The sequence below is a fragment of the Crassostrea angulata genome, chromosome 2 (genome assembly GCF_025612915.1).
Source record: "Crassostrea angulata isolate pt1a10 chromosome 2, ASM2561291v2, whole genome shotgun sequence".
Classification (NCBI taxonomy): domain Eukaryota; kingdom Metazoa; phylum Mollusca; class Bivalvia; order Ostreida; family Ostreidae; genus Magallana; species Magallana angulata.
Window position 1 is genome coordinate 47510605 of NC_069112.1, and position 72089 is coordinate 47582693.

The following is a 72089-nucleotide window of genomic DNA, read 5'->3' on the forward strand; positions in this document are numbered from 1 at the left end:
GACAAAAAGTGAGGGCGGGGGGGGGCGCAGGTCCCCTGGCGAGAATTTATTAAATCTTAAATATTTTAAATAAAAATTATTACAATTGCTAGTTCCTTTAAAATTGATCATATTTGCACATGCTACATACACCTATACATAACAGAGTAATAGAAACAATTTTATGCATGTGCAGTGCTGCGTTGTCAAGGACTTATGCTAAAATTATAGTCTGAAGTTTACACCTCTAGTTACGCCGATTTATGAAAAGCAAAATACGCCCGTCGAAGTTTCGGTGTAATTCCTCGGAGTAGACTAAAGTTAGGCCCAAAATTTAGGCATCTTTATGAAACGAGCAGAAAAACAAAAAGCAAACTATACCACGTTTTGTTTTGTTTATATATTATGTATTGAACTATGGAGGTGATGGTCATACATCAAGTACATCAAGTAAACTACATAATATATAACCCTTTCGTAAGGGAATCAATAACAGATAAATGTGTCTTGCGTCACAAAGTCTGGATTATTAACTGTTATCAAAATAAATGTACAATTAAAATGCAAAACGAACCACGAATTTGAAAAATTCAAATGTTAAAATTCATAGAAAATGCTTTCGAAATATCTATACAGTACATATCTATTTCAGAATCTATCTTACATACAGATAACTGTGCTTAAAAACATCATTCTAACATATATACATTTATTTTTGTGAAAAAGATGACGATATCTGATTTTTTTCATCACAAGACATGAATATGAATTTATTTAAAAATAGGATCTAATTGCAAATTATTTGTGTGTGATCAATTCAATATTCTTATATTTATTTTTTTTTAATGATAAAGTGTGATTCTGTATTCAATTCACACTTTCACATCTTACATTGAAAGCCCATATATATTTTCTTTATAATCTTATCAAAGTAAAGTTGAACTTACCCGGTGATTCGTCAAAATTGATATGGTTAGATTTTTCACTGTTTGCAAGGTTCATTCTTTTTCTCATTAAAAGACAAAGACGAATAAATTTACTGTTTATAGAATAAGCAACATGTCCTGAAAAAAGAATTGTACACAATGAAATAAAATAAAACTTAGTACAATTTAATATTGAGTTGATAGACTATTATAAAAAAGTACACGATAAAACAGAGAATTTGTCTTTAATGCTCAACGTACAATGATCTTGGACAATTGTTTAAGGGGTCGAACAACGTTACTTTATTTTATTAAAACAGTTCACTGTGCTTCACTGTAAACTTGTACAAACATTTTTAAGTCAGATGTACTCATTACATCAAATATTGTATATTTCGAAAACCGGTTAACCGAAATATTTAAAAACTAAAAAGTAAATCATAAATCAAAAGAAACCATCTTGTGCAACTTAATTTAATACATTTTGTTTTTTAAATCATGTTTATTATTTAGCATAAACACATTTTATGAAGAGCAATAAAATGACAACCCTAGGCAAAGTGTGGATTTTAAGGAACTTTTTAAAAGTTATATGTAAGACTCCAAAGTATGATAGCCTGGACAAAATTGAACGTTGCGGCAGAATATGACGATGAAAGTAACTAGTGTTTGTGACGTTACGTTATGACCACATCATTTGTAACATAGTGCTTGCCCTCGTTTCGTCAAAGGTTTTGAATATAAAAAAAGTAAAGAAGAATCGCGATACAATGAAACCCATAAAATATGTAGGAGTTGGACTAAATGTGTGAATTAAAGGCATACCATATGTCCCCTTGGAGCTATAATTTTTTAAAAAGGCGACAGTGTTAGCAAAAACTGTTTCCCCCGCTGACTCGTTCTTCATTTAAAAAATTTCAGACGTAAAGCTAAAGAAATATATAACTATGGAACTCACCAATAAATAGATTTATCTTATATAAGCATTTCAAAAACATATCTTACCCTATGCCGAGGATGTTTACTTCTGCCGAACCTGGATACGACAATGGATAGAAAAAGAAATAATAAGTTTAAATGTGAATTGTTTTTATACCCATTTTTATATTCAAATATCGAAAGTTCAGAGTTCAAGTTCAAAAAAGGATAAAATACTTAACTGTGATATTGATTGGTTCACAACAGAAACGCCCAAGTGCATATCTTTTGGAAAATTTGGGGAAATAATCGTCCTCTATCAAAAGAATTTCTTTCTGTTGAGCAAAAGAAATATAAGCCCGGAGTGAAAATCATTAGATTTAATAAGGTTAGTATATTTTTTGCTTTACTGAATTTTCCAAAATAACGATTAAAAAATTCAATTCATACCTATAAACTCTAATTAAATGTTAAAAACACAGAAAAGAAGATAAATACTATATGCGCGTACTTTTCAAGCTGAATATATGATTTAAGAAAACGTAATACAGAGATAAAAGTAACACATTTTTGTCAATGATTTATATGCTTATTACCATATACTTGTAAAATTTCAAGCATTTTTAATAAGGTTATGTAATACTTATTCTATTTGTAAATTCCGTCCGATTATTAACAGTTTGCGTCGGCATCTATTTTAATAATCAAGACAAAACACTCTCATTGATATTAACATATGTTCGTAAAGAATATGATTTGGCATTTCATTTGTTTAGTTATATATTGGCAGATCTTGAATGTTTTTAATTTTGCTTAGTATTTGCGACATCGCTTTGTTTATTATTCCTGATAATGCTTGCAATCGACAAGTGTATGTATCTCTGTATCTTTTGCACACGGCGTTAGTGACAGGGCAGCAACCGTAATATACATTTCTGGCCATCTGGTCTTTACAATCTTTCAAATTCTTTTACGACCCGAACTTCAACGATGACTACATAGAATGAATAAGTTCTGTTCAATTTTGTAACGGTCTTTTTAACCAAATAGAGATAATCAATTAAAAAACGAAAATGTAGCAATTTAATAGATGACACCCGTAAACTATAGAAATTTAAAGTTATACACTCAACAACAAAAAACTGAACTAATTCAGACTTAGTCTTTTTTTCAAAAGAAACCCTCCACTCACACCGTTACGCTGGTGCAGGTGGTTTCATTGCCTTTGAAGCACACTGTGTCGATACGCTGGTGCTAGGGGCATATTCAGAGTAAACATGATAATTTGATTTTTCAGTAAACATCTTATTTTATTTTTTCAATTTTTTAAACTATAGTTAAGTGCCTTGTGATTTAAATTTAACATGTTCTATGTTGCTATATAAAAAAAATTAAGAAGAATATAACAGTTTCTCTCGGTGGAAAATTCTAAAGTAAGAACTATAATAATGCGTATTTCTTCCATTTGAATCGTTTGTCAAGCCCATTCCATAAATGTCCTATCGGAATAAAGTCAGGTAAAAACGCCGGCCATAGAAAAAATTTCGAGCACATCGTTACCGCATGCAGCCTTGTATTGCCCTGTTGCAAAGTCAGATTGTGCTGATGGACAAATGGAACAATCTAAAGATCAAGAATTTTATCACGATTTGTGCATTTATTTTACTATGACTTACATGGAGTGGTGTTTTTCTTCCGTTAGCAAGTCCCTCCCACACCATCACGTTTCTCGATCTCTTTCAATTACACATCGGTTTGCAAAACGCTTATTCTACCTGCGATTCACATGTGGATGACCATCAACTTTATGTTTTGTTTTCATAACCAATAAATTCTTTCTGACGTCAGTGGATTTATAAATGTACGAACGTCGGGCACGAAATCCAGCTCTTTGCAGTCTGCTGCGAAGAACGGATACATTGATCGTTCAGCATTTGTAGCAGTATTGTCTAAAGCGTTTCTATATCGTCGCGCAGGTGCTGAAAGCGGATCTGACGGTTTTGCCTGGTAATGGTCATTTGCGGACGGACGGCCTGTTCTTAATTTATCATCCATACTCGATATTAGCTAGCAGAGACGTACGTTTATTCGCTGCAGAGTCGATTGAAATCTTCTAAATGCAGTTTCAACTTCCCGTTATTTAACTTCGACTAGAATCATCGTTACAACCCGGTTTTGTTCATCTTTATTGAAGTTTGGCAGCGCAGCATTAAACATGAAATAAATATCAAATATGGGCTTGATAGAAACGTTAACTCTTTCTCAAAATCCAAAATATCAATGACAAAATACCCCGATTTAAAAGTATTATCAAGTAAAAAGAGTGCTAGGCCAGTTATGAAAAGATTGTAATAAAAAAAATACGTTTACCATAAATTATTTACAGCTTTTGCATGTATTTATATACAAATATACATGTTCTAACTTAAAAACACCCATCCAACTCAACCCCTTGGAGCCATTCGGAAAGTTTTTCTCAAAGGGGTTTATTTTTTGAAAGGAAATGATATATTGTTTTATAAAATAGCACATGGCGAGTGTGACTGGTCGGCAGAGGATGATTACTCGTCCATGTGCTCCTTATCCTACCTATACTTTAATTTGAGTAGTTCGTGTTTTTCCCGTGGAGTTTTAATATTGTGACACTGTCTGTACTACAACATTTCATTTCTGTCTTAATTTGCATTTGTCCTATCTAATAATTTCTTCCTATTACTCAATATTTTCTTACTTTATTTGCAATATTTTCTCTTATCTAAACATTTCTTCCTGAAAATTTTCTTCCTTTATTTGTAATTTTTATCCTGTCTAAACATTTCTTACATCATTGTATCTAAAAGGAACTCATCATCGATCAGCATATTTAAAAAAAAAACCACCTTCCTCCCAACGACTGAACTATTGCCTTATTTGACAATTGCTTGCATGTTATTTTAACTTTGATGTAAGATTCCTTTCTTAGGTGTCATAGAATTTAATTTAGGAACACAGTATTTAAAATGGTCATTCTGCATAAGCTGTCAATTTCTCTTCTGTGTCAGATGAAATAAAAACAACATAATATTGTGCTACAAAAAAATTAGATATGGATCGTTCACCGTTTCTGAAAAAAATGCAATAATGAATTGTTAACAAATTTCAATTCAATAACAATCTTAATGTTTTAACGAACTAAAAAACCTCGCTAATCATACAACAAGAGGTCAATAAGCCCTAACGATCACCGGAACACCATAGCTTATACATAGACTTGTCGAGGAGTCTCATATTTGCATTAAATTAAGTTTCATTTTGGAGTAGAAATATAATAATATACAATGTAGTAATAATGACCACATCCCTTTCCGATATCTTTTAAAACGAACTATGAAGCCTATAATTTTAGCGATAAACTTAAAGACCATCATAAAGTACAAGATCTGATAATGTAGAACTCGGTCGTTTTTCTATGCCTCTGAGATGCAGTTTTCAGCCTCATATTCCTGATCAATGTCGTTGTTCTACAAGCCAGAATAACAGAGCAATAATGCCGAATGTGTTCTCCAGCACAAGATGAGCCATGGACAGACGATACAGACCCTGAAACGTGCTACTACACCAGTTGCACGGTTCGGTTCGTTACGCTTTTTGAACGGTACGGTTCGCTTTGTGAACGGTACGGTTCGTTTTGTGAACGGTACGGTTCGCTTTGTGAACGGTACGGTTCGCTTTGTGAACGGAACGGTTCGCTTCTTGCACGGTACGCTTTGCTAAAAATAGCTGCACGCTTTGTGAACGGTTTGCGCGCTTTATTAATGAGGTAGGCGTGGCCTGAACGCTTTGATTTTTCTCGATATAATTTTGTTTAGTTTTCCGATCTACTTCAGCAAAGTGATAATTATGACAAGAATTTTTCTTTATTGACATGATATATTACAAAAGTATTTCAATCGATCTATTTAAAATCAGAACTTCCATCCGTTCCCCTGTTTTTGATACGTTGCGTGAACCGTGTACTCAGTGACAACCGGGAGGCGGAGGGTAGTTTTGATTTTTTGATCAGTCTGTTATTATTAGTAATTAATTAAGATTAATGTAATCATTAAGATAGATTAAAAGAACTGTTTGACTTTGATCCGATATATTTTTGTAAATTCAGCGAGCTGTCGATGATTGTACAAAGCATCTTAAATTTTTATTTCTATACATGTACTTGAGTTGAAGTCATTAAATATTTCTAATCCATTTAAAATTGCTATGAAAAATTGCCCCAACTTTATTCCGATATTTCTTTAGTTTTCTTTATCGTTGTCTTGATTCTCGGCTAGTTGTTATTATTCATAATTCGTATGATCATTCTTTATTGCGTACTAATGTAGTACTATTGCCGATCGCCGATTGCCGTAGTGAATAGACGATGTAAAATTAATGATAAGATAAAAAATGAATTTCAGATAAGAAATCTTGAAATCAACTGTTATATAGTTTTTTGAAACGAATTTTTATTCATTTGAATATTGATTCTATGATTTTCTGCAATTGTTCGTATGAACAAAGACCATATCTACATGTAACCCGTCATCGCTTCTCTTATCTGAACTAAGATCGCGTGTATAGTCAAACTATGACTATTAGTTTTTGTATTTCCGTTAAACTATACATGTACATGTAACATATTTCTTACAATATGTACACGTATTGATATAACAACAAGTCAATAACTTTTATATATATAATGGCGATATTTATCATTCTGTTGAACAAGTGTCCGCTCTTCACTGTATGCATGCGATTTAGCTGACGTTTTACAAATGCTAACTAACCTGTTTATGTTTTATTTACCTTTTACACACATACTTGTTGTAAACAGGACACGAAAAAATACCCGGTAATCAACAAATGAATGTTAAAAGTGATAAATATATAAGAATTTATCTAGTAACAAAAATAATACGACAGCGAGGGAAAACGACTCTGATCGCCAGTAGATGAATTATAATCATGAAATTGGAAATCAATTATTGTTCAATAATTTAAAATAGGAACACTCTTTTCAATAGGGATTTAAGAAAACATAAAACAAAAACGTTTTATTCGATAATTTTCTCCTAGCCATATAGGAGGAGCAAAGTAGCACGCGGCGCATGGCGTGATCTGTACTGTTATACTTAAACTGATTGACAGGCGAAGCACGTGGAGTCCTAAGATAAAATCCCGCTCAAATGACCAACTATAGAAACCTAAAGCGAAATAATAAAGTTCAGTGATAAAACTTTAATTTAAGTATTATAATCAACACACACGTTCTCTCTCTCTCTCTCTCTCTCTCTCTCTCTCTCTCTCTCTCTCTCTCTCTCTCTCTCTCTCTGAGGGTGTATGTGATTGTGTGCAAACCATTTGGAATTATTTGATTTTTATTTGTATGAGTTGAATTCATTTATTTTATACTCGCGGTTTTCACAACGATTTCAACACAATGACTAAAAGTTTGTACAGTGGACGATGTACATATATATAGATTGATCTCGACGGTTACAATTTCGACGCTATTTCACATCACACATATTAGATTGAAAATATATTTTTTTAAAGAGCTGTGTTTGTGCTTACATGTACTTGTTATCTCATTTAACTATTTAATATGATGTAATTTATCATTTTTTGGTACATTAATGTACCCGGTAAATGATATTTTTATCGCAAGTTAATATGTGAAAATCCTGCATGTATAGAGTCGCTGAATTGTTCTACGGATCCACGCGCTGATAGTCTTACATGTAGTTGTTTGTGTCCATTTCTACAGACAGTTCTTTTGTTTTTTAGAGATTAAGAAAAGTCATGAAACTAACAAGGTAGAAGTAAGATATATTCAGACTATACACACGACAGATTGTGATGAGCTACCTAACAGGTGTCCGTGGAAAGGTGTGAATACCGGCATCTTGTGTACACCTGTTTAAGCGTCCAAATATACAGAGTTAGTTGTAAAGTACAATAACTGCTAAAAAACAAAGACAATAACACCTGTTGTGTATAGAACCAAAGATCAGCTTCTGTACTCATGTTTCGCACGAGCGATTTTTGTTCATGTGAAATCACGACGCCATTACCAGCTATGCGGGAGATAAAGTTGAAAGTTATTTTATGGAATGCGTGTACTTTTTCCGTTCAGTGCTTGCATTTAATTAACTAAGATTTTGTACAAGTATTTATTTACAATTTATCATATGAGTGATTTTTTTGTTTATTTATTGGTACATAAATAGCTCCAGAACAAATCACTCGAGTCACCGGTAATATGTGGTTGTCATTTACTACAGCACATATATTTAATTTGTTAAGAAAAAAAGCGTATTACTTAAATTGATTTGAATTTTGATAATGTATCAATTGACTAATAAATAAATTTGGTAAATTAATTTGAATTTATCTAAGAACAAATTAAGTAAAAGTTACCCATTTACGATTACAGATCACAACTTCACGTTGAAAGCCCCGACAATTTTCTGGTTCTGCGTAACTTAAGTCGACATTCTTTTTTTTTAATTTAAAAAGGACATAACATTATATATATTTCAATTCTTGTTTAGCCATAGTGTATTTATTTCTAAGCATACGCTACTTTTTTAACGTCTCGAGTAGATCTCTCTCTCTCTCTCTCTCTCTCTCTCTCTCTCTCTCTCTCTCTCTCTCTCCTGAGAATCACTCAAAGCTATGTAAAGTCCAGTATGTACCCAATGTTTCAAACATTTCATAAAAATAACCAAAATAGTATAACCACGAATTGTGTGAACGTTAATAGTTTACAATGTTTAAGAAATCGGCGATGCAAGTTTTGTGGAAAAACAAAGAAAAGATTACGGCCTAAGAAAGGGAATATTTTTGTGACTGTTTTAATAAGAATACCAGTTTTAAATCTTAGTAGGTGTTATCTAATCCCGTATAAAAAAAATCTAGCAAAATATTGAACTTATCTGGTCAGCGATAATCTCCGTCCGTATTCATCGAAAGACATTAGGTCAATAAGCCGTATATGGAAGTTGCACGTTTATTGCACGGTACGGTACGCTTTTTTGTCCGTCTGGAGGCGGGTCTTGCATAAATTATCTTGCACGCTTTTTGCACGGTACGGTTCGCTTTGTGAACGGTACGGTTCGCTTTGTGAACGGTACGGTTCGTTTTGTGAACGGTACGGTACGCTTTGTGAACGGTACGTTTCGTTTTGTGAATGGTACGGTTCGTTTCTTGCACGGAACGGTACGGTTCGTTTTAGAGGTGTAGTAGCACGTTTCAGGGTCTGTAGTTCAGATCCATTCTTCGTTCATTATGTGGCGGTTTGAGTAGAGCTTATCATCTAGGACCAATAAAATGCGTCGTTTCCTACCTAAAAGTAAGTAGTGGGTCTGTCATTATTTGACAGGGGCTCTAGATCTGTTATTTTACGGTGTATTACTCCGTGGGTCATTGTTGACGATCTGAGCGTCTGAGGATAATAATAGGGAGCCTTGATTATTAATGACAACCCATAGAAACTTGCAATTGGCGTCGACCAAGGCCAAAACGAATTGTTGAGAAACTAACTGCACAAAATGGTTGTCGTATAGGGTACCAGACCTACTCGGATTTCTTATGGCAACATGTTTTCTTTCCTTCGCTCCGGCAGGTAGCATCGTTACAACCAGTTGCGTCCATCTTTGTTAAAATGTGGCATTGCAGCATGAAACATGCAAATATTTATTAAGTAAAGGATTGATAGGAATGTTAATTCTTTCTCAAAATCCAAAATATCAATGACAACATACTACAATATTGAAATTGAATTATCTAGTAAAAAGAGTGCATGGCCAGCTATGACAAGATTGCAATGAACGAAAATACGTTTACCATAAATTATTTACAGCTTTTGCATGCATATGCATACAAGTATACATGTTCTTTCTTTAAAAAATCCATCCAACTCAATCCCCAGGGGCCAGTCAGAAAGTCTTCCTCAAAAGCTTTTATTCTTTTAAAGAGATGAAAGATTGACTTATCAAATTGAACATGGTTGGTGTGACCGGTCGGCAGAGGATGCTTACTCTTCCATGTGCACCTCATCCACCTCTAATGTTTTAGAGGTTCGTGTTCGCTCTGCTCCTGTTTTGTATTTTTCCTTTGGAGTTTTAATATTGTGACATTGTTTGCATATCTACATGTAATTTTTTATTTGCATTGTTCTTGTCAAATCATTTCTTCCTATTACTTAATATCTTTTTTCCTTAAATTGCAATTTTTTTCCCTTATCTAAACAATTCTTCCTGAAAACTTTCTTCCTTTATTTGCAATTTTTACTTTGTTAAATCATGTCTTATCTAAAAGGAAGTCATCCCCCATCAGCATATTTTCAAAAAAAAAACACACTCCTCCAAAAAACTTAAATATTGCCCTTTTGACGATTGCCTTTATGATATCTTAACTTTGATTGCAGTTTTATTGACAAATACTTCTTTTTAAATAGGTATATGTCTTTTTTCATTAAAATTTAGAAACATAACATTTAAGATTTCTTTTTCAGGTGTCATAGAATATAATTTAGGAAGACAATATTTATCATGGTATTTCTAAATAAGCAGTCAATATTTATGCTGTATCAGAAGACGTAAAGACCACAACATATTTTCCAAAAGAAAATAGATATGGATCGTTTCCGGAAAAAACGCACTAATGAATTGTTAACAATAGGCAATTTTAATGTTTTAACAAACTCAAAAACCTTGCTAATCATAAAACAAGAATATCAATAGGCTTTAACGGTCACCGGAACACCATAGCTCATACATAAACCTGTCGAGGAGTCTCATATTAGCATTTAATTATGTTTCATTCTGGAGTAGAAATATAATGATATACAATGTAGTAATAATGACCACATCCCTTTCCGATATCTCTTAAAACGAACTATAAAGCCTATAATTTTAGCGATAAACTTAAAGAGCATCATAAAGTACAAGATCTAATAATGTAGAACGTTGGTCTGTCATCATTTGACAGGGGCTCTAGATCTGTTATTTTCCGGTATATTTCTCAGTGGACCCTTGTTGAAGATCTAAGCATCTCATAAGGAGCCTTGAGTACCAATGTCGACCTAGACAGGGTACCAGACCGACTTTGGAGGGGCGTTCTTATGGAAATATGTTGTTCGTCCTGCGCTCCGCTGGTGTTATGGAAATTCCAAAACTTATTGCAAAACTTCTGTGCCACTTCTAGCCACTCAACTTGGTTATTTGGAAGATAAACACCTCGTCTTCTTACTTGTCAATAATGTCCTGGCCAACTTCTGAGATGAACAATGCAATGGTGTTTTGGGCAAAACGTAAAAATACTGGATGCTCTTGTAGCTGTTGCCTGTCACTTTATACACGAGGGTGATGGCCAGCTTCGGTCCAGGTTCTATTGCCTGTCTTATATGTTTACTTGTCTCAATTTTTGATGTAATGCACTGTAGAACATGGCTTGCTACATTCTCATTTCGTTATCGGGTTCAGTGTGTACTGAAAACGCGAGGCCAGTTTGTGATCAGTAATATTATCGTGCAGTACTTATATCATTAAAATTTTCTAAAAAAACAAATATTCCTAAATAAATTCTGTAAAATAGTTTCAAGAAGTGTATCACCAATTCTTGGTTTTGTAATATTGCATTCAGGTTCGTTATCGGTTTAGGGCTGTTCAATATTAGTTTAACTGTTTGGTTTAATTTTGGGTACAGAAAACTGTTAATAATGATATTGTGCACAACAGTGCATTGTTTTCAGAAAACCTTTACTTGTGAATACTTTACAAACTTTGCAAAATTATACGAGACAAAAAAATGAAAAAAAAAAAAAATTACCCACCTGTGATTTGATTTCGATATTAACTGTATAGTTTGAACTCCTTTTATCTCTTCTTAAAATATAACATTTCATATATTATCATTAGACTTAACAGTGCACAGTCTAAAACAAAAAATGTTACATATAATTAGTCTAAGAGTAAAATTAAGTTTTTAATCTACAGTATAATATACCGCTAGAAATTCCTCTGTTCTTTTATCTTTTAATTAAAAGAATAATTTCTCGTTCATCTCGTTTAGTTCCTAATATCGTTGTGTATGTTTCGAAGTTTTCATGAAGTAATGTAAACCGTTAGAGGGCGTGTATTGCTTATGCGAGACTCAGAATGCCTGTTTACAATAATGAAAGTCTTTTGTATTTATGTATAATATATGCCCTAATTTTCAAAAAAAAAAATTGGTCTCCTCGTGACAATTACTGCATGCCTATATAACTTCTGCATATTTCCCTTCAAAATATTACATAACCGGGGAAGGGGGGGGGGGCAGGGAGTATGTGCTTTGCCTTGCGGTGTTCTTGTTTATGTTATGATTTTCAGTAGCCCTGTACTTAAGATCCGAAATAGTGTTATAATTAAATGTTATAATATAAGTGTTAAATGTATATGATTATAAGTGTTATGAGTTGCCCTGTAGTAAAGTTTCGAAATAGTGTTATAATTAAGTGTTATAATAAATGTTATAGTATATATAATTAAGTGTTAATAGAAGTGTTATAGTAATATCCATAGTGTTATAATTTATAAGATTTGTTGAATAGCTTACATATATAAGATGTGTCTTAAAAATATTAAATTTTCATGAGAGAACGATTTTTTACGTTTAATCCTCAAAGCAAGTTATTGATGCACGTTATGACATTATTGTTTTGTTAATTTTTTTCTTCTTCAAAATTACAGATGTCAGCTTCTCAAGCTACCGTTTCAAGACAAAAGAAGGTGTTGGAGAAAGATATAGAAGAGGAACAAACGGGTATCAATGCCTATAAAACGGACTTTAACCCAAAAGATGATGAAATAATTTGGGTTCTTGAAGCAAAGAAATCAAGAAAAGAAAAAGAATTTAAAAAATGCTATTGGTTTCAATGTATGGCTATTTTTTTTTCTATCATTAGACTTTCATTAAATCGAAATATCATTTTTATATATTTTATTATTTCATTATAGCCAATGCTCTATTTTTTCTTTTTATAGATTGGGCCAAGAGGTGTGTTTTTCAATTTAACTGTGCCCTACTTTTAACAATATTTAAGAAATCATTTTTATATCAAAGTCAGAATAATAAGAGAAAAGATATATTTTATTTTTAAAACACTCTTTACAATGATTTTTATCCAACACAAGACCACACAGATAAGAATCGCAGCAAATCAATTTCATGTATCCACAATGACAGGGATTTGTTTAAAAAATCAATTTAGTCGATAATAAAAAAGAAACATGTACATGTAAATTCATACAGTATAATATATTTTAATAAATTAATCATTGATAATGTGTATAAATTGAGAGTATATAAAAAAAATGAAAACAGCATTTTTACTTTTCGTCTGTTACAAAAATCAGTTATGAAAACTAATTTTGAAAAAAATAAACACTTTTATACTTCTGCAAAATATAATAAAGGACATCTATGATTTAGTGCTAATGTAAAATCTCAATCTCTCTCTCTCTCTCTCTCTCTCTCTCTCTCTCTCTCTCTCTCTCTCTCTCTCTCTCTCTCTCTCTCTCTTGTTTAATATCGTAGTATTCTACTCTCGTGATGTTCATGTTAATCATGGCATAATTTCATACAACTACAAAACGAAAATCGATCAAATTAAACTTTTTTTCTCGTTAGCAACCTTTTGGATGATATATCGAATCTACAATGCCGGATTGATGAACTGAAACCATTACAAGAACATAAGAGAAAACTGGACGAGCTTGAACAGCAACTCCGGGGTAAGTAATTATAGTATAAGAAACGTTCTGCGTTTCATCCAGTCAGATTAAACAAAATATGTAAAAAGGAAATAAGACATTTCTACGGAAGCCCATTTAGGACCTATCAAAAAGTATTTTTGAATTTGATATAACGAATTCTTGAATTTGTTAAACCGAATTTAAATCGTTATAACAAATTTTTGAATCCGTTATAACGAATTAAATTTGTTATTCGTTAAAACAAATTCAAAAATATTTTTGAAAGTTCTTGACTTGGCTTCCGTACATTTCAATAATAAGGAAGTAATTTGTATATTTTGTATATTACATGGAATGCTTTACTTAGATTTTGAGCTTATCGGTAATGTAGTTTTCATACGTTTTTATGTTAACATTTCTATACTCTTTCTGGTTGTTGTTGTTTTTTTAAGGTTTTTTTTAATTTTGTTTTATATTTTTTTTTAGATATTTCTGAACATGGTTGGGGAAAATATCCGGGATCATTAGATGACAAAGTAATTGTTATTTACCTGTCACATCAAATGTGTTTCAAATAACACACTGCGATAACAACTTTTACAATTGCGCGTCCCTGCAATTATCAAACTGATATATCAGGGAATCATAAAATGAAAAATAAACACATGTGTTTAGGTCAAAACATTTGTCCAACATGACAAATGCAACCCATTTGTGTTCAGTAGCTCTCAAATTATCGATTTACATTGACGATGAATCTCAGTAATATACAAAAGTAGACCTGAGTTGTTCAAACATGCCTCTTATTTGTACTTCAACTAAAATGCAAAAGAATGCCGGTCATGATCAGATAAATAAAGGTATTATCACACAATTTAAGGAAATTTATACTAAAATGAAATCCATTTTTGTTTTACCCCCTTTCTGTTGTCGGTGCAGTAATCAAGTACGCTTGAAACGTTCACACTGAATATCATAGCGTGTTGGGCGCAAGATGCATAATAGAAAAAACAGAATAGAACAAATCATAAGGGAACATTTTCCACGATTTAGTTACAACTACAAATAATAGATCTTGTTTTAAATGACTACAAAATTTCACAGCTCTACTGACTTTCTCTAACGTTTTATCCGGAAAATAATTACGAGTTTAATCAGGGGGTTTTTTTTATTGGAGGATACAACTGAAAGCATTTCAACGTTATAATGGACCAATTTAAATGCACCAAAGACAATTCATTCTTTCTTTCATCCTATTTTTACTGATGAAATTAATTGCAATTTAAAATACTGGAATTTAGTGATAAAATAAACAGGTGACTTATAATACATGTATGATCATCAGATTTGTCTTTTAATTGTGTATAATTTGAGACATTTTCATGATAGCCAAACTACGTGTAAACATACAAAGGCATTCTGGTTATTATTGAAGCCGGGATGATTTTTCCGATTAAAACTAATACCTATCTGTTGCAAAAAGGTCATAATTCATAAAATACAAAAATAACTTTCATAACACTGTTATTCATTTGGCAAATCGACAAATGAACGGAATTGCGATAGTCTGGTCACTTTATTAAAGAAATCAATATGTCTTGGAATCAAGCACATACATGACTATACGAAAAATAAAACACTCTACTTGTGCTTTGTGTTTATTTTTTTAAAGCCAAACATATTTTACGCCGACCACTTTTAGTTATCTGGGTTTTTAATAATTATTTCAATTTTATAGATTGTTGTTGAATATTTAAACAAGTTCACAACATTGCCGCTTCCGTTGACGCCGAAAATACCATTCATCAATATCATTATGATTGGAGTAACTGGTTCTGGAAAATCTTCTTTTCTGAGAACTTTTGCCACCGCCTTAACAAACAGTGATTATATCAAGGATATTTACAGAGCATGTCCTATAAAGAACAGAGAAAAAAGTGCAACAAAAAAGGTAAGGTATTGCAAATTTTAAAATTGCTGTGTGTTGTAATTGCAAATAAGGAATGTTAAATTCAAATGCTTAATCTAAACACATAATTCCTTTGATAAAACGCAAAAATGAACCAAAGATTAATCATTTTGGATGATATATATAATTGCATATCATGTTTACTGTTCTATCGTGCGTAAATCCTCTCCTATCGTTTATTTTGAAAAAAAAACCGTGAAGACTGTGCCGGATAACTATGCCAGTGCCATGGTGGCTTTTAGTACCTGTCTAAGCTTCTTAAATGAATAATTCAAATATGCAATATGATAGACCTTTGCTTTTACGACCACCATTGTTATCATTGTGTCTCACATACAGGAAAATGATTTTGTCCCATAGGAAAAACAATATACATGTATCTATTGGAAATACAATAACTTCTTAAAGGAATTTCAAGATAAAATTCGATAGGAAATCCTAATATCATATTGGAATACATGTACTACCTCTTTTACATTTTTGGAGAGGAATTTTTTTGGTATATACATTTTGACAGATACATTATGAGCCTATATACATGGGTGACAAAGGACCAAAAGTACCGTGCAGATTTTTTGATATGCCCGGCATTGACGAAGAGGAGACCATTAAGAAAAATAAAATAGAAAAATTATTAATTGGGGAAATTACGTGTACGCTGAATGATGAGGTGAGTTATTACCTTAAAATATTAATTCGCTTAAAAAAAAAGAGCAATTTAATATAAATGCAAAGCAGTGACACATTTGCAATTGATACGAAACCGCAACAATCCATGCTATAATAGTTGTTTTTAATATAAAAAAAAACCAGTTTTTACGAAGAACTGTATTAATAAGCATTAAAATTCACAAAACCTTAACAATAATGAATAAGGCTCCTCAAAACAGTATACTGACAACACCCCTGCGAATGTTATTGTCGTTTAAATTTGCACCACGAGGTTTTATTTGACCCTTTCAATTTCGAAGTAAAATTCGTGCCTCGTGTTTCTTGTCTATTTCATAGAATCTATAGGTACTTGTAGTCAATTATAAAATCTAGACAATTTGTTATTTTAGGCTGAAATATGTTAATTAATTTGTTGATAAAATGAGATCTAGAAAAAAGATATGACATTAGAAATTATAGGGTTTTTCGCACTATTGCAACAATTGACATGCTATCTCCCTTTCAGGATTTATTTTTGATACGCGCCTGACCTAGTTATGGCATCAATAATGAAACAAACTATAATATTTTATGCAGAATGTTCTTGAAAATAGCTCGATATACTAAGTTTTTAACAAAACGGACTACCATTCTTTTTTTAAAAGGCATGATATTGCACGCCAAAAGCCTCAAACATGGCTCTGATTTTTTTATGCAACCCAATATTTATACTATCAACCGCGTGTAGAGTGGTTGAACACGAACGATAACTCTATTCTGAATAACATCGTTAAGTTTGAATAACCTTTAAATAATGAAATAAGACATACAAATGTATATCTTTAAGATTCTTATGTCTTAACATAAATCAAAGTAAGATATGATATGAAAAATGACCAGTACTTACGTATTTTGAGAATATTATCCGAACACTTATACTTCCTCTCGAAATTTCATAGGAACAGAACAAATCACGACAAAGTCTCGTGAACTTTCATTCGAGCACCTCTTGATTTATTACATACTTAGCAATGAAAAGGTAAACATTCCGAACACATTCGCGGGGGAGGACAAGAACACTTAAAGAACACTTAAATTTTTCATAAAATTTTTTAAAAAACCCACATTTCTAATACTATGCTAATTTAATTTACTTTAATGATGTTTGCAAAGTGAACAAATATCTGTTTCTTTTTACGCACCGATATCGATCTTGTTGAGTTTCTATTCTGAAACCTTTGAATTAAATATAGATACATTTAATTTGTTTCCCAAAAGAATAAATGTTTGTTCAATAATAACATGACTTTTTTTATAAATCACCTAAAAATTTAGCCTATTTTTTACGCAAAAACTTTGCATAATTTTGATAAGAATATACTTGTTTCAATCATTATCATTTTAAAAGACAAATGGTGATTATATTTTGTAATGACTATGTTTGACCCGTGAGCTGTATTGTTGAGTTACATAGGAATCATAAAACATCTTTATAGTGAGATTTGACAATAACATTTGTAGATTAATCGAGAAACAGACATGGAAATACAGACACCGAATCCAGCGAATGTTGTTCACTGTATTCTGTACGTTATTAGAGCTTCTACAAACCTTAAAGACTTGTCGACAAGCGTGAAATCAATGATAGACGTTCTAAAAGATCACAACTCAGAAGGTAGTCTTGGGTTATTTTATTAGATTTGTATAATTTCAGGGTTTTTTATTGTCAATGCTTAGTGTATTAAAAATGTTTTAAGACTATCTATTCATGTACTTTACTATTTAATACGCTGCTGCGAAAGTATTTTTGCACTACCGACCTATAACTTTAGTATATATATACCAGTGATATGATTTGTATGTAACATTAGGGTACAAAGAATAATTCATTGCATCACATTCTATTTGTTTTAATAAAATGTCAGCAATTACAAACATCAAGCAATCCTTCTATCTTTTAATGTAAAATGTATCCATTGCCATCCGGAAACCAAATTCTTGTTTATAAATATAATAGCACTCAATTAAAAATACTGGCAACAAGTGCTAACTAGCAAAAATTGCATTTAGGGTGGAAAAGGGTCTAATAAATTGCACCATAACTCCAGATTGCCGGATGGAAATATACTGGCCTCTGATATTTTTTGCTTATGTTCTTGTATACTTCTCAATGAATTTTTGATACAACAACATTTAAGAGAGACACGTTCAAGCCAACGTATTTATACACAATTCTATGTCTTTTAGATGGCGTTAGACAGTTTGTTGTAGTTACGTCCATTGACGAAATAGGAGTCCCTAATAGCGACATGATAAATGCATACAAATATCCTTGTGTCCGTAAGTTCTGCGAGGAGGTGTCTGTGGTTTTTGGAGTAGATCTACTTCATGTCATTCCTGTGTCGAATTATTTTGATGAAGTGGCTCCAAACGACGCCAAAAATGCCATGTCTCTATTCAACCTCTGGCGTGTCTTTAATTCTACAAAAGAATATATTGAACGACGATGGCTCAAGGGAGAAACGATCATGATTTCAAAAGAGTGGTCATGCAAAAAGAACAATGTTTGAGAAACTACATGTCAACAGTTGAAACTGATCATTGACAATGCATTATTTCTAGGGTTTTGTTTGTATATTTATTTATGTTGACGTGTGTTATCGACATCAATGTTTGAAAATATTTTTATGTATCCAAATTTGTTAAATTTTTTATTAATTTGTGTTTGCATACGGTGAATCTTTTGTGAGAGTGGGTTTTTACGTGTGTACTTATTATACAGTTACACGTCAATAGGTTGAAAGAATCAATCTGCAAACGAATTAATAGTTTATATTGTGTCGTTACAGGTTAAAATTTTTAACGTTTTTCACGGAGATGGAAGGTCCTTTTTTTAATGTATGAAAAGTATTTTTAACTTCATCTAAATATTGACGTCGTTTGATTCCCATATATGTAATTGAGGGCGCTTTCCATTTACGTTGCCTTGCCAGCGACGTTATCGGGAAACGGTGACGTAAATGGAATGGTTAGCAACGTCACATTGATCCAACGACGACGTTTGCATCTTAAAACTGATACCTATCTTTAAATTTGATCCAAAATGTTTGGCTATTTGCAGATTTTATGTATTTCAATATAGTAAGACAAATTGTAGTTTTAGAAATACTGATTTTTCAGAATATGATAGCCTCGACGCCATATTGTTTCCTAATCGGCAACGGTATATTGCGTTGCCACAATCGCTCGCCGGCGACGTGCGTTCCAGCAATCGGCGACGAAGGCAACACCGGCAAATCCAGCGATGCCGGTTAAATGGAAAGCACCCTAACTATCATGATGAATTTGGTGATTTTTGTAATAATTTTATTTATTTGAAATGATAATCATATCTTACATGCAATCTCCAAGTGATGTGATCAGTAAGTGTTGAGGTAGCAAGGTTTTATTTCAAACTATTGGATAAAGTGTTTAGGTAGTAAGATTAATGTTTAAACTATTCGATAAAAGATCTTATTTGAAAACAAAATAACTTGTTTTCAGGTACATGTTCTGTCGAATGTAAATGTTATTTACATTAAAATCACGCTGGTTTTAAACGTTCGTTTTTTTTAACTTTACGCGGTGAAAATGAGCTTTCAATGAGTTTTTTGTGCTCATTGACGAACACAAGTTCAATACCCTTAAAATCAAAATGGGGATCTTTTGACTTATCAAAGCCGTTTTGTACTTATTGTATTTAAGTTTAAATCACTTTCTTATCACACACACGAGAGGAATTCACAAGCAGCACAATAGCTTTAATAATGGATTCCTCTACAATGTTCTTGTTGTTGTGAAAGGTATACTTTTTAGACCCGTCCGTCAGTAATTATAAGTTATTTAGTCGTTCAGTGCCGTTTTCAATTCGATTTTAGGGGAAAGTTTAGACCTTTGAAACTTTGACTACATGTATATATTAGATTTAGTTTTAAACAGTTTATACGGGCAACTCCTCTCAAACCACTGCAAGGATTTTAAGGCATTTTAAGGCATTTAGAACACAAGGTGTATAAGAAAAAGTTATCAGGAAATCCTGAATGTTACATGTTGTATCAGGAACTCTGATGCAATTATCTTTTTTCGACTATTGGTCTTTTTAACTTTAAGATTTTAGCCATGCATTTAATATAGTATTGAAAAGTTTGCAAACGCAACCATTGCAGGAAATTTGTAAAACTTTTTGATTTAATATGCATAACGTGCGAGTACCCATTATTGCCGAAAAATATATAATTTTTCTTTATTACTCTCTTTGAGTAAGCTGTCATGTAAAAATTTATAGGCAAATCTCTGCACTGATCATTTATTTAATTTGAGGAATAATTTTTATTTTATTTTCATCAATATCGACTTACTTCTGGCTAAAATTAAACCCTGTCCATGACCTTCGATTTACCGGAAGTTCGATTACCCATTATTGCCGCTCATATCTTTTCGTTATTTCCAGCAATTAATCGGTAAAAAGGTCAAACTTTTAAAATAATCTATCAATTTAAGATAAAATTTAAGAATTTAAGATACAAAATTATATCATAATCTGAATTCAGTCATATTATAAGCAATATTATTTTCAATGTCCCTGCAGCCAAATGCATGGCTTCGTACGATTTGTGGCTCCATTCCTTGCAGTATAACAGATAACCGAGTTTCTTATAATCGAGTACACCTGTCTTACTTATTCTTAATATTTTAGTTTACATGTACGAGTGGGGTCTAATGTTCACAGACAAGTTTTGTAAACTTGTTAACTGGATACAAACGATCAGCCGATACATATACAACAACAAACCGCCAGGGCATTTATATTTCGTACCTCATAATTTATCTTTTATACTGGATAGTTTAAGTACAATTTTTAGTTTCTTTTGTGTTTTGATGTTGCTTTACAATACTAATTTGGTCAGGAAAGTTGTAAAGCAGTATACACATTCCTGTTCTGTTTGCAACTGTTACATAGCTTGTAAGAAGATTTCAAGGAACATTTTTTATACTTTAATAAATCGGACGTTTGGCATAATCATGAGATAATGCCCTGATCTAATATTTAAATATATTTTAATGTATCAAAATTAGTTCATCGTTGATTAATTTGTGTTTGGATAAGGTAAATCTTTTTGTGTGTTTTACATGTGTGTTTATAATACAGTCACAAACAACGTTAAAAATGATAAAATGTTCAGAATGTGGATTTAATTTTCTAACCATTGGAAGATTTATACTATTAATAAGGATTCCTAAGAAAGAATGAGGGGGGAACTAACTATGTTGAATGTTATAAATTGACAGTATACCTTTATTTTCAAACGACAATTTAGCACTTTTTCTAATATTTTTTTTTAAATATGAATTAATTGTTATAAAACTATATTAGACCATCAAGTCCATTCAAATTGTTATAAACTTTCAAATATGAACATCCTAGTTTTGAGACATACATTTTATGAAATAATAATTTCTTTTTCGTTTGATGAGAAAAGTTATTGATAAACGAGGAAATCATATTGACCTTTCTCCGAAAATTGTTGTATGATTGGCTACAATATGTTTCTTAGTTATTCTCTTATGGTCGTTTATTCAATTTGATTGGTTTTGATATATTCAAGAATATATCTGTTAACGTTTGCTTCTAGATTGTAAAACTCGTAAAAATAGAAATTGTTATTAAATGATTTAGTTTGTTGATTCATAAGTTTACTATAGTTTACGAAATAGTGAGCTAAATCTTATTGATTAACGTTTATTCCAGGATGCATATTGTAAATAAAACAATCGTGATCTTTTATCAAATTAAACTGCACTGAAAGATATAAGTATATCACACTTTGAACAAATTCAAAACATTTAATTTTATTATCTTTGCTTTAGATTTTCAATTTTCTGTTTCCAATTACTTCATCTTAAATATCTGCAGACCTAAAGTTGGCTAACAGTCTTCTTTGTACGATTTTCGGCTGGATTCTCTTCTGTATTACAGGTAACCGAATTTCTTATGATCATAATCACATGTCTTTCGCATTCTTAATTTTCTAGTTTACATGTAAAGAAGTATATTGCTCACAGACTAGCTAAGTAAACTTTTAATCTTTATGAAAACGATAAGCCACTTTATACACATGAACACGCCGCCAGGACATTTATATTGGACACATCATAATCTATCTTTTCCACTAGCCAGTGCAAAATTACAACTCTATAGTTTTACGTTTCTTTTTGTCATTTAAATTTGCTTCACAATACTAATTTGTTTAGAAAGATTTAAAGCATTACTAGTATACAAATTCCTGTTCTGTTTGCAAGTGCAACATAGCTTGTAAGAAGTTTACGAAGAACACCTTTTAGTCTTCACTCTAATAAGTCTAATGTTTGTAATACCATAAGATAATGTTCTACCGGCCTATCCATAATTTGAAAAAATGTCCAAGTCAGGAATAGGTTTTTATTTATTTTTTTTTAAACTAATCACAATCTTACAAAAATCCAAAGATAAATTTACACAGACAAAATAAGTTATCTGCAAATAATCATATAAAACAACCAAAAACATCTATTGATTTCTATATATTTAAGAAAATATCAGACTTTAACCCATGCGTGCACTACAGTTAAATGATCTCATATATATACCCGTAATGTAGCAAAAAGAATGCAGAATCGCTCCGAAACAATTTTGGAGAAAATAAATGAAACTGCATTGAAAATAACAGTCAAATTATTCATAACAAACCATTTTGAGGCTGTAAATACCTTTCATCTAAAAACTTAACTTTATTTTAATGAAGAACTCAACACTTTTTCACCTACATTTTTTACTCGCTTCATTTACACACCATGTTGACCGGACCTCGGGATATTTCATAATATTTACATTTTCCAGTGTCTTTGTCTGTGATAACACTACGTATCGATTTTGTACTATATAACCCATAACTTGAAATTAGGGCACCAGCGGGGTTTGCTTATTTATATTTAAATCTTAAATCTTAAAATGGCTTAAAATTATATAAACTAGATGATAACCCGCCCGAGCGCGGGAATTAACACTTAACAAATAAATGACATAATGCAATATTGTTGAATCATATATTTTTTCCGTATATATTGTGTCCGAATTTTTTCTTCATGCGCGGATCTAGAGGGGGGTTAGGGGGTCCACCCTCTCCCTGTAAAATTCAAATTTCTTTAAATACCAAACGATCCCTATATTGGATCTGCAAAAGTGTGTTCACCACCTTCCTCTCATTTTTGCTATTTTGGGCTTGTTTATCGATAATGAAAGTAGGTTTTTGATTAATTTCACAATAATAACGTATCAGATAAAATTCAATTATACCTAACGGACATCATCACCCATGTGTTGAAATATCAAAGGTGTAAGTCAGTTCTCTGGTGCAGGCATTTTTAGTTTATTTGCAAAATGCCTTGATTTATAAGTATAGATATAAGTGATAAGGAATCATTTTTTGAATATTATGAGCTGATAATTTCGATCGGGGCGTGATCAAATCTATCATAAAACCCTTCTACCATTATCCCAGTTTTCGAATCCGTCATCTCCAACTTGCCTATCGCCGATTAATCCATACCGACATGCCAATCGTTAATTCTGAGTCCGATATTACCATTTTGCCATTCTCTGAGTCCCCCATTTCTGACCTGTCGATCACCAAGTAACCCATTACCTTTATGCCAGTCCATCATCACTGAAATGTCTATTGTTTATTTCGAATATATTATTTCCATTTCCAAAATTTATGACTCCATCTTTTTCATGTTTGCCATTTTCGTCGCCATGTTTTCTGTTTGCAAATTTCACGTGTTTAACTGTTCCACCATTCCCTCCATTTCTATGATAGTATCTAACAGAAAGATTGATTACGCAGGCAATGAGCAGAAAACGAAATACGTAGAATGACATTTCAAATCCCAGATTCTAAAAAGGTACGTAAAATCAAGTATATGACAATCAAACCATTGTTTTCCTTTTAAAATTCACAATGTGGAAAGGTCCCATCATTTTGCCTGTTGTATGCTTTTAGAAGAAGTTAATTAAAATTCACATTAAGAAGTTCAAAGTGACTGTTCAATGTCTACATAGCACACGTATATTTAATACAACACATACATGTATCACTTATCGAATATTTAAAAAACTATCAAATTGGAAATCGACATGAACCTGAAGAAGTTAAAGGAAACAAATTTTTGAAAAATTTTAACGGTCGTTATTGATTAAAGGTATCTACAATCTTGTGAATCTTGATTTAAATGCCATCCTAAGAACAATACTTGGACAAACATCTTTATATTGAGAATTAAGAAGTCTTACTCGTGATACGTTTTCTCAGCTGGTATTCAATATAGATTGTTTAAGCAACTCTAGTAATAGTTGTCAAAAGTTGTCAAATTATGCCTCTCAAATCCTTATTATGCATTATTATCTCACTAAAATCCCGTTTTTATCCCAAAACTTTGCCAACTTTAAAACAAGCAGTGATCAATATATGGAAGATTTGCATTTCAAGTTTTAATTTTGGTGAATTACGAGGAATATCGGTTTATCCCCAACGCGTGTGAATACATCAGCGTAGATATTTTGTCAAGGTAAAATTTGTTATGCAGATAAAACCTTTCAACAGCGCTTGATTAATTATAATTTGTAAATATAATGATATTGGAGGAAAAAGTTACTTATTTTTTAATGAGTTGTACAGCGCTATTACTACTCACATTTTCAACATCTTCAAGAACTACTGGGCCAATTTTAACCAAACTTTGCACAAATCATCCTTAGGCAAAAGGGATTCAAAGTTGTGAAAATAAAGGGACACACCTTTTTACAAAGGGAGAAATCAATAATAAAAAAATTGAGAATTTTTCAAAAATCTTCCTCTCAAGAACCATTAAGCCAGGAAAGCTGAAACTTGTGTGGAAGCATCCTCAGGGAGTGTAAATTCAAAGTTGTGAAAATAAGGACCCCCGGAAGTAGGGTGGGGCCACATTGAGGAGTCGAAGTTTTACATAGGAATATATAGAGTCAATCTTTTAAAATCTTCTCCTCAAAAACTAATCAACCAGGATAGCTGAAACTTGTGTGGAAGCATATTCAGGTAGTGTAAATTCAAAGTTGTGAAAATCATGATCCCCGGGGGTAGGGTGGGGCCACAATGGGGGTCAAAGTTTAAAATCTTCTTCTCAGACACTAATCAGCCGGGAAAGCTGAAACTTGTTTGGAAGCATCCTCAGGTAGTGTAGATTTAAAGTTGTGAAAATCATGGTCCCCGGGGGTAGGGTGGGCCAAAATTGGGAGGGGGTGTCAAAGTTTTAAATGGCTTTGGACACGATTTTACTGAAAAATTTCAAATTTTATTTTTCCATTTTCAATGTTTATACTGATAATAAGAGAAGTTTTTATGCATTGTCAAAATTTAAAAGTCAAATATTAAGTTATAAGCAAGAAACAGAACTCATAATTCTTTGTTTTGTAAACAAAGCTCGAATATTGTCATTTATGTCATATGAGTTGTATTGGTGTAAGTTTCAATCAAATGTATCTTTCTTTTGTTGATAACAGTATTTATGAAGATATTGAATAAGTTTAAATTGTTTTTACATGTAATTTTGTCTAAGAAATGGTAATTCTCTACATTACATTTTTTGTAAACAACTATAAGACTCGAGCTTTGTTTACATAACAATCAATTCTTACCTCTGTATCTCGCTTGTAACTTGACTTTAACATTTAATATTTTGGTCAATCTTTTAAAATGCACCAGTAAACCATTTTATACATAAAAAATGAAAATAAAATTGTTGATCTCAAATCGTGTCCAAGTCTCTTTAAATAGGAATATGTAGAATAATTTTTAAAAAATCTTCTTCTCAGAAACTAATCAGTCAGATGATTCTTCATAATTTTTAAGACATAGGCCCAGGGCAATTCTTCGGCCTCACAAGAAGGTTCAGAGTTTGATGTAGGTTTATATCCCATATATAAACAATTGTTAAGGACCATTTTGAGAACTGAAATACTGAACATGTGATATGACTATTAAATCATCCTGTTAGAAAAGGGACTAATGATTATAAACATAAGAATATCCAGGGGGTAAGATGGATTTTATTTATACAGGATTTAATTGTTTATTTCGAATAGTCCAGATAGTTTATATGATTCCATTAAGCTGATTTTATCATACCTATTGTTCCTCAGGTGATCGATGTGGCCCATGGCCCTCTTGTTTGGAAATACAGGACCCCAAACAGAAATGACAAAATCCCTGAAATGTTTGCTAAAATTTGACATAGAAATTAATAACCTAAGAAATCAAACAAATATTTATAGTTTGAACAATAATTTTATGATGGTCTTAATACAGTATGAAGATGAACACGTGTAGTGACTTTATAAGCAAAATCTAAGTTACAGTTTAAAAATTCTTGCTTTATACCGGTGGCTTCAAAGGCCAGTACATAATTAACACAACACAGATACTACAGAATTTTAGAGTAATCAAATTAAAACGCACATGAACAAATTTTTAGTAATGACATCTTTCAAATACTTTGCATACAAATAGACATACATTTATTGTCTCATTTAAAAGTAAAACAAGTAGGGGTCACTTTAGAATTAGGTCTCGTTTTACACTTCCTTTCTCGATTCTTTTAGAAAATGGTAAGCCACGTTTATTTACCGTGAAAATGTGTATTCTTTAGATTAAATTAATTGTCCAATAATACTTTTATCAATTTCATTTAGGTGCGAAAAGGCAAATCTACCGCCTATTTCTAATCGATGGCTCAGAGGCCCTTTGATTGTATGGATTTATAGATGCTATAACTTCTTGAATGTACTGATTAATGGCGCCTATTACTTGATCTTGATTAAAAATTTAATGCTTATCTTCGCTTATCTTCTAAATGTACTAATAGAATTTTACGTAAATAATTAACATTAATTCATTCACAAATTAATTTCATGACAATTTTCGCCTTTGTTTGAAAATATCACAAGATCAACCATGAGTGCCAAGGCAAAAGAGGCAACCAAAACAGGCGACAGGACAGATACACAGACCAGGTTAACGCAGGCTGACCACAACAGACAAGATGTCAAGGCTCACCTGGCACTCCCACAGCCCCAGGCAGTCCAACATCCCCTAGGCGGTCTCACTGCATCAGGTTGCCCTGTTACAACAGGCAGCCCCACCGCAGCATGCAGTCCCACCACAGCAGCAAGCCCAGGATCATGCGGGTATTGTGATTTTTATTCCCCCTGTAGCAGCAACACAACATACTACTACTCTATTGCCTGGAGTTATTTCAACTGTTGATACTGGGCTCACATCTACATGCGTAGATACAGGCATAACCTCCACTATCACCTCAAGTCATCAGCCTACTCCACAACCAATCACGTAAACCAAACAATTTAACAAAAAATCATCACAATGGAATTTGACAATCTGGGAACATTATTGGTAAAGGACCCCATTCATGTCCAACCAACATCTACTCTGACAATTGATGCACAGGGTAACATCATATCACAACCAAAACCTACTTCCAAAATAACTTCTATAGAAAAATGGACGGATGCATATCTCATTTATTTTAGCATCCACACAGCAGTGCAGCCACTGAAATCACAGCAGCTTTTCAAATATATGCACGATGTTCGCTTAGAAGCACAGAATTCAAACAGTAGGGTTTCGTACGTTGAACAGTTTAGGTTGAGAATCGCACACAACTCTTCACAGGACTGGGGATTCATAGAAACAAAGCTTTGGTTGCTATACATGACCACAAATTCACATAAACCTTCAAATACCCCTCGCCACAATGCTTTGATTCCAATCTGATTACATACACAGGTGCCTTAAGTGCATTGACACGCAGCCATCTATGATGTGCAACAGTGCTAACCCAACTCCGAGTCATTCAAATAACACCTTTCGGGCATCCACTCCAGTCCGCAACAACTTACCCAACATTCGGGTCTTAGTCACCACCTCACCAAACACGCATCAACCAATCGTGACGGGAACTCTCGTCAACCCCAAAGACAAATGGGTCCTAGGATATTCTCCAATTATCAATTATTTGAATCAATACTCAGATAGTGTCTCAGGAAGGTATTTGGAGGATGGGCTAAAACATGGCTTTAAATTACAATACTCTGGACCACGCATTTCGAAGTATTAAAAAAACTTGTGTGCAGCCTCTGACAATGGGGATGTTCTTTTGGAAAAAAATACGTATTAAAGTTTTGGCAGGTCGAATGTCTGGCCAATACTTACTTTCCCCATGCCTAATTGACATGTATCTCCCATAGGCGTCGTACCCAAAGCTGATGAAGGATGGCGTATGATAACACACTTATCCTACCAACTCTCGTTTAGTATCAATGAAAACATAGATCCACAGTTCACAACGGTTACATATACTTCATTCGAAACAGTGGTCCAGACCATTGGCACGATAGGACCCAGGGCTCTATTAGCCAAGCTCGACATTGAAATGCTTTGGCCTTCTGCCAATTTACCCAAGGGACTTTGAACTTTTGGGAATTTACATTAATGAGGCTCATTACACCGACAGATGCCTTCACGTTGGGTGTTCAATATCGTGCAAAATATTAGAAACTGTTTCGACTTTCTTAGAATGGGCTGCCAATTTTAAAAATATTTTTAAAAATATAGTCTCTTACTAAATTCTATTAAAATGTTATTTTTTAAAAACAATTTTATACCGTATAGTTTTTTTTGGGCATTGTAAAATATAAATATACTACTAGAATGAATATGTGATGCAAAATTTTCAGACTAGAGGTGACCCAAAATGGCTACCCAAAACGTAAGGAGCGAACCTCTTTAAGAAAACTGTGGTGTATAAATTCGATGCAATAGCGTACAAATTGAATACTCTTCTGGATTTCTTTAAAACTTAATATTTCGAATTTGTACGTCGATGTATAATTTTATTAGCTTTCGCAAACATGTTAGTGGGAGTCGTGTGCAATGTACAGGGAAATTACTGACGCCAAAACAACTTTAGAGTTCGCAAGGCTTACTGGAGCTTGGCACGGCGCTTGTTATAATATTTTTAGGGGTTTGGATTTTGACTTTTTTTTAATTTATGTATTTGTATTTAATTTTTTTTTTTACCCCATATATCAAACCCTTGGATTGATGGAGGCAGAAATGTCATGAATATAAATTATAGATACATTTGTATTTAACAGTTAAAAAATTTCTGTAAGGAATTGAATAAATCACGAACAATAATAGATTACATTCAAACTTCATATGAAAATAAACAATTTATATAATATAACAAAACAAATGTATTTGTTGGTTTATTTTACATTGAAAATTCTATTATGGGAGATTAAAAATTTCTCAGCAAAACACCTTGTAATTTTATAACTTCAGAATAAGAGCTGTATTTAAAGATAGAGAAAACACAATGCCTTTTTCAAGATTAAATATTCAGAGTTTTTCTTGGCTAAATGACAGACACGAGTATATAAAACTGTTACGGTTGAATTGATGGACAATCTGAAGATAAACCAACCTCTTCAATTGATAAAACAATCAGTTGTTTTGTTAGTTTACACTGTGAAAAAAATTATAAGCATATCAAAATATATCATTAAATTCTAACAACACATTAAACAAAATGTAAATTCATAATTCGATGTGATGCTGCTGATTCAGAAGGCAGTAGGTTTCAGTACACAAAAGTAAAAGAAAAGTAACTTTGCGTTTCTTTTATGAATATAAAGTTCAACCAGACGTTTCGTATGAAAGAGAGAGGGATAAAGAAAGAGAGAAAGAGAAAGAAATAGAGTATGAGGTAAAATTGGCCCAAAAATGTGGTCCCATTTAACCATACAAACACTCTCTCTCTCTCTCTCTCTCTCTCTCTCTCTCTCTCTCATCACAAATCATGAACATCTTATCTCTATATGTGGTCCCAAAAAGTTATCGCAAACACAACACTTATAAGGCTGCAAAGGTACGTCCCATCCCTAGCTGGATACAATTTCGACAGAAGTACTTAGAAGCACGGGAATGCTGATAGATTATCACGTTTACCTGTAATTTGTGCGTTTGGCTAATTGGCAGACTAAAAAAAACCTGAAAACATATTTTTCATGTTAGTCAGCTTGAACCTTGAGTCAATCCAGCGGGTAACTAGACGATAGTATCTCATTTTAAAAAGATTTTTGCAACATCATGTATGGTAAAGCTATAAATTTATAGTCTAAAGAAAAAAAACTTACTTTACACGCCACAGTGAACTTACTGTTCACCAGAACTGTTTATTTTGGAGAGAACAAGTGATAGTTTCGTGATCACTGCGGGTCGAGTTATAAACCAACCATGTCTCTTTGGCGTTGTGTGTCGGATTTCAAGAAGTAAAGAAAGCACCACCAGCCGCTCTTTTTGCTATATAATTAACACAAACATCCCATTCAAACCTTTGATGGGTCCCAAGAGATGTTTAAAAAGGTAAAGGAATGTGTGGGTAAACATCTTTAAAATGTTTCTTATTTAGAAATGCAAAGCTATATTTTGCAGGATAATTATATATGAAACCATCCAAATTCTTATTTTTTGGTACAACAACTACTGAAACAACACAAACATTAGTATTGGTATTTGACTTTATTTGATTTTATTAGAGTAAGCTGCGTAAATCAGAGATTAAGCAAATGCTACTAAGGTAAGCGATGTGACCACAGGACCGCTTTTAAACCAATTTGTGCAAGCAAATAAGTAAAAAAAAGCTCGGTCGGTTTTTATGATATCTGAATTAAATGTAATGCTAAAATTGTATATGAGTAACGGCACTATATACACCCAAAGTTATATTAAGAATCCTTCAACAACAAACTAGATCTTAATTTCGTTAAGAATATGCCTTCTGTTTATAAAAAATTTCGCACAAGTATTACATTATGAAAAAAAACACCCTACGTGTCAATTGTTAATCTTTCTTTTTGGCATCGTAGCTGAAACGAAAGAAAACTGTTCGTTGCTTTGCAAATAACTTTGTTCAGTATTTTTTGATATGGTATATTTTGTTAAAGATTGCTGATTACAGTTATTGAATGTGTATGTATAGTAATTAGCTTTTTGAAAATATTTTTTTGCCGTTAACAAGAATCCGTTTACCAATATTTGATTTTTGATTTTGAAGTCTCCCGAGCGAAATTAGAAGGCTTTTTTTACGCTTCTGAGTGTTCCTCTTTTTCGCCCCTGAACTTGTACATCGCATTTCTCAGAGACTGAATTCTACAGAATTGTACAAAACTTTAGGATAGGATAGGTCTGCATACCTTATTGAGCACCCACTTTTCAACTTTGGGGTTGGTCAACCACATACTTGGGGGTCTGATGGGAGTGGGGTTTGACATTGAATCCTTTGAGAAAATTTTTTTTCACTCTAATGCAAATGGTTATAAATTATAAAATTTAATTAATTTATTTTATTATTTTCAAAAGCATATATTGACTATCACAGACATTGTATTCGATTTGTTAGATCTGATTCCTGGGGCCATCCCCCAAACCCTAGAAATTAAAAATTAATTTATACCCCATTACGGTTTGGATCCTGACCGCTAAACCATATTTATTTTTGTTCATTGTGTAAAGTAGCTTGTTAATTGTTTCAAACAGTATCAAATGGTATGTAGGTAATGGGGACTCCGGGGTGGTCCTTACCCCTCCTGGAACAGGAAGTGCCCAAACATCTTGATTACGGGCAAGATCCCTACCCATAAATCATAAGTATTTTTGTTCCTCGGGTCATATCTGTTTTCCTGATATGCATTAAATGACTCATGAGGAACATCATAAAATTTCAGAAAGAAAAATAATCAAGAGTTTAATATTTTTTTCAAGTCCAACCCATGTTGGTCATACTAACCCCCAATGGTGTCCTCGGTCGTTTTGAAGACTTTATTATCGCCCTGATTATAATTACATCGTGTTATGCAATGGTTTGTATTTAAACATACTAATTTGATGTCGATACACAAAAGGCATTTTCATTATAAATTTATGTTGTAATTCAAAGGCATTTAATTTACATTTCTTTTATTCTTTGCTTATATGCCATGACAAAAAAATGCACGTTGGGGCTTGAATAGAGTAAAATAGTGAAGTTGGCATTTTACCATAATTCTAATATAAATGGGTGTCCAAAGATCGTATAGGCTTCAGGTCTGTAATAAAAACACACACTCTGAACTGCACCAATTTTAATGACACACATTTTATTATTATAATGAAAACCATTCATCTTTTAATTGATTGTCCAAGGTTTCAGAGCTTTAATTAAAACAATAATTTTCAAGAAAGACAAAACCTTTTTTAAATTCAAAAATCAGCAGTGGGTACATAATATGTTCAGTAAATCGCATAATAAAAAAAAAAAAAAAAAACATCTGCCTTTTTAAAATTATAAAGAACCAGGTTATTTATTCTTTAAACAATACAACCTGAGAGTTAATTTATATACAATGTTTTATAGACTGGTGGTACACCGCTTTAATGTGAAATTTGTTTTGCTTAAAGTATACATGTTTGTATGTTTAAATTTAATGTAAATATGCCTCGTTTATTGTTTTATTTTAAAAATCTTCAAGAAACAAGCACAAATTTCAAAATAAAAATCGTCTGACATGCACTTTTATATGCTTCTGTCATTTTAATAGAAATTTAAGTACCCTAGTGCTGGTTATTTTCTACTTCAAGTCATCAAAATCTTTATTGTTTAGTTATAAAACTTTTTGAATATTTTTCTTAAATTGTAAATATTTAAATGTTATCTTCCATTATACAATTGTTATAAACACTTATTATTACATTCAAAATTTCCAAATGTGAGCAGTTTTGGCAAGTACATAAGCAATTTTCTCTTTTAATCGCTGGAATTATTTTACTTGCATAAATACTAGGGCTGTCACGGGTACCCAAAGAAAAAACCGAGAACCGCGGAACAATTTGTTCGGTTCGGTTTCGGTTCTGTTTTTCCGGATTTCGGTTCGGTTCCGATAGGTGTAATAGAATCTGTATGACAAATGGCGTCGAAAATGAAAGGTTCAGTAGTAGTGTGGACTCGTAGTTTTAATCAAACAATGACATGTATACAACAGTTTTGGCCATGTATACCGATTATTCATTCATCCTAAATAAAAGCATCATGCGATTTACCTGTGTATAAAGGAGAAATACTTGTTCATTAAAACAAAGATGGCGGCTTACGATTAGGACATCGAACAAATTTCAATATTTGTTAATAGAAATGTCTAGGGTAAGAATTTCCTTTGATTTAATAATAGTGAGATTGAATTAGGAAAGCCAGAAGTCAAATCCATCCAAAATAATGTGGGAAAATCTGCGTCGTTACTGAAAACAGAACACACGGTGTGCATTACCTGCAACTTGAAAATACATGAATATATTATATATTTTACTCGTTTCAAAAAAATAAATATTACTTACTTTGTTAACATGTTTAATTTATCAGATTTCCTGTAACCATTTATTAAAATAAGCATAAAGATCTTAAAACGAATCGAAAGACATGTATTGAAAAATCGGCCACAGGTAAACTTAATTTATTACTATCAAGAAAGGAACCTCATAATGAAAACAGAAGTTTACAATGATTGATTTCTAATAATCCTTTGTAGTACATAAGGCTTTAAAATGTTCAGTAAGTTATATGTGGTGAATTTATTCTATGATTGGAACTAATATAGTTTTTTTTTTTATTTAATTTAAAATCATCAAATTGAATTTAAATTTCTAATCAGGAAACTAGTTATTGTGTTAAAGATTGTTATGAAAGAGTGTAGAAATAGAAAAAAAAATAAACCTTTGAAGTTACAAAAAACTTGAAAGTTGACCCGAACCGAAAAACCCAAAACTGAACCGAAAATTTTACGACCCGACCCGAAACATTTAAGAACCATGACAGCCCTAATAAATTCTAGATGAAATATTTTAAAAATATGTAGTTTTCACATTCTTCAATTAACTATGCTCTCTACCTTATGCATTGGCCTTTAAATTTTAATTCTTTTTTTTATCCTTATATTATTTTTCCATTGCTTAAGTAATCTAAGACTTTTTCAATCAATTTTGTTTTAAGAACCTTTTTTTCAGATTTTCCTCTTATTTAAAGCAGTTTTTCAAGCATATGATATCATTTTATCACCAAATTTTCATCCAGAAAAAAGTTGATTGATAATAATAAATTGAATGTGTATGTACTTGATAGTTTCGATATTTTTTCTCCACGAGACAGAAATACTTTTTTTTTAAAGTAGCACATAGTATAGACTTATTACAACTTCGAAATGCATTTACACAAAATCTGTTTTTAGTTTGAATTTGTAAACTTTAATTGTAATCTAGGCACCGACACATTATTCTGTCAAGTCATTTCTTTACATAAAACCTCCGAAACGAGCTATTTGCAGAACCATCAGTGCAATCAAATATTAACCAATTATCTTTCGAAATATGTTTCTTTTTACCTTCCTTGATAAAGACATCAACTTGTAGGCCGCTTTTCTATTTATATCGCATTTTTCAAAGTTATGTTTACCCGTGTAAACTACGTTTATATACGAAGCAAAGTTTCGGTTAAGGCGTATTTTGATTCTCTCGAATGTGTCATCAGTCATCAAATTAGGCGGACTTTCAATGTTGTTTCCATCAAATGATATCTGAACTAGTATGATATCTTCGTTTTCTAGAGTGAAAAAAAAACAATCAAGGCAATAAGAAACGTCATGCACGTCATATCTCATTGAGCTCAATATTTAGATTTTAAAAATTGAAATGAAAAGTGATTAAGTATTGCTTAAATGTTTCTTATTCAAAATATGATCTAAAATAAAGACTTAAATTGCGTAGTAAAACCTCAAACATTTTTAACAATTACCTTTTAGCAAATGTTTTTTTATAATGTCTCCAATGTCTTTGGAGAGTACGTCTTCATTGTTTTGCATGTTTTTTGAAGGCAACTCAAGGACTAAGAAAATTCGTCCAACAGTTGGTTCGTCAACATTAAGTTTTCTCAATGATATATCCTGAAGAAATCTTCCACAGAAATGTTCGAATGCATTGTATGCTTGGTCGTTTTGACAGTAATATAAATCTATCAAGAGTTAGGAATTAAAACAGTGTGAAAGCAGATATATGCATACGGTTTTAAAAATCAGAGGCTGTAATGTGTGAGTGTCTCATGTGTAATTAATTTCAACATAGATAAATTACATTAAAATAAGCATTATACCTATCATTTTTTCTAGATCAATTTCAAGTTCTTCAGGGTATATATTTATTAAAAACTTCCGTAAAAAAACCTTTACAGAAATATGTTAGATAACTGTGTAACCGGATGAAGGTTGAGTATAGAATGTATATTAACAATACAGTTGCATTAAATGCAAAAAAAGATAAAAAATATAAATGTATATTAACATGATAACGACAATATCAAGAATAACCTCACGTATACCTTTTATTTCTTTCTTTCTTTATTCATTATGAACAAAATTATCAATGTCTCTTATTCTTTACTGCCAGTACTGGAAACGATGATACGTGCCTACTTTATTATTTCTTACTTAAACTTTTACAAAATCATTATACATGTACAATTCTGCATATATATGTATAACGTTTGATAAATGGAAAATTTGACCAACTTAAAAAATCGATAAGAAGAAAAAAAGACGTTAACAATAGTAAATTGTAAACTCAAAGAAAAAAAGCTATGAATGTCGGTTAATTAAGACAATGATTAGATTTGAAACTAAAGATATGGGTTTTTTTTTTACTGGGTTTGCATATCACGTTTACATTCTTTACCAAAAAAAAATTAAAGGTACGTTCGGACGTATCCTGGTTGTTGAAAAATTTAATTTTACAAAACATATAATCTTTCATCACTGCAATGGCAAGTGCAAATATGTGTACAATTGCGTTCAGATATAATTTTAATTTTTTTGCGGGTTTTCAGATACAGCTGATAGACAAAACTTTGATAATTAGAATGCAAATCTAAATTAAATTGAAACAACAAAGCATTAGAATACAATGTTTGTTTGGTTTGTTTCTCTGTTATTAGTCAAGAAAAAGTATATTTTTAACACATTGTTAACTGTTCCAACTGTCCCAGATAGGATGTTTTTGAGATGAAAAATGTGTTATTTACTTTAAATGAATTTCAGACAAAATAGTTATATATTAATTATACATAAAAAGTTGAAAACTTAGAAGTGGCAAAAATTGCCAGAAAATACCCAATAAAGATTAAAAAGGTTTCACTATTGCAACATATAAACTTACCTGATTCCCGCCTGCAAAAAATAGTTTGTCCAACGAACCTTTTTGCTGTTAAATATAAAAAAGAAACTATTTCCCATTGTATGAAAATTTAAAAACCCGCAGGCATGTTCACAAAATCTTCCTAGGATATGACCCTAGTGTTTAGAAAATATGACTAAGGAAAAAAGTTAGGAACATCTTAAGATCAACTTTGGGTTTACATTAAGCTGTAGCTCGATGGTAACTAAGAAATGTTCTACGTTCGGATATCTTTACCTACTAAAATAATTCTTATTTTTCATCTTAGTATAGAATTTCAGGGACTTGAATGTACAGCTATAAATCATTAAAAACATTAAACAATTCAATTGAAGTACTCAAATTAAACTACTGATAAGAAACAATACATAGGGACAATTTATCTGTTCTTCGATATGAAAATATAAATTAGCATCTTTACAATTGATCAGAAGAAACTTGACTTTGAAAAAGCCACTTAAATCGTCGTAAAATAAGAACCCCTGATTGGAAATTCCCTTTGGTAAAATGCCAACATGTACATAAGAAGTTTCTAACACGACATCTGCCTTTGAAACAAAAAATACGTGCATACTTTGTCAAGAAAAACTAATCTAATCTTTTTTATGTTTCAATTAAAAAAAGAAAAGAAAAACCTTTATTAGAAGAGGGACTTAACACTGAATCAAAGTACTGAAGTACTGACGGGAGTTGATTTTATCGATTATTATTTATCTTAAAATCAACGATATATTATTTTGCATGGCAAGTAGTTTCCTATATGTATTTGAATTACGCACATTTTTTATCATATGAATTCTCCCACATGAATTTCATGAAAACCCAGTATGAATCACGTTGTGTAATATTCAAAGAATTATTCAAATAAACTACGTATCAGTAATCGAGACAGTAATGAGAAATTGCATGGACCCAAGCAAAATTGAACTCTAGTCTCGTTCATCCAGACTCTCAGCTGGTCTCCATCGTAGATTTCCCTGCGTGCACACAAAATTAAATGAAGGCCCGGTGCTCCAAGATGTCCACTGACGTCAACGATTTTGACTTATTTTTTTGAAGCGTTGTTCGTTCAAATTCGGTTAGAATTTTTTTTCAATTTAATTGAAAATTTTCCAAAATGACCTTCAAAAGTTATTGTGATGTCATTTGAAATATCGTTAATAATGCGTAAATATCGTTAACAAAATTTAAAAATACTGACTTGCTTCATGAAGCGTATCTTATCAAAATAATAAAGCTGTATATTTTTTATGGTGCATTGGAAACAAACAAATCTGTACATGTTCCTTAGAGAATACGTCAGGGTTAAATCTGGAAAGTTTCGCTTGTATTACGTTAATACTCCGCTCACAATCGAACTTGTCCGCCCACTTATCTAAAAACCCTCGTAAAACGGTTTTTCTTTGTTTAAATTTGAAAAAAATATAAGAACACTGCAAATTTTAGTTTATTGAAGAAACTTAATGAAAAGAATGATTAGAAACAACACATAGATAACAATTTATCTGTTCTTTGATATGAAAATGCAAATCTGCTTTTTCAATCAAAGAATTATAGAATTGATAAGAAGAAACGAAACTCTAAAAAAACAAACACGTTTTAATTGACATAAAATAAACGCACTTGATTGGAATTTCCGTCTAATAAAATCCCAACATGCACAACAGAGGTTTCCAACACAATATGTGCCTTTAAGGTAGTTCATACTCGGCACTAAATGGGCTCAATCATTAAAGGTTTAGCTTAAAACGATAAATATACATTCTAGCAATACATATACAAAAGAAAATATGTATGTTTACATGCTAGTTTGTTTGTTATCACCTCTCAGACGGGTGTACCCCCTTGCGAAAATTATTGACAATTATGAAATTTGCCAGACGTCCGTTTTTCCTAAAAATAATTACCAATTTTGAGAAAATTAGAACTAAACATACAAAATAGAGTATAAATATTTATTTAAGCCATATCTCATCAATAATTTTGCGCAAATTTTTGTAAGTAAGTACGCTTTATGGACCTATTGTATCAAAATAGAGTATAAAAAATGCAATGCTAATATCGCGTTTGGTAATCGTTTTTACTATTTTATGGACTCAAACTTAAATTCATGGTGTTTATTTTATAGATTGACATCTTAGAAAAAAGATTTGGTAAAATAAATTATACGTTGAGGATTACTTTTCACGCTATAAGCTCTAAACCAAGTAGACCCTGACGAAAAAAATCCGTAAAAATCACATTTTGCAACAGTTTTCTGCCTAGATCTGTCAACAATGTAAGATATCATTTAAACATTAATTAATTGATGATTGATTAAATTCGAAATAGCTTCTGTCTCTAAATTTAAACCGGTTTTAGTAAAAGAAAAAGAAAAATTCGGGGGGGGGGGGTCAAAACAAAGAAGATATAAGCATACCTGAGATCCTGGTTAATCAGAAACTTCGTTTTTCATTTTACTTTAACAGAATCGAGTTTCTCAACATTAATCATTTCTATCTCTCATAGAATACATATATTACCGTTCTAATTGCTTATTATTTCCACTGTTTACAACAGCGATGTAAAATCAAATACCGGGTATCAAAAACGCTTTGTAAAAGTCGAACCAATATTGTAAAATCCGTATTATGACGTAGTGCGATACTCGGATTACTTTAAAACCAAGAAAAAAACATGTATAAATATTGAAAAAATAATAAATCGATGCATCAATAAGCAATTTTTTTTTAATTCATCAAAAAATGGATCTAACACAAAACAATTTCGTTGAAGTAATCGGATGTAAAAGTGATTAGAAACAATACATAGGGAAACTGTATGTGTTCGTCGATATGAAAATACAGATCAACTTTTTTCACTCAAAGAATTATAAGAATTGATCAGAAGATACGTAATTTATAAGCAAACACGTTTTAATAGTTGTAAAATAAACTCACCTAATTGGAATATCCGTCTGATAATATTCCAACGTGTACAAAATATGTTTCCAACATAATATCTGCCTTTGAAATAAGAAGGAACCGTGTAAATCTTTAAAAGAATAACCAATTGATACATAAAGAAGTTTCCATTGTTCCAATTTAAATTATTCAAATAGGAACTTAACACTGAAGAACTCTGATTAAAAAAGTGACTAGAAACAATACACAGGGAGAATTAGGCAGCCTTCCTATACCATTAAAACGTAAGTAGGTTATCTTCTTTTTATAGTGCATGTTAAATGGAACAAACACACTAACAATTTAAAAACATAAATCATATTCAAATTTATATGCCTTAACGATAATCTGATAACCCGAGCTCTAGATTGATTTGTCAGTGAGTCTCACGTTTTCAATAAGGAGTCTGAACCCTAATCCGAGACTATCTTGCTGTTTCCTTCACTCTAATTTTTTAACGTTTGAGAAAGAGAACACTATTTTTCTAAGATTTAATAATGTTGACGATATGATCAAATTGACCACACCCTAGATCTGAATCTCTTACCATAGGATCATGTGCATGAATCTCACAATATTGGTAGAGGACTTCATGAGCATTTCAACCGTGGTAAAAGTAAATGTAAAAAATCACATTTGTCTATAAATCATTTTAAAAGTCGTAAAATAAACTCACCTGATTCTAATACCCATCGGATAAAATTCCAACATCTACCAAACATGTTCCAACACAATATCTGCCTTTGAAAGAAAAATAATCCGTGTAAATATTTACAAGAATAACCGATAGACATATATTGAATAAGTTTCTTTTGTTTCAATATAGCTTTTTTGGTATAGGGACATAACACTGAAAAATAGAAAAAACAGTTATTAGAAACAATATATAGGGAAATTTAGCAGCCTTTCTAGACTATTAAAGATAAAAAAGGTTCCATTTATATACTACATATTTAATTTTTATCGATCAGGAGAACTAACACCATAACATCAAAAACATAGACCATATCTAAAATATATACATGTCTTAACGATAACCTGATAAACCTGGCCCCTTAATTGATTTAAATTGTTCAGGCAGTCTCACGTTTGCATATTAAGCTTCATTGCGGAGTGTAATTGTTTGACGTTTGCATTTACATTTTTCTTAAATCCACATGGGTAAAGAAAATACGGCTTATTAATATTTAATGCTTGCTAACTATATGATCATATTGACCCCACCCTAGACTCTGAATCCCTGAACAGTGGACCGTATGCATGAATTAACAATGTTGGTAGTGGATTTCATGGGCGTTTTAATCGTGGTATAAGTAATAGTATAATATGCGATTGTCCTTAAATCATTCAATGGACGTCTGTTCTTCGAAATTTCAACACAAATAAACTGTTTCCATTTAAAGATTTTTAAAAATTGACCCTGAGACAAATATTTAATAAAAAGCCCAATTAAATAGTCGTAAAGAAATAAACTCACATGATTCAGAGATCCATCTGATAACATTCCAGCATCTACCAAGCATGTATCCAACACAATGTCTGCCTTTGAAAGAAACCGTGTAAATATTTACAAGAACAACAGATACATATATACGTTTTTGTTTTTTTTTTATTTTTTTTTTTCAATTTAACTTTATTAGAATAGAGGCATACATGTAGCACTCAAACATTCAAATCATTAAAGCACTCTATATAAAACAGTGACTAGCAATACATTAGGAAAATACCGGATATTCAATGTTTATCGATCGAAATAACTAACACTATAACATTAAAAACATAGACCATATATAATTCATATGTACATGCCTTGACGATAACCTGATAACCCTTGCCCTTAGACTGACTTGTCAGCGAGTCCCATGTTAACATATGAAGCTTTATTGTGGAGTCTAAACCCTAATCCGAGACTTCTCTGACCGTTTCCCTCACTCTCTTATTTTGATGTTTGCATTATTATTTTTTTCTTAAATTTTCATGGGTAAAAAACGATTTTTTAATATTTAATAAATGTTAACGACATGATCATACTGACTCTGCCTTAGGATCCCTGACCATGCATGAATATCCTAATGTTGGTAGAAGGCGTTTGTCTATATATCATACATCTGTTCTTTGATATTAAAACACAAATAAACTGTTTCCATTCCAAAAATTATAAAAATTTATCCTTAGACACATTATTAAAACAAAGCCCCTTTTAAAAGTCGATTCTGATATCCATCAGATAAAATTCCAACATATCCCAAACATGTATCCAACACAATATCTGCCTTTGAAAGAAAAAACTCTTAATATTGACAAGAATAACCAAAAGACATATAAATAAGTTTCTTTTGTTTTTATTTAACTTTATAAGAATAGGGACTAAACACTGAACAAGTGAAAAGCTGTCAACGTTATAGCAAAATGGGTTTCCCTTCTGTGAACTATATGTTTTACGACACATGACATATGACGGTCAAACACAGACGAAGGTAATGCGTTACTTCAAATACTTACCAGCGTCCTTTTTCTAAGAACTATTTGTGTACTTAGCAAAAAGGTAATAATCCAGATTGTCTTGCACCATTGTGGCCTTTTGACCAAATCTTTGCTCAAATTAGGTAATTAAAGGAAAAAAAAAACATTTGCAGATGTAGATATTGGTTAAAAAAAATTATAGCTGCGCTACTCTAGGACGATTGCATACAATCAAAACTTGTAGAATCATAAATGTCAGTCACATTGAATATCGAATCAGCACCTGGAGTATACCTGGAAAAGATTGAACCATTTCTAATAAAAAAAAATTAGTTTTGATGCAAATTAAAACTATAAAATTTATTTCTGATTAACAAAAAAAACACCCTATATCATTTGTCAAAAGTCACGTTTCAAAGAAAAAAATTTGATTGTTATCTACGTTCACCAGGAATTGGATATTTTACGCCAGTAAGCGCTTGTAAATCTACTTTTTATTTAATTGAACTATAAAAGGAATAAAACATAAAAAGTTTAAACAATTGAACAAGAAAAAGTTCCGTCCAGAAACAAAACAATACTACTTCAACTAAGGGAAAAACCCTAACCTAATCAGAAGTACACGCTAAATTTCCTCAGAAACTGGCGATCTGGCGGGCGTTCGCATTTTATAAAGATTCACTCTGAAGTAAAAAAAAAAATGTAAAATATTCCAATGACCAACCCCTTCCTTTGCCCTTACCTGAAAGCATGCAACAAACTTAAAACCTTAAGATCATAAGAGTTGAAGTCTCTAAAAGGTTACTTTGGTATGTTTTCTTTTCATTATAAACTAAAATCTAAAAACGTAAGTATTCATGCCCCCCCCCCCCCCCGCCCGCCAATCGGCAGGAACTAGACAGAAATTATTCTTCGTAAGCAGGCATTTCAATAAAAAAGTTTAAGTTTGCATTATTTCTCCCTTTTAAGAACATTCATTCATGAGTCAACATACCTCAGAAACATAATTCAGCCTTGCTAAGCATATCATTAAAAAAACCATTACCCCGAGACTGAACTATGCCCAATAGGGTGTAAACTTTCTTGATATCTTAACTTTGATGGACTGATTTATTTTCTTCTCTAAATATGAATTCTACTTTAAATTAAAGCTCAATAGCAGAACAAGAAAATAAGATTTTTGAATAAAATATGCTAAATGCCTTCCCGTCAAAATCAGAATCATTATTCTGAAGGACATATAAAGTTGCATTTTAGTCGAAAGCTGTTTGGCTTTTGTCTCGAGTATGCATTCAGTTTCAATCTAATATAAGTAAAAGTAAACACAAATTGTAAACTTTTTTTATGCATAAATGATATGATTCTATATATCCAGTTTGATCCCATCATAGCGTCTAAACACCTACTGGGGAATCATGCAACTAACAACATTTGGCCTACCAAAAAATGAGTTCATTATTTTCCTGTTCAGTATGCAGAAATAGATAACTTTTTCCAAATTTGTTGGCTTTGCCGTTCAGTCCCTTGCCGGGCAAAATTCAAGAAATTTACAGTTTTATGTTGCTGAATGACACTTGAATACATCTGATATTACAGCTAGGCCTGGTTTAACGAAAAGCGACAATAATGGTTCTAAACTGTGTTTAAATCAAACATTTTCGCTGTTTTTTAAAGTGCCTTTTTCATTCCCCCTCCCCCTTTTAAACCTATTTACAATAGCAACAACTGTCACTTTTTTCTTGCATGTATTTAAAAGGCTATGAAAAGTACACTTTGGTTCTTCTATAGTTATAGATATACGAAAAATAAATTAAGCACCCGTTTCATGGGAGCATTCTTCTACAAAAATTATTTGAAACCTTTGGGTTTTTTTCAATATTTTAATTTCTCAACTTCTACAAGCTAAAAATACGTTCTATATTACTTTTAAGTTGCAGAGATTTGCCATTTCAAACCCTTCATTCAATTATGATGGCAAACGTTGCCATTGGTAACATAATTATGTCATCTGGCATTTTATTTGCATCAATACATACAACATGAAGACAATTTTAACATGTGCCGGAACCCCTTAAAAAACTTTGTTTTTTGACTAAGAATTGATCTGAGAGTCTTTCTTTTACTGCATATCAAATAAGAACCTTTAATGTTATAACATAGTTTTCAATATATTTCTAATATAGTCTAATCATTTTAACGCAAACTCTAAACAATGCTGTTTCCGTAGTTTTATAAAATAAAGCGAACATTTTGAAATAAACATATGATAGTAACTGGTAAAATGAACTTCACTTTAACATTAAACCCCCTGAAATGATTATAAAAGGGAATTTTAAGTTTACTTAAAATGCTTTATAGAACTGATATTGATTTTACAATTTTTTGGCTTACGACTTATCCACCGTGAACAACCCATAACGCGGGGGAGTCGACAAAAAGTAGGGGGAGTCGATTCCAACGCATGGGGGGAGTCGATTTTCTTCGCTTCAAAGACAGAAGGAATTTAGGTCACGCCTTTTGTAGGTATTTATAAGAAGTATTTCCAAAAAATATATACCGCACGGAAGACGGCGATAGTCAAACTTTGTGTCGGTCATTGGTCCGAGTTCTCTATGCGTCCAGAAGTCTCAAACACTTCGGAACTATTTGACGTTAGGGGTTGTTTACGGTGTTATCGCACTTTTTGATATGTATCATCAGATGTAGAGAGTGCTCTATTTGGTCACTAAATGTTGGTGTCATTATTTGACCAATGAAATTAAACCCGGGAATTCTAGCGATTATCTTTGTTTAGAAAAACGCGCTAATTCACTTTCTTTCAGGACGCCGCACGAGTAACACCATTAAATACTGATTCTGTTCCTTCGGACTATTTCTTTAAAAATCCAACATCTCCCTTCCACTTTTCCAGCCTTTAAATTTATATATTATTTTTTTTATTTTCTTTTCCTCTTCTTTTTTTATGCGTGTATTTTTATGTATATGTTCAGCGGTTTCAGACCACAAGGAATTTGTAAGACGATATTACTTAGACAATTTTCGATTTCAGATTCTCAATACAGCCAATGATTAAGATTCATATTTATATATGATTATTAATTACTATTTGGAAATTTATTATAATTTTCATCATATTAATATCAAAGCAAAATGGTAACATAATTCAATTTAGTTTAAATTGTAGAATTACGCAATATTTTTATATAATTTTACGTAATGTGTTACAAAGTTATGTAACAATTAAATTAACACTGGTGGCAAAGAGCAACATATACAAATTGTATGATACAATGTCTTGTTTTGTTTATATATTATGTATTGAAAGAAGGAGGTGATGGTCATACGTCAAGTAAACTACATAAGTGATAACCTGCATCACAACTTCTAGGTAATCTAAACTGTTATCAAAATATATGTGTGATTAAAATGTAAAACGAATCACGAATGTAAAAAAAATCAAATGTTTAATATACATAGAATATGCGTTCGAAATATGTATTTAGTACATATCTGTTTTAGAATTCACATTTCATATTGATAATAACTGTGCTTAGAAACATCATTCTAACAGGTATACTTATATTTTTGTGAAACAGATGACCATATCTGATTTTTGTGATGAATATTTAGAAATAGGATCTAATTGCAAATTATGTATGAGAGATCTATTTAATATTATTTAAATTCATTTTTTTCAAAAATGAAATGTGATTCTGTTTTCAATACACACTTTAACATCTTATATTGAAACCCCCTATATATATTTTTTTTATAATCATCAAAGTAAAGTTGAACTTATCCGGTGATTCGTCAAAATTGATATAGTCAGATTTCTCACTGTTTGCAGGACTCATTCCTTTCCTCATTAAAAGACAAAGATGGATAAGCTTACTGGTCATAGATTAAGCAACGTGTCCTAAAAAACTGTACACAATAAATAAAAAACAACTTATAACAATTTAATATTGAGTTGATACATTTGTAGAATATTATAAAAAGTACATGATATTAAACAGAGAATTTGTCTTTCCTGCTCAAGGTAGAATGATCTTATTTAATTACTTTAGGCTTAGACAACGTCGCTTTATATTATTGAGACGGTTCACTGTGCTTCACTGTAAACTTGTACGAAAAATGTAAGTCGGATGTACTCATTACATAAAATGTTGTATATCTCGGAACCCGGTTTACCAAAAAAATTTAAAATAAAAAAGTTAATAATGAATAAATCAAAACAACTTTAATAATACATTTTGCTTAACTGTTTTTCAAATCATTTTTTATTTAACATAAAAACATATCATTAAGAGCAAAAAAATGACAACCCTAAGTAAAGTCTGATTTTCAAGGAACTTTCTTAAAAATATGTATGTAAGACTCAAATGTCTGATAGTCAGGCCAACATCCGATGGTCTGCGCAAAAAACATGTCGATGAAAGTAAATAGCGTTTGTGACGTCACGTTATGACCACATTATTAGTAACATTGTGATTGCAATCGTTCAGTGGAATGTTTCGAAAGTCATACCTTATGTCCACTAGGAGCTATTTTATATAAAGGCTCGGATAGTGTTAGCAAAACTTTAATTTCTATTTTCCCGCTGACTTGTTCTCTATTAAAAAAAAAATTTCAACTGTGAAGCTAAAGAAATATATACATGTAACAATGGAACTCAGGAATAAATAGATTAATATAAGAAAAGCATTTCAAAAACATATACTACTTTACTACCTTACGCCGAGGATGTTTACCTCTGCCGAACCGGGACACGACAATGGTAGAAAAAAGTTAATAAATTTAAATGTGATTTCTTTTTATACCCCTGTTTATATTCAAATATCGAAAGTTCAGAGATCAAGTTAAGAAAGGATTAAATACCTAACTGTGATATCGATTGGTTCACAACAGAAACGCCCAAGTGCATATCTTTTGGAAAATCGGGGAAATACTCGTCCTCTATTCAAACAATTTCTATTTGTTGAGCTATAGAAATATAAGCCCGGAGAGTGAAAATCATTATATTTAATAAGGTTAGTATATTTTTGCTTTACTGAATCTTCAAAAAAAGATAAAAAAAAAAATAATAATAATTCAATTTATATATTAAACTTTCATAAATGTTAAAAACACAGAAAAGAAGAGAAATACTTTTCAAAATGATTATATGACTTAAGAAAAAATAATATAGAGATAAAAGTAGCACATTTTTGTCAGTGATTTATATGTTTATTGATATATATTTTTATACTTCAAGCAATAGTATAAAGGTACTGTAATTCTTTTTAAATGAATATTCGTAAATTTCGTCCAAAAATTAGCAATTTACGTCGGTATCCCTTTTAAAAAACGAGACAAAACACTGTCATTGACATCAACAAGTTGGTAAAGAATATGATTTGCATTTCATTTGTTCAACTATATATTAGAAAAACTTGGGAGTTTAGAAGAAGTTTGAAAAAGTTAAGAAGAATATATCAGAGCTTCTCTCGGTCGAGAATTTTAAGGTAAGAATTTTAAGGTAAGAGTTTTAAGGTAAGAGTTTTAATAATGCGTATGTCCTCCATTTGGATCGATTGCAGCCTTAACATCTCGTGCGATGGTTTATAAGCTTGTAAATGGTGATTAGTTGGATATTGTTCCATTCCTGCCACAAGGGCTGGTCTAGATCCTAGAGAGTGGTTAATAGATTAGGGCGAATACTTACTCGTTTATCGAACTCATTCGATAAATGTCCTATCGGAATAAAGTCAGGTAAAAACGCCTGTCATAGAAGAACATCTACGTTAGCAATTCATCCGGACACCATTACGTTTCCACCACCAAAATGATCTCTTTTAATTACACAACGGTTTGCAAAACGCCCATTCTTCCTGCGATACACACTTGGACGACCATCAGCTTTATGTTTTGTTGTCATGACCAATAAATTCTTTTTGGCATCAGTGAATTTTTTAATGTACGGAAGTCGGGCACTAAATCCAGCTCCTCGCGGTCAGCTTTGCAGAGTTTAGGCACGTACAAAATATACAATGAGTATACATGTATAACACTGATTGTTCAGCATAAATTTTGTAGCGGTATTTTTGATAGTATTTCTGAATCGTTTGTGCAGGTGAAGGGGGCTGATCTGACGGTTTTGCCTAGGAATAGTCATTTGCGGACGGCCGTGATCTATCATCCATCCTCGATCTTAGCTAGTAGAGACATACGTAAAATCGCTGGACAGTCGATTGAGGTACTCTAAATGCAGTTGCAACTTCCCGTTATGTAACTCAGACAAGTAGCATCGTTAAAACCCATATTTGTTGAAGTGTGGCAGTGAAGCATTAACCATGCAAATAAATATTAAATATGGTTTGAATAAAAATGCTAATTCTTTCTCAAAATCCAAAACATTAATGACAATATATCCCGATTTAAAAAGAATTATAAAGTAAAAAGACAGCATGGCCAGCTATGAAAAGGTTGTAATGAAAGAAAATACGTTTACCATAACTTATTTTACATGTTTATGTATACAAGTTCACATGTCTTAACTTAAAAACACTCATTCAACTCTATCCACAGAGGCCAGTCGGAAAGTCTTCTTTCAAAGCTTTTTATTCTAAATAAATGATTGCTGGTCATATCAAAAAGCACATGACAGGTGTAACCGGTCGGCATAGGCTGCTTACTCCTCCATGTGCACCTCATCCTAACTCTAGTTTTTAGAAGTTTGTGTTTCCTTGCCCCTATTTTATATTTATTCCTTTGGGGTTTTAATTTTTTGACACTGTTTGTATTACTACATTTCATGTCTTTCTTAATTTGCATTTTTCTTATCTAATCATTTCTTCCTATTACTCAATATTATTTTCCTTAATTTGCAATTTGTTCTTTTATCTTAACATATCTTCCTGAATTTTTACTTCCTTTATTTGCAATTTTTTATCTTATCTTAACATTTCTTATCTAAAAGGAAGTAATCCCTGGATCAGAGAATTATAAAAAAAAAACACCCTCCTCCCAAAGACTGAACCATTGCCTTATTTGACAATGCTTGTATGATACCTTAACTTTAATAGCAGCTTCATAAACACGTATTTTAAATAGGTAGATGTTTTTTTCCCTTTAAATTCAGCAACAGAACAAAATTAGGATTCCTTTCTTGGGCATCATAGAATATAATCTAGGAAGACAGTATTTAAAATGATCTTTCTAAATAAGCAGTCAATTTTTATGCTGTGCTACAAAGAATATTAGATGTGGATCGTACACTGTTTCCGGGAAAAAAACGGAATAATGAGTTGTTAAAAATAGGCAATTATAATGTTTTAACGAACTCAAACACCTATCTAATCATACAACAGTAGGTCAATAGGCCTTAAAGGTCACCTGAATACCAAAGCTTATACACACACTTGTCGATATGTCTCATATCTCTTTTAGTTAAGTTTCATTCTGGAAGAGAAATATCAAAATATACAATGTTGTAAAATAACGACCACATCTCATTCCGATATCTTTTAAATCGGACTATAAAGCCTATAATTTTAGCGATAAACTTAAAGATCATAATAGAGTGTAAGACCTGATAATGTAGAGCTCAGTCGTTTCGCTATGCCCCTGAGATGTAGTTTTCATCTTCATATTCCTGATCCATTTTGTTATTCTGCAAGCCAATATAACAAGAATGCCGAAGGTGTTCTCCACTACAAGATAAGCAGACGATATTTGAAGATCCTTTCTTCGTTCATTTTGTTGCGGTTTAAGTAGGGCTTCATCATCTAGGACCAGAAAAATGCGTCGTCTCCTACCAAAAAGTAAAGGGTGGGTCGGTCATCATTTGACAGGGGCTCTCTAGATCTGTTATTTTACGGTATATTTCTCAGTGGGCCATTGTTGAAGATCTAAGCGTCTCATAAGGAGCCTTGAGTACCAATGTCGACCGAAAAAGACTTGCGTCGAACAAGGCAAAAAGGATAATACTGAGAAACTACATGCACAATATAGTTGTAGCAAAGGGTATTAGACCGACTTAGGTTTCTCATGGCAACATGTTTTTCGTCTTGTGTTCTGCTGGTGTGGCGTAAATTCCAAAACTTATTGCCAAACATTGTTCCACTTCTCGTAACTCAATTTGGTTAGTTGGATGAGAAACACCTTGTCTTCTTCCTTGTCAATAATGCCCTGGTGTACTTCTGGAATAAACATTGCTATGGTATTTAGGGCAAAACGTAAAATACATAATGCCCTGGTAGCAGTTGCCTGTCACTTTATACATGAGGGTAATTGTCAGCTTCAGTCCAGGTTTTATTGGCCGTCTTTTAACTTGACTTTTCTGAGTTTTTGTTGTAATGCGCTGTAGTAGATAGTAGACATGACTTGTGGCATTCTCATGTAGTTCACAAAGTCCCACTGGCATTCTCTATTAATGTGTGATACTCGCCAGATAACATGCACCCCTCAATCCATGATTTTGTCTTCTGTGTCTTTCATTTCTTTGTGGACAACGAATAAGTAATGCTATAAATTTATGATGGAATTTTTGTAGTTGTTCTCGGAGATTCAGCGAATCAACAATACGAGGAAGAGGCATTGATGCAGCACGATCAATAGTGTATTGAGGTCTAAAACAGATTTACTTATACAGTGTACATGCATAGATACAAGTGGCACAAAGCATGACAAATTAAAACTGATAAATTGTGCAATTAAAGTGCATGTAAAGCGTTGCAAATTTACACCAGACACGTTTCATAGTCGCAAAACACACACATAAACAGCAGCAAGTTCTCTTACGATATTTAAAAATCGTGCGTCACTCGGTGGTGCGAGTACACAAAAAGGTTGTAAAACCTTCGAACTAATGCTCTTAATCGAGTTAAACTACAATAGTTTGGATTGAATTTAGTTGCGTTGAAATAGTGTGTGTGTCCACCATTTTGAGTTTTTGAGGCAACCTCTAAAACGCATACCACGAATACGAACGCTCGTGCAACGTATGCGAGAGCTTGTTTAAAGTTAAAAATCCGATTTCAAAGTGTGTGTATAGTGCTCGTGCGCCAAATGTAAAACGGGACTGAAAGAATATTTATAAACACATTAACACTTTATCACAATTTTGGTCCCACCATACAGGCAATAGCCTTCTCCGGAAGCGTGAAATTTACATTCTTGGTAGAGGGCGTTATAATCATTCTGAATAGCGGTTGGAGTTAACAATTGTAAATGCAAACATTTATAGCACAGCACGTTGCAATTTATATTTAAAAAAAGCTTTGTATCATTAACAATTGTTACATATCGTTAGTTTTTATTCAGTGTCTGTCAAATTATAAATAACATGACTTTAAACATTATATACATATATTTACATTTTCCTGTGTCTTTGCCTGTGAAAAAACCACGTATCGATTTTGTACTATATAACTCATTAAGCCAAATTGAGGCACCGGCGGGGTTTGCTTATTTATATGTTTATTATCTAATCATACCATGGCTAAAAAGTTATATATATTTAATTAATTATAAATCATTCTTTGAATATTATGAGGTGATAATTTCGGTCGGGACGTGATCAATTCTATCATAAAGCCCTTCGGGATTTATTGGATTTGATTATGCCCAGACCGAAATTATCACCTCATATTCCACTCAAAGAATGATTCCTTATTTACACTCTGCTGCGTTCTGCTCCTGTAATAGAGTGTAAACCCCAACATTTGGGGACATGATATTTAGAAGAACTCCCAGACCTAAGGATGGGACCAATATGATCGTGTAGGAAAAATATATTACATCTAAGAGCATTTTCTTTCTTTCACTCCCTCTTTAAAAAAAAATAAATTGCATGTCGCGGGGGATGCCTTGCTTTGCAGTGCTCTTGTCTACGTTATGTTTTGCAGCAGCCCTGTAGTAAAGTACCTACATGTGACTTTTTATCTAAGAAATAAGGTATCATGTTTGTGTGTATACATGAATATGGATATAAATACAGGTTGGTCACGTGATCAAATCACTTAAAGCCCAAATGGCTTTATGTAATATTTGACTACATACCAACCCGTATTTACATCCAGATATACATCCAAAAATGATATCTTATTTTTTATATTTACATTTGTTGCAATTTTTTGACGATAAAATTGCTCCATACTTTCTTTTTTGTGATGACTTAGAAAGCCGTGTCGATTAACATGACGTAATAAAAAATAGTTCAACAATGTGGAAAGTATTTGATTATCGTAAATTAATAAACATGGCGCTCTTTTTGACAAAAAACTTTTTTGAAGCAATTTTGGTGAAAACCTTCGTTTTAAGTGAAAAATAGTAGAAAACTGGGAAGGTTTCCACCCAAATTTCTTCATTTTACAGCTTCAGATTTTTTCTGGACTTTAAGTATATGATTGACTAGGCGTTGAACTTACAAGTTATACTAATAACATTCTGTTTCAATTTTGTTAAGGTTTGGCTAATTTTAGAGTAAATTGACTAAACTATATTGGATAACTAGATACGTGAGTTCGATGTCATCAAAGATGGAATTTTCCAGAGAGAACTATTTTTAACATTTAATATTCCAAGCAAGTTAATGATGTACGTTATGGCATGTAATGTTTTGTTATTTTTTTTATCCAAAATTACAGATGGCAGCTTCTCAAGCTACCGTGTCAAGGAATAAGCAGAAAAGCGAAAGACTTTAAATACTTATAAAGATTATATCAAACCCAAAGATGATGAAATAATTTGTGTCCTTGAAGCAAAGAAATCAAAAAAAGAAAAGGAATTAAAAAACTGCTATAGGATTCAATGTACGGCCATTTAAAAAAAGTGTTTGCCTACTACATACTTTAGTTAAATCAATATATTATTTTTATATTCATAATAGCATATGTTCTCTTTTTGTGTTTAAAGATTGGGCCAAGAGGTGCGTATTTGAAATTTTACTGTTATCAACTTTTACATGTACATGTATGTAACAATATGAAAAATTATTTTAAAGACGAAATCAATAATAATTGCGAAAAAGATATATCTTATTTTCAAAACACATTCTTCAAAATGATTTCTATCCAACACAAGATCACACAGATTTGAATCGCAGCAAATCAATTACATGTATCCACAATTAAAATGGTTTGTTGAAAAAAATCAATTAAGTCGAAAATCAAAATAAAATATGCATATATTTATATACAGTATGTTACTATTTTTATAAATAAATCATTGATAATATGTACATATTGAGGGTCTATTCAAATCCATCATTCAGTTTAGTATAATTATTCAGTATTCGTATTTTGAAATTAATAAAGAAAAAGTATTTTCACTTTTCACTTTAATATCTATAACATTAATCATTGTTATACCCCTGTAAAACAGTTACTACAAAACTCTGTTAAAATCGACTATTAAAAAAGACTGTTAACCGATGACGTCACATTCCGCAAAAACGTCTTGATTAGAAGGGGTATAACAAAACAGTTGTTGACTGTGTCTCGGGCAACAGTTGATCTGTCGGACCGGTTCGCAAACTGTTGCCCGCGGCCTTCGGCCTTGGGCAACAGTTTGCAAGCCGGTCAACCCACTCGACCCCAGTCAACAACTGTATACTGGTTAAAACTAGCTTAAATAAAAAAATACAAATCTTTTTCTGTTAAATCAAATAAAGGACACCTATTTTCATGTTTCAGCACTAATGTTAAATCTCTCTCTCTCTCTCTCTCTATCTCTCTCTCTCTCTCTCTCTCTCTCTCTCTCATTGTGTTTAATATCGTGGAATTCTACACACGTAATGTATATGTTGTTTGTAATTTCATGGCATAATTGTGTACAACTACCAAACGAAACTCAATCAAACATTTTTCTTTTCTTCATTAGCATCCTTGCGTATGATATATCAAAGTTACAATGCCGGATTGATGAACTTAAATCATTACAAGAACGAGAGAGAGAACTGGACGATCTTAATCAGCAACTGCGGGGTAAGAATTTTATTGTATACAAAAAGTTTTGCGTTCCATCAAGTAAGAGAAAAAAAATATGTAAAAAGGAAAAAAAACGTTCCATTAATCAGGAAGTAGTTTGTTCATTTTGTATTTCACATGGAATGCTGTACTTAGATTTTGAGCATATCGGTAATGTAGTTTTCAAACGTTTATATTTTAACATTTATATACTCTTTTTGGTTTTTGGTTTTGTTTTTTTAAGCTGTGTTTTGTTTTTGTTTTTTTTTTGTTCTTGTTCTTTTTGGTTTTCGATTTTTTCTTTTAGATACTGTTTTTTGGCTTTTTTTTTTTTTTTTAGATATTTCTGATCATGGTTGGGGAAAGTATCCGGGATCATTAGATGAATCATCATTTGATGATGGGATCATCAAATGTGTTTCAAATGACACACCGCAATAACAGCTTCTGCAATTGCATTTCTCTGCAACTATCAAATGGATATGTCAGTGGATCATAAAATGAAAAATAAACACATGTGTTGAGGACAGTAAATTTCTTCAACCTGAAAAATGCTATCCATATTGTTTTTAGTAGCTCTCAAACTATTGATATACATTGACAATGAATCTCTGAAACATACAAGAGTAGATGTTCAAACATGCGTTTATTTCTATGTCAACTAAAATGCAAAAGTATGGTGGCATATCTCTGCCCCTTGTGTGCAAGATATTTTTCTTTCAACTATGTCGACATGCAAGATAAATATGTTGACATGAAAGATAGAAGCATTATCACATTCTTAATGCCCCAGTCACACATTCACGGATCAACTCCATGGTTCTTAAACGGAATATTTTCCACGGTTCACACCGGAAAATCTAATGATCGATAATTGATACGGAGTAAGTAGGGATGCATCAAGGAATGCATGGATACAAATTGATACACACGATTTACAACGGATTTATACGAAGTTAGAACCGGCTTCTACGTTCTAAACGGTTTAGTAAGTTTTACTAAGGAAGAACTACGGTTGTTTCTATACAAGTATTGCTATACCGTATGTTTGGATACAATTACAGACGGAAAAGCCACAGGTCAATACATATCGCCACGAATGAGGCCGGATCGCCTTCGTAGCTAATCCGGCCTTTAATCCGTGAATGTGTGACTGGGGCATTAAAGAATATATGCTGAATTGAACATTTTTGTTTTACCCCCTTTTCTTTTGACGTTTCATTAGCTCAAATACACTTAAGAGTACATACCAACTATGATAAATTATTATACCTATCTGAATATTTGCTATGTAAAATTCCAACAACAAAACACCATTTTCTGTCTAACCGTGATTAGTTTCCGTGCTTCCTGCCCATGGTGAATATTCATTAACGAGGCCGGGTCTAATTTATTCTGCCCTAGATTTTTGGATGAAACTTTTTACATGAATTTCTACTGATATAATTATTATTTTAAGATTAAATAATAAGACATTTACCACACCGTTTGTTTAGGGGGTCATCTCAAAGTTTGTTAATCTTTAACATAGGACCCTATGGGATTTTGCTTGAAATGTATCAATTTTGCATATTTTTTACATTTTTTCAAAACTTCTGCCCTAGGGATTTCTTTTTCTGTTCTACATATTAAAGTTATTGCTAAAAGGCATCAAATGGTCAAATAAAAAAAACCTTTTACCTCCTGGTTTGTTACAGGGTCTTATCAAAGTTGATTTTTGTATGCCCAATTTCCCAGATTCGTCAGATAAAGGCTATTTTTATTTGACAAAGGCGGAAAAGGTGATCTATATAGTATTATTAAAACATTCAGACATATTTAAGTAATAAAAAAATATATAACATCACATATTAAGGGTCATTAATATATAATACATGGTTACTGTCTTGAAATATATGGATTAAGGTATATTTAGGCGGGTTAAGAAAAAATGACAGATGGCTAGGCTTGCTGAACCCTCTTCACGTTTTCGACCCGAGCACAAATATAGCTTATACTTCGAGACATTAATGTTTATTCCACAATATAACATTATTTTTACGCATCAAACGAGATATTTTCAACAATTTTCGCTGAATATCTGCAGTTAAAACTATCACGCCATGGCGTCAACTAAGCAAAAAGATGACGTCACAATACAAATGAAACGCTGCGCGAAAACGTGCGTACTCGTTCTGTACTCGGCCTCGTTAAAACTATTCACCTGTGGCATTCGATTTCCCTTTTTAACTCGGAACACCTCTGTCGTAATCCGATCGCTACACGAAATTCAAAGTCCGGTAACTCTAATTTGTTTATCATAAAAAAAATTCTACATTGCCGACAAATAAAGTTTACTACGGTATAAAAAATACCTAATCACTAGCTATTCGGACGATATCAAGTTTAATAATCCCCACGACAGCAACTATTTCACGAGGTGAAACCTCATAGTCAGTAAATAGGTATATAGTTATTACTGTTTATTGCACTATATGTACATGTGTACCAATGTAAACTACATTCAAAGGGAATAAGTGTCGCAGCCCACAAAGTTTACACTGAATATCATAGCGTGTAGGGTGCAAGATGTATAATAGAAAATACAGAATACAACAAATCATAAGTAAAAATTTTCAAGATTTAGTTACAAAAATTAATAGATTTTGTTTAAATGACTAAAAGCTTCACAGCCCTACTGAATTCTCTAAAGTTTTATCCGGGAAAATTAAATACGAGTTTAATCAGTGTTTTTTTCTTATTGGAGGATACAACTGAAAGCAATTCAACGTTATAATGTACACATTAAGGTAAACCAAAGATAATTCATTCTCTTATTCATTCTTTTTTTACGGATAAAATAAATCGCAATTTATCTGAAGAGTTTGTCATCAGAACTTTCAGAAAACTGCTATATCTTTGGAAAAATCGACAAATGAACGGAACTGACAATAGTGCGGTCACTTTATGAAAGAAATCAATAATTATGTCTTGGAAACAAGCACCTACGTAAATATACGAAAAAAACCACATCACTTGTGCTTTGTGTTAACTTTTTTAAAGATAGATATATATTACGCCAACCACTTTTAGTTTCTGAGTTTTTAATAATTATTTCAATTTAATAAATTGTTGTTGAATATTTAAACAAGTTTACAACAATGTGCCTCCGTTGACGCCGAAAGTACCATTCATCAATATCATTATGATTGGAGTAACTGGCTCTGGAAAATTTTCTGTTCTGGGGACTTTTGCCACCGCCTTAACAAACAGTGATTGTGATTATATCAGAGATATTTACAGAACGTGTCCTTTAAAGAGCAGAGAAAAAAGTGCAACAAAAAAGGTAATGTATTGCAAATTTAAACATTACTGCGTGTTTTAATTGCAAATAAGGAATCTTAAATTCATATGCTAAATCTAAACACAAAATTCCTTTTATAAAACACAAAAATGAACCAAAGATTAATCATTATTGATAATATGTTTAATTGCATATCATGTCTACTGTTCTATCGTGCGTAAATCCTATCCTATCGTTTATCTTGCAAAAAATATAACCTTAAGACTGTGCCGGAAAACTATTACAGTACAAAGGTGGCATTTTGCACCTGTCGTAGCTGCTTATATGGAAAAATATAAATATGCAATATGATAGACCTTTGCTTTTACGACCACCTTTTTTTTCATTGTATCTCACCTACAGGAAAATAATTATTCCCATAGAAAAAACAATATACATTTATCTATTGGAAAATTGAGATATTTTATCGGAATACAATAACTTCCTATTGTAAGTTCATTTCCGATAGAATTTTATTAAATCCGATAGGAAATCCTTATTTCCTTTAGAAATACATGTACTACCTCTTTCGTTATTTAACATTTTTTGGAAGAAATATTTTTGGTTTAAACATTTTTACAAATACATTTTGAGCCTATATACATGGGTGACAAAGGACCAAAAGTACCGTGCAGATTGTTTTATATGCCCGGCATTGATGAAGAGGAGATCATTAAGAAAGATGAACATGAAAATATTTTAAATGGGGAACTGACATGTACGCTGAGCGATAAGGTGAGTTCTTCCCTTAAAATATTAATTCGCTTTAACAAAGGAAAAAATATTACTAATAAAGCAGTGACATATTTGCAATTGATACGACGCCGAAACATTTCATGCTATAAATTGTTGTTTTAATATGTGCAGTTTCAACGAAGAACTGCATTGATTAGCATTAAAATGCATAAAGCCCTAACAATTTTGAATAAGACTCCCCAAAATACGAAGACGTTTTTCCTTTTTTATGACAATGCGTCTCAACATGGGATTTCAATTCATCGTGCAACATTTCATTGTCCATAAAGGTATGGTGTATGATGGGTATATATTCAGTCTACTGACAAGATCACTTAAAATTGAATATCAATAATAACATAAATAACCACATGTTTAACATTATGCTAATCTAATTTACTTTTATTATGATTGCAAAGTGAACATATATGTTTCTTTTGAGTTGTTATTCTTAAACCTTTGAATTGAATATGGATACATTAAATTTGTTTCCCAAAAGATTAAATGTTTGTTCAATAATATCATGACTTTTTTAAAAAGTCACCTAAAATTTACTCTAGTTTTTTATGCAATAATTTGAAATAAAAAATCTAAATCATTTTTCAAAGACAAATTGTGATTACATTTTGTAATGACTATGTTTGAAATTTGAGATGTATTACTGAGTTTTATAGGAATCATCAAACATCTTTATAGTGAAGTTTGACATTAATATTTGTAGTCGAATCCAGAAACAGACATAAAAATACACAAACCGAATCCAGCGAATGTTGTTCACTGTATTCTGTACGTTATTAAAGCTTCTACAAACCTTAAAGACTTGTCGACAAGCGTGAAATCAATGATAGAAATTGAAAAAGACCACGACTCAGAAGGTTATTTTATCAAATCTGTGTAATTTCAGTGGGTTTTTCTATTGTCAATGCTCAGTGTATTGAAAATATTTTAAGACTATATATACTATACCGTTCAATACGCTGCTGCGAAAGTATTTTAGCACTACCGACCTATAACTTTGAAACAATTAATATACCAGCGAAATAATTTGTATGTAATATTAGGGTACAAAGAATGATTCATTGCATCACATTCTATTTTTTTTAAATGTCAGCAATTACAAACATCAAGCCATCCTTATTTCTTTTAATGTAAAATATATCCATTGCCATATTGAAACAAAATTCTTGTTTATAATATAATAATTGCTTAATTGATTATGCAAGTGATCGATTAGCATTCCATAATTAAATCAAATTCTGCATTTAGGTCTTAGTAGTTTTATCTTCAGTTGAAGCACAACGGGTTGCAAACATTTTTGGCAAAATACATAAATTTAGAGTAAAATCTCATTGTGATAGACAGTCAAATTTCAAACTGATGATAATATCACTTAATTAAGAATACTGGCAACAAGTGCTAACTAGCAACATTTGCATTTAGTGTGGAAAAGGGTCAAATAAAATGCACCATAACTCAGATTGAAATATACTGGCTTCTTTTTTTCCTAGCTTATTTACATGTATACTTCGCAATGAATTTTTTTGATACAATAACATTTAAGAGAGACATCTTCAAGCCAACGTATTTATATACCATTTTATTTCTTTTAGATGGCGTTAGACAGTTTGTTGTAATTACGTCCATTGACGAAATAGGAGTTCCTAATAGCGACATGAGAAATGCATACAAATATCCTTGTGTCCGTAAGTTCTGCGAGGAGGTGTCTGTGGATTTTGGAGTAGATCTACTTCGTGTCATTCCTGTGTCGAATTATTTTTGATGAAGTGGCTCCAAACGACGCCAAAAATGCCATGTCTCTATTTAACCTCTGGCGTGTCTTCAATTCTACAAAAGAATATATTGAACGACGATGGCTCAAGGAAGAAACGATCATTGTTTCAAAAGAGTTTACTTGCAAAAAGAACAATGTTTAAAAAACTGAATGTTAACTGTTGAAAATGATCGTTGACAATGAATTATTTCTGAGGTTTTGTTTGTATATTTATTTATGTTGACGTTTTATAGATATCAATGTTTGGAATTTTGATATATCCCAATTTGTTCATTTTTTGATTAATTTGTGTTTTGATAAGGACAATCTTTTGTGTGTGTGTTTTACGTGTATTACAGTTACAGTTACAATAATAATTCAGTTTCACGTCAATATGTTGAAAGAATTAATGGTTTACTTGATGTTTTTACAGATTAAAAAATATAATTGCATTATGCATTTATTAAATTAGAAAGAGAAATATTTTCCCATCTGATAGATAGATTATATCACACATTTTTTGCTTATATTATTTTGTCCATTTGAGTGTATATTGAATATTCATTTGAATATATATTACTCTGTATCCTTTGTGATTTAAAAAGATGTTCACGTTTTCACGGAGATGGGGTGTCCTTTTCATAATGTATGAAAAGTATCTTTAACTTCCTTTAAATATTGACGTCGTTTGATGTCCATGTATTGTATACTATCATGATGTATTTTTGTGAAATTTGTAATAAAATTTTTGAGAATTTTATTTATTTGAAATGTTAATTATATCTATGCATGCAATTTAAAACTCTAAGTGATATGACCAGTAAGTGTTTAGGTAGTAAGTTTAATGTTCAAAGTATTCGATAAAAGATCTTAGTTGAAAATAAAAGAACTTGTTTTCAGGAACTTGTAATTTCGAATGTTAATGTAAATCACATTAAAATCAGGTGTTTTAAACGTTCATTTCTTTTACCAAAAGCGGTAACAATGTGCTTACAATAGGTTTTTTGTGCTCATTTACCGAACGCGAGGTTACTACCCTTAAAATCAAAATGTACATGTTTTGAATTATCAAAGACGTTTTGTATTTATATTTAAGTTTTGATCACTTCAATATACATCACAAAAGAGAAATTCACAAGCAACACATTAGCTGCAAAAATTAATTCCTCTGCTTTTTTTTGCGAAGAGTATACTTTTTAACGCGTCCGTCAGTTATAATAAGTAATTCAGTCGTTTAGTGCTGTTATCGATTTCGTTTTATGGGAAAGTTTGGACCTTTTGAATTTTGACTTTATATTGAATTTAGTATTGAACAGATTGTTAGCGCAACGCCTTTCAAACCGCTGCAAGGATTTCGGGAATCTGTGCAGGCATTTAGTACACAAGGTGTATAAGTGAATGTTACTAGGAAATCGTGAATGTTACATGTATTAGGAACTCTGATGCAATTATCTTTTTCGGACTTTCGGTGTTTTGAACTTGACATTTTAGCCATGTATTTGTAATAGTATTGAGTAGTTTGCAAACGCAACTCTTCTTAAACGATTGCACGAAATTTGTGAAACTTTGTATTTTTGATTTAATGTGCGTATTGCCTATAAACTCAGATTCCGATATTTTTCTGGAAATAATTGCAGTGCTTAATGCATTAGTATCATCTGTACGATCAAGTCCCTAGCTGTGTTCTTCACCTTTATTAATGGAACACTGGCCGAGCCAAGAGGAGACTAAATGACCGACATATCGCATTGTTAAATTTTCATTGATTTGTTTTTCATCCTAAAACAAGCAAATGTACAGCAATTTACAGAAATTTCTGCAATGCATGATTTATTTTAGACAGAAAATTTCTCTTTTTTATACAGTATCACATTGCACTTATAATCCATTAGACAATCATACTTTTCGTACAAATAGTAATAAATGCGAACATGTGTACATATACCATTAGAAACAAAAAATTACTAAACTCATGCAAAGTGTTAGATTTTTGTTGTACAAAGAATTCAATCACTTGCTTAAATGATAGCTTGACTTGCTCAGAGAAACTTTTTTACAGACAGCTGAAATACATAGTATTTTTTAGTATCCTAAGAATCACCAAAGCGGAACCTCGGTGAATTTATTCTGAAATCGTTACATAAAATCAAGTATTATTTTGTGAAGTTTCTTTACAAAATTGACATCAAAAAGCGTAGCGCAGTGGGTTAAAGAGTTTACTAGAGATCTGTTAGTCATGAGTTCAAATCCGCTGGGGATTTTCTAACTGTTTAAAAAGTAATTTTTGTTAAATTGTGTAAGATTTGAAAATACTAATAAGGTAAAAAGTATTTTTTTTTATAATGTACTTAAATCTACATTGATGTCGTAACCGCAATATGTGCAAACAGCAACATCGACTAGTACTTATTGTGTTATCGTTGGCCACGCATAATGTTACTTACAAGTAACAAACATAAGCTTATTTGAAAGAAAAAACGTTTTAAACATATATTTTACAAACGACATTTCAGCACTAGAACATATTCAAAGAGAAAATAAGAAATGGTTTTTAGACTATCATTGCTTTTTTCAGCCCATTCAAATTCTTACAAACTACAGAATCTAAACCTCCTGGAATTGAAAGATTTCTGATAAAATTAGGATTGTCTTTAGAAAGTGGGGAATTTTTATTGATTCTTTGAAAATAACAACTAGTTTTAGACCAAAATGAAATCCATGTACGACATGTACCTAACTACACAAACAAGTTGATCTACTTTACTTTTGTGTCATATTTATTAATGAAGGAGGAAATAATATTCTGACCTTTCTCCAAAAGGTGTTTCATAACTTGCTATCCTATGTGTCCATCTTATTTTCTGAGGGTGGTTTGTTCAATCCGATTGGTGTTGGTATATGCAAGAATGTAATTGTTTGTTCACGTTGTCCTCTTTTAAAATATTAACACTTTATAGAAATCGTGATTTAATGATTTAGTTTGTTGATTCATAAGATTCCCTTATTAATGTATTTTACGAAATGGTGAGCTACATCTTCTTATTGATAACAAAAGGGGAACATATTGAAGTGAATCGCTGTTTAATAAACATTTATACCTTTATGCGTATTGTATATAAAACAATCGTGCTCTTTTATGAAATTATACTGCACACAAACATATGATCATATGACACATAAACAGTAATAAAATATTGAATTTGATAATCTTTGCTTTAAATTTGCAGTTTCTTGTTTCTGAAATATCTGCAGAGTTTACTTTTGCTAACAGTCAACTTCGTACGGTTTGTGGCTCAATTCCTTGCAGTATTACAGATAACCGAGTTTCTTATAATCACGAGCAAATTTCTTACGTATTCTTAATATTTTCGTTTACATGTAAAAAAAAAAAAGGGGGGGGGGGTCTGATGCTCACAGACAAGTTTTGTAAAGTGGATAAAAACAACCAGTCGCTTCATATACATCAACACATCGCCAGGGCAATTATATTTCGTACCTCATAATATTAATCTTTCTTTTACACTTGCTAGTTCAAAATACCTTTTTTAGTTTCTATATCGATTTTGATTTTTCTTTACAATACTTATTTGGTCAGGAAAGTTTTATAGCAGTATACACATCCCTGTTCTATTTGCATGTATTATATCATGTCGACAGACGTCCCATACCACCATAACCATAATATGTGCAAACAGCAACATCGATCACTTATTGTGTTATCGTTTGTCACGCATAATGTTACTTACAAGTAACAAACATAAGCTTATTTGAAAGAAAAAAAACGTTTTAAACATATATTTTACAAACGACATTTCAGCACTAGAACATATTCAAAGAGAAAATAAGAATTGGTTTTAAGACTATCGTTCGTTTTTCAGCCCATTCAAATTCTTACAAACTCTAGAATCTAAACCTCCTGGAATTGGAATATTTCTGATAAAATTAGGATAGTCTTTAGAAAGTGGGGAATTTTTATTGATTCTTTGAAAATAACTAGTTTTAGACCAAAATAAAATCCATGTACGACATGTACTTAACAACACAAACAAGTTGATCTACTTTACTTTTGTGTCATATTTATTAATGAAGGAGGAAATAATATTCTGACCTTTCTCCAAAAGGTGTTTCATAACTTGCTATCCTATGTGTCCATCTTATTTTCTGAGGGTGGTTTGTTCAATCCGATTGGTGTTGGTATATGCAAGAATGTAATTATTTGTTCACGTTGTCCTCTTTTAAAATATTAACACTTTATAGAAATCGTGATTTAATGATTTAGTTTGTTGATTCATAAGATTCCCTTATTAATGTATTTTACGAAATGGTGAGCTACATCTTCTTATTGATAACAAAAGGGGAACATATTGAAGTGTATCGCTGTTTAATAAACATTTATACCTTTATGCGTATTGTATATAAAACAATCGTGCTCTTTTATGAAATTATACTGCACACAAACATATGATCATATGACACATAAACAGTAATAAAATATTTAATTTGATAATCTTTGCTTTAAATTTGCAGTTTCTTGTTTCTGAAATATCTGCAGAGTTTACTTTTGCTAACAGTCAACTTCGTACGGTTTGTGGCTCAATTCCTTGCAGTATTACAGATAACCGAGTTTCTTATAATCACGAGCAAATTTCTTACGTATTCTTAGTATTTTTTTTTTCATGTAAAAAAAAGGGGGGGGGGTCTGATGCTCACAGACAAGTTTTGTAAAGTGGATAAAAACGACCAGTCGCTTCATATACATCAACACATCGCCAGGGCAATTATATTTCGTACCTCATAATATTAATCTTTCTTATACACTTGCCAGTTCAAAATACCTTTTTTAGTTTCTATCGATTTTGATTTTTCTCTACAATACTTATTTGGTCAGGAAAGTTTTAAAGCAGTATACACATCCCTGTTCTATTTGCAAGTATTATATCATGTCGACAGACGTCCCATACCACCATAACCATAATATGTGCAAACAGCAACATCGATCACTTATTGTGTTATCGTTTGTCACGCATAATGTTACTTACAAGTAACAAACATAAGCTTATTTGAAAGAAAAAAAACGTTTTAAACATATATTTTACAAACGAAATTTCAGCACTAGAACATATTCAAAGAGAAAATAAGAATTGGTTTTAAGACTATCGTTCGTTTTTCAGCCCATTCAAATTCTTACAAACTCTAGAATCTAAACCTCCTGGAATTGGAATATTTCTGATAAAATTAGGATAGTCTTTAGAAAGTGGGGAATTTTTATTGATTCTTTGAAAATAGCTAGTTTTAGACCAAAATAAAATCCATGTACGACATGTACTTAACAACACAAACAAGTTGATCTACTTATGATCATATGACACATAAACAGTAATAAAATATTTAATTTGATAATCTTTGCTTTAAATTTGCAGTTTCGTGTTTCTGAAATATCTGCAGAGTTTACTTTTGCTAACAGTCAACTTCGTACGGTTTGTGGCTCAATTCCTTGCAGTATTACAGATAACCGAGTTTCTTATAATCACGAGCAAATTTCTTACGTATTCTTAATATTTTCGTTTACATGTAAAAAAAAAAAAAAAAGAAAGGGGGGGGGGTCTGATGCTCACAGACAAGTTTTGTAAAGTGGATAAAAACGATCAGTCGCTTCATATACATCAACACACCGCCAGGGCAATTATATTGCGTACTTCATAATCTTTCTTTTACACTTGCCAGTTCAAAATACATTTTTTAGTTTCTATTGTATTATGACTTTTCTTTACAATACTTATTTGGTCAGGAAAGTTTTAAAGCAGGATACACATTCCTGTTCTTTTTGCACGTGTTACAGAACTTGTAAAAAGATTTCAAGAACTATGTTTTTGTTTTGATAAATCGGACGTTTTCCAATATAACAAGATGATGCCTTGATTTGATATTAAAAATATTTTAATTGTTAAAATTTGTTCATCTTTAATAAACTTGTATTTGGATAAGGTAAATTTTTTGTGTGTTTTTTCAAAATTTGGATTTACTTTTCTGACCATTGGAAGATTTATACTAGTAATAAGGATTCCTAAGAAAGAATGAGGGAAGGAAACCAATTATATTGAATGTCATAAATTGACAGGACACATATATTTCCAAACGATGTTTTAACATTTTTTTCTAATATTTTTTTGAAAATATGAATTAATTGTAAATTATATTAGACCATCAATGTTTATTTATTCCATTCAAATTGTTATAAACTTTCAAATCTGAATATCCTAGTTTTGAGACATACATTTTGTGAAATTATAATTTAATATTAAAAAAAAGTTATTGATAAAGGAGGAAATCTTATTGACCTTTCTCCGAAAATTGTTTTATGATGGGCTACATTATGTTTCTTAGTTATTATCTGATGATTATTTATTAAATCTGATTGGTTTTGATATATTCAAGAATATATCCGTTAACGTTTGCTTCTTAATAATAAAACTCGTAATAAAAGAAATCATTACTAATGATGGTTTGTTGATTCATAAGATAACTATATTTTACAAAATAGTGAGCTACATCTTATTAATCCCCTACCGGTTTTTACCGGAGGGGACTATGGCTTTCCTCTGCGTCCGTCAGTCCGTCTGTCTTTCCGTCCGTCTGTCTTTCCCACTTCAGTTTTCCACACTTTTTTTCTTTATGCGTTTGAGGAATAATATGAAATTTGCTGAACAGCTTCAAAATGTCAAACTACGGATCAAGTTTACACTTTTGTAGCGTCTGGTTGACATATATTCGAGAAATGTAATTTTTTATATTCCAATTTTTTAATGATCGGGTCCGGTGTGTATTGAATAAATGAGGAAAGTATGTTGTCAGTAGTAATATCGTGCATTATTTGGACCATTCCTTTTATTGTTTCTATCAAACAAATAAGTTCTGTAAAATAGTGTAAAGCATTGTGTTGTAAATTAAATCCATAGGTTTTTTGTATAATTACAATCGGGTTCGTTATTGGGTTGGTCTGTTGATTCGGGGTACAGAAGACAGTTAGAAATGATATTCTGCATAACAGTGCATTGTTTTCACAAATTTCTACAAACTGGTAGGGGACGTGTATTCCTTATGCAATACTCTCAGAATGCTTGTTGATTACTGAAAGCGATGCATGAAGTGTACCGATGTTTAATAAATCATTTTTTCCAGTATGCGTATTGTAAATAAATAAATTTATCAAATTAAACTGCACTGAAAGATAAAAGTATATCACACCTTGAACAATTTCAAAACATTTAATTTTATTATCTTTGCTTTAGATTTGCGATTTTCTGTTTCCAATTATTTCGTCTTAAAAATCTGCAGAGCTTATGTATGCTAACAGTCCTCTTTGTACGATTTTCGGCTGGATTCTCTTCTGTATTACAAATAACCGAGTTTCTTATGATCATAATCACGTCTTACGTATTCTTAATTTTCTAGTTTACATGTAAAAAATGAGTATATCGCTAACATACTAGTTAAGTAAACGTGTAATCTTTATGAAAACGACAAGCCACTTTATATGCATGAACACGCGGCCAGACATTTATATTAGACACTTCATAATCTATCTTTTCCGCCAGCCAGTACAAAATCAACATTTATAGTTTTACGTTTCTTTTGTCATTTTAATTTGCTTCACAATACTAATTTGGTTAGGAAGGTTTAGGCATTCCTGTTGAATCATTAGATTTTGCAGTGGCTCAATTTTCGTGGAATTCATAGGCACCACTCATCCACGAATTAAATAACATCCTAAACGAATAAGGACTGTAAAGTCATATTTCCTTTTCTAAGTGTCCGAGAATATACGAAATTACGTCCCAACGAACCAGTAAAATTGAAGCAATCCACGAAAATTGATTCCACAGTATACAGATTCCTGTTCTGTTTGCAAGTGCAACATAGCTTGTAAGAAGTTTACGAAGAACACCTTTTCGTCCTCACTCTAATAAGTCTAATGTTTGCAATATCATGAGAACATGCTCTGATCGGTCGGCCAACATACACATGTGCTGAAAAAGTCGACATGAATATAATATTACTAAGATATAGAAAAAAAAATAATGTCCAAATATGTCAGGAATACGTTTAATTTTTTTATATTAAAGTCCAGTTAAAAAAAAATCCAAAGACATAAATTTACCCATTGGGCAAACAAAGTAAGTTATTTGTAAATAATCACAAAAAACAACTAAAAACATATATTTTTATTTCTATATTCAAGAAAAGAAACGTACAATGAAATCAGCTTTATACAATCAAAATGAGTAAAATATATATTTCAGAATTAAAACCAATAAATTCAAGCAGATTATCCTAATTACTTTGAAGATAGTGTTTCCTCTGTAGTTGTGTTCAAATCTGGGGAAAAAAAGAAAAGATAAGTAAGTGTTTAGCGGGGTTTTAAATTCAAATGATTAGATATTAGTTCACTATTAAATATAAAGGAAACTTTAAGATGAAATATTTGTGAAAAGTTGATTATATTTATGCTTACAATCTAATCCTAGAAATGGCGGTCCGCAGTAGGATCCAGCAGTCCCATCTGGACAGCCTGTACACAGGAGTTTATATCGTTTTAATGATCTTTCAAGATGTTATTTCTTATATAAATTACCTATAATTACTTGCAAATTGGTTTTTGCATTAAAAAAATGTTTCTAACTTTATTTTTCCATTCATTTTACATGTTAGTAACTCAAAGTTTTAGTTTTCTCATTTGAATGGGTTATTCTAAAAGTAAAATTTTTCCGTTCATCATGCATGTATGTATTATATTTCTCCTTTATTTTTTGGTACTTATTTTGTTGAATTTTAGAACAAAAGAAGTGAAATCATCGTCATAAGTCTGATCACTAAAATTGTATTTACATTACTACACATACAACATGCAAAATTAAGTCAATCAAATGCGATGAAAAAACTAATTGTTAAAAAGCCAAAATACTATACAGAAGGTTTACCTCCATTGCAATGGATGAGACAATCACGTCGAGAAAGAAAGTTATTGCCAGTGCCCCCACATCCCCCATATATAAAGGTTTCACAGCTGTATGTGTCTTTGTTGAACCCCCACCTTGTCAGGGTAGAGTTACATGGGCCTTGATTAGTGGGTAGCCGACAACGAGCTTTGAATGTAAAAGTACAATAGTGTTATCTCAGTCCATCTTTAAAACTATAGTTTACTTTGTTTGCATACTTGTATACAAATAGATTAGATAGGATAAAATGTTTTTTTAAGAGAAACTAGATATATATGTGTTTGTTTTAGACAGAACAAGAGAATATGAGAAAAACAAATTAAAACTTACGCGGAGTGATACCAGATATAATAACCTAAAACAAGAAAATACATTCAAACGTAAAAAGAGGGATAACTCTCATTTAATAAGTCATTAACAAGCGATAATTGACTACTTTAAATCGTGGCATTATACACGTTATGAACCGAATCCTACCCAAATCAATTATATTGAAAACTGCATAGCTATAATGATTTGGTTTTTTATAAAAGTTACCTTTTTATCTATAAAATTCCCCATTTTCTTTATCTATTTCAGAACAAACAGTATGGTAATGCCTGATTTATGTTAACAAGAATTTAATAAGTATTACTTACAAATAGAACGAGAAAGTACATCAGTCGGATCCCTTCGTTCATATGCATGTCTGAAGAAGTTTTTGTCTTATGTGCACAGGAGATTATGTGTAACTTAAACTGCATGTCTTGAGTTTCTTATATAGTGAGCATATATAATTAATAGGTATAAGGTGTGTTTGTGGATTGCAGACTTCCTTATATGAAAAAAAAATAGCGGTTGTTGAGGCTTAGAACTAAATCCTTGTTACTGATTAACATAAACGGACCTTCTTGTTATTGTTCTATATGTTTATGGAGATTCTTCAAAGAACACAAAAACCTAATGCGCCATAATTATTCATCAATAATAATCACATTAAATCCATACTTCCGTTTGAAGGGAATCTAATATTAAACTGAATCCGTGTTATCAATCAATTTATGTTATTAATGTTTTAAGTATTTATGATATGTGCAAAACAATGGCATTCTAAATAATTATTTTAAAGTTTATCCTGGAAACAAATTGTTAATCAAAAGAATTAATCTAAATCAAATGCTATTTATGAAAAAGAAAATATTTTAATGTTTTAATGTACTTTCTTCTATAGTTGTTCCATTTGCCATAAAAAGTATAGTTCATTTAAGAAATGAATTTAATAAACTATAAAAACAAAGAATGTCTGTCATCATAAAGATTTAATTTAACGATGAAAATTTGAACCGTGCGTAGGATTACACAATACGAAAGTAACAGTTCAATTCAAAATGGCCGTATGTGTCATACTACAACGCTCTACGAGGCAGAATTAAATGGATTCGACCCGAAATTGAAGGTGCAGTTGTTGAAGGCCGAGTTTGATATGAAAGACGATGATAAACCCTGACTGGAGGTATGCTGCATGGTATTAAACACAGACTGTGAGAGTGAAGGTGAAACGGTGGGCTCGACATGTGCCTGTTGTGGAAGTGCGGTAGTAATCCTGGAAGTGCACGGGGAAGCAACCATACAGGACGATGACTCCGCCGAAGAGGACGATGACTCCGATGAAGAGGAAGCTTTAGCGACTTTAGCCAACGCATGACTCAGGTGCTGCTTTTGTGCCGTTGAACAGTCCCTGTTGTAGGATCTGACAGATGCTTCATTTCGATGGCCACTCATGTACATGATATGGCGGATTTCAAACCCTTCATCATTTAAAGCTTGTATTGCTGTGCTGCGGAGACAGTGTGCTGTGTATTTCCGGGAGCAACCAGCATTCCTGGAGATATCTGGCATAAATTTTGAAAACTGGTATGGTTTGCAGGGTTTAGCTAGGTACCAGATATCAGTGGTTTGTGGTGAGGATAAGGCTGCTTTACTGCAGTAGTTAAAGAGAAACGTTGCTTGAGGATCGATATGCTGGAGAAAAGTCTTAAGTGTTTGAACAGGACAATTCGAATCACCAGTCGCATACATTCTTTTGTCGTGGGGTGCTTCCTGGTTTTCTAGCCCTCCTTGCCAGTTCTTTTGCTTAGTTTCGTGGGAGAGGGACACATATTCAACTCCCTTGTCATATTTAAGGAAGAGAAAGGACTTGGGAGTCAACTGTTGGTGAAATTCTAAACCCCTTGATACGAAATGAAGGGATAAATTGAACCAGACACGATAGCGGAGAATAACAGGGCAGGAGATGGATGACAAGTATTGTGATATTTTGTGAAGATCATCGGGGGACACTACTGCCTTGTGCTGAGTAGGTTTGGAAAGTCCGAGGGCCATGTTCTGCTTAAGTTTTCCTGCAAGAGCCCCGTTGGCTTGTTTAAAAGCTTTGTCATGGACTATATCCATGTCCCTTCCTATGTCACTGAGATGACGATTGATGGCAGACCTGATACCTTTTAATGTGTTTTTGTGATATTCGTTTGACATTTTATTTTCCTTTTCGCCATTGAAATCAGGTTTCGGTTGTACTTCTGTGTAAAACCATCTCAAGTGATTATTTAGCTCTTCTTTTGAAATTGACTGCAGATCAAGTTGAAATCCAAATTTCTCAATGCTCCACTCTGAAAAGTTTTTTCTATGTTAGTGTTTTGATTACATTTTTTTTTTATTTTATGTTTCAAGTTTTGTGGATTTTTAGTAAATTTTTGAAAATTTTAATTTTCATGTTAACTTTGCTTTTTGACAGATTTTGCTGTTTGACATTCTCTTTTTTCTTATTTTTATTAAGTTTTAACATTACACATGTTTATTGTTAATATATTTATTTCACCTGCATTTAGGTATTGTTTTTTAATTATTGCTTTTTTCCATTTAGGTATTATGAAGTTTTCAAATATTTTTATTTGGGTTATAAACAAGTGGCAGATAATTTTCCCTTTGTTATTGTATGTTATTAGAAGTTTTAGACCCACCTTGCAAAATTTTCATTCCCCATTTTGTTTTGGCTTTTGTTGTTGAAGATTGCTTTTTTGATTCAATTTCACACAGCTCCTCAACAGTTAATGATTTAAATCTTTGTTTTGGTTTCTCAGCAATGGCTGGTAGCGGTGGCCTTTGATCTTCAAAAGATTTGGTCATTTCAGTAATAGCCTGATTGGTGCTTGTAGATACAGCTACTTCATTCAGTGTGAATTCTTGATCGTCATTATCGAGCAAAAATGCCAACATATCTTCGTCCAAATCGTCCT

At 31.9% G+C, this 72089-nt stretch overlaps 2 protein-coding genes and 3 pseudogenes across 2 annotated transcripts in view; 3 read left to right on the plus strand and 2 right to left on the minus strand.

Annotated features, from left to right (window-relative positions):
• Positions 1-12550: 12550 nt before the first annotated feature.
• Positions 12551-18814, plus strand: LOC128171990 (uncharacterized). Its single transcript, XM_052837766.1, has 7 exons — positions 12551-12647; positions 13515-13618; positions 14066-14115; positions 15318-15530; positions 16066-16218; positions 17721-17874; positions 18447-18814. The coding sequence occupies exons 4-7, from the start codon at positions 15396-15398 to the stop codon at positions 18767-18769; spliced, it is 765 nt and encodes a 254-aa protein (XP_052693726.1). The 5' UTR covers positions 12551-12647; positions 13515-13618; positions 14066-14115; positions 15318-15395; the 3' UTR covers positions 18770-18814.
• An 8448-nt stretch (positions 18815-27262) lies between these two features.
• LOC128174422 (uncharacterized) lies at positions 27263-28363 on the plus strand (annotated as a pseudogene).
• Positions 28364-34764: 6401 nt separating this feature from the next.
• Positions 34765-41094, minus strand: LOC128171989 (uncharacterized; annotated as a pseudogene).
• A 16083-nt stretch (positions 41095-57177) lies between these two features.
• Positions 57178-59984, plus strand: LOC128171987 (uncharacterized; annotated as a pseudogene).
• Positions 59985-70085: 10101 nt separating this feature from the next.
• Positions 70086-72089, minus strand: part of LOC128171984 (uncharacterized) — a 2247-nt gene continuing 243 nt past the window's right edge. The window contains exons 1-2 of the mRNA XM_052837762.1: positions 71814-72089; positions 70086-71462 (exon numbers count right to left, since the gene is read on the minus strand). The exon at positions 71814-72089 is cut by the window's right edge and continues 243 nt beyond it. Coding sequence (XP_052693722.1) covers positions 70213-71462; positions 71814-72089 — 1526 coding nt within the window. The 3' untranslated portion in view covers positions 70086-70212. The remainder of the gene's footprint in view (positions 71463-71813) is intronic.

What these genes read in the sequence shown, in the direction of transcription:
- LOC128171990 (XM_052837766.1), top strand. Translation starts at nt 15,396, where the DNA reads ATGATTGGAGTAACTGGTTCTGGAAAATCTTCTTTTCTGAGAACTTTT. An exon ending in AAAAAAGTGCAACAAAAAAG is followed by an intron (nt 15,531 to 16,065) that starts GTAAGGTATTGC and finishes ACATTTTGACAG; the next exon opens with ATACATTATGAGCCTATATA. An exon ending in CGTGTACGCTGAATGATGAG is followed by an intron (nt 16,219 to 17,720) that starts GTGAGTTATTAC and finishes TAACATTTGTAG; the next exon opens with ATTAATCGAGAAACAGACAT.